Raw genomic sequence first — 72089 nt, 5'->3', positions numbered from 1 at the left:
ACCGTTTGCAGTTGTCTTCTGCTTGGGTTTTGACATTTGCTATCTATTTTCTTACGTGCAGACGGACAGAAGGCTGCCCAGAAAACGGTTTAAGTCAATCCCTAAACTGTGCATGGATAAACTTAGATACAGTGTCATAAAAATGATGTATGGTACTGGTACCCAAACACAGGGAGGGAACATGCTGTGGCCCTTTCCCATTACCTAGTGTAGGTGTGTATCTACAGTTTTAATGGAACACCTATAGGATCCTCCATAGTAGCTTGCTGTAGAATCACAGAATTGGTAAGGTTGGAAGGGACCACTGGAGATCACCTAGTTCAAACCCCGTGCTCAGCAGGGTCACTTAGAGCATGGTAGACAGGKTTGCATCCAGGCGGGCCTTSAAGATCTCCAGGGAAGAAGATGCCACAACCTCTCTGGGCAACCTGTTCCAGAGCTCTGTCACTCTCACAGGGAAGAAATTTCCCCTCACCTTCAGGTGGAACTTCCTGTGCTTCAATTTCTGCCCGTTGCCTCTTGTCCTGTCACATGGGGCAACTGAAAAGAGTTTGTCCTTCTCCACTTGACACCCTCCCTTCAGGTACTTGTAGGCATTGATAAGAGCTGCCCCCCAAGTCTCCTCTTCCCCAGGCTAAGCAGGCCAACCCCTCACAGCCTTTCCTCATAGGGCAGGTGCTCCAGCCCTCTGATCATCTTTGTAGCCCTACGCTGGACTCTCTCCAGGACCTCCAAGTCCCTCTTGTACTGGGGAGGCCAGAACTGGATGAAGTACTTCAGATGAGGCCCTAGCAGGGCTGAGTAGAGGGACAGGATCACCTCCCTCGACCTGCTGGCAACACTCTTCTTAATGCASCGAAAGATACCATTAGCCTTCCTGGACACAAGGGCACATTACTGGCTCATAGTCAACTTGTTGTCCACCAGCACTCCCAGGTCTTTCTCTGCAGAGCTGCTTTCCAGCAGTGCAGCCCCCAGCTTGTACTGGTGCCTAGGGTTATTCCTCTCTAGGTGCAGGACTCTGCACTTGCCCTTGTTGAACCCCAGGAGGTTGCTCTCTGCCCAGCTCTCCAGCCTGTCCAGGTCTCTGAATGGCAGCACAGCCCTCAGGTGTATCAGCCACTCCTCCCAGATTGGTATCATCAGCAAACTTGCTGAGGAGACACTCTGTCCCCTCATCCAGGCCATTGATGAAAAAAATGAACAAGACAGGACCCAGTTCTGAGCCCTAGGGAACTCCGCTAGCCACAGGCCTCCACCTAGACTCCACGCCACTGATGACAACCCTCTGAGCTCTGCCATTCAGCCAGTTCTCAATCCACCTCACTGCCCACTCATCTAACCCACACTTCCTGAGCTTCTCTAGGAGGATGTCATGGGATGCAGTGTCAAAAGCCTTGCTCAAGTCAAGGTACACAACGTCCACTGCTCTCCCCTCATCTACCTAGCCAGTCATTCCATCATAGAAGGCTATCAGGTTGGTTAAGCAGGATTTCCTCTTGGTGAATCCACGCTGACTACTCCTGATCACCTTCTGTTCTTTCACATGCTTAGAGATGACATCCAGGAGGAGCTGTTCCATCACTTTTCCAGGGATGGAGGTGAGGCTGACTGGCCTGGAGTTGCCTGGGTCCTCCTTCTTGTCCTTTTTGAAGACTGGAGTGACACTGGCTTTCTTCCAGTCCTCAGGCACCTCTCCAGTTCTCCATGACCTTTCAAAGATGACGGAGAGCAGCCTGGCAGCAGCATCCGCCAGCTCCCTCAGTACCTGTGGTTGCATCCCATCTGGGCCCATGGATTTGTGGATGTCAAGCTTGCCCAGAAGATCTCTGATCCTATCCTCCTCAAAGGAAAATATTCCTTTCTCCAGACTTTCTCTCTCATCTCCAGGGTTTGGGATTCTTGAGGGCTGCCCTTAGCAGTGAAGACTGAAGCGAAGAAGTCATTCAGTATTTCTGCCTTTTCTGTTTCTTTTGTCACCAGCCCCCCCCCCCCCCATTCAGTAGCAGGCCCACATTTTCCCCAGTCCTCTTCCATCATGCAGTTGCATTAAGTGAGTGGTACTTTTGCTTATAGGTTGTTTGAGATGTTTTATAAGATACACAATCAGGAACAAGTGGGAACAGGTGGGAGGATGGCTGATTCTATTTCTTTACCTAAAATAGCATGGACAATAGTGGGGCTATGTTTAAAGCCTTAGGGTAGGGGATTAAAAGTGTATTGTACTCTACTCCAAGTAAAAACAAATTTTGGTTTGTCTTGCTCTTGTATTGAGATCATAAAGAACGTATCTGTTATATCTAACACTCCCATCCATTGAAAAGCACATTCAGTTTTTCTATTAACTATATCTAGTATGCTAGAAACAGCAGCTGTTAAAGGACCAGTTGCTTTATTTAAAGCTCTATAGTCAATAGGCAATAGTCTGTTTTTTTTAACAGGCCACATTGTGCTGTTATATGGTAATTGTTTTTTTCCTATAATACCTTGTTGCTCTAATTGTTTGACTAATTCTGTCACAGGGTTTGTGGTAGGAGCAGGTAGCTTATACTGAGAAATGTTAACTGATTTGCTGTTAGGCAGGGGTGGGCCTAGGTGTAGGAAATTCATAGGCTTAATCATACGGAGATTAGCTTTTCCTGTAACTGGAGGACTGCCAACTTCCCCTTTACCCTAGCCATCTATCCAAGACTCTCCTTTCAGAATATCCATTCCCAGAGCATTCGATTTGCACAATAAAAAGGGTGGTAAGGTACGTCCATTGGATGATACCAGTTTAGCTCTTACAACTGGATAGGTGTTAATTGTACCATTAATGCCCACAGCTGAAACTACTTGTTTCTTTAAAGGAGCTTTACCTTCATAGGTATGCTGATCTGTCATTGAAACCTATGTTCCTGTATCAATTAAAAATGTTGTAGTATATTTATCATTTACAGTGACCAACATTTCTGGTCTGTGGTTCCGTGTAGCTGCCTTGGCGGCCACCTAAACCTAAACAGTGGAGCAGAGCCGGCTCCCCTATTCATTTGAATTGCTTTGTTCATTAACTGGGTCTGACACCTGTACCTGAGTTTCCCCTGCTAATTGTTTTAGCACTGCAGTTGGAAGACCATGCAGTTGCTGCCTTAAAGTTAACCCTTTATTTAAATATTTTCACCAGACAGTATTACATTTCTTAGACACACTCTCTGGGGAATTTTTGCCTTTAGTATTCCTTAATTGGAATTGAGAGCAAGCAGTGTTGTTGCTGGGTTTAACCGTTTGTATGATCCTAATCTTTACCTTAGAGCCTGCTGCTTCATATAAGGGTAAAGAAGACAGAATCTGCTGCAGAATCGTTTGCCATTGAGTATCTGCATTTATTCCTGTCATTGCAGAAAGAGCAAGCACTCTTCCTAAAGTTCTGCAGTTGCTCCTTTAAGACACATACCTCCCCACCCCCCCAACCCCGGATGGCATGGAATTGCCAAGGGTTAATATTTGGAGGTAGCCCATTCTGACCTACAGGTTCTGGTCTATCCAGCATGTCAGAAATAGCAGATTTTTAGCATGACAATTTGTAAATCCTGAGCATTTTCTCACAACTTTTTACTCTTCCCATCCCTCTCACTGATGGAAAGTTGTCTAGTCCAGTGCACAGCACAGCCCCACAGTGAGTCAGCTTGCGGTGATGTAGGCGTTTGCAGGAGATTCCCCAGTCCTAATTCTAAGCTTTGAGCATCATCAATGGTGAGAGTAACCTGATTTTCTCCTTTTCCCCCCAAAGGCCTGTCCATTCTGGGAGTGTATCTCTGACTTTTGCCAAAAACTTACTTTGGAGATCAGTTAACTCCAAGGAAGTAAAACCTCTCACAGTTGCCCGAGGGAGTGCATCCACTGTTTGCTTGATTTTTACCATGGGAAAAACTACTTTCACATTATTTCCTTCTCCGATGTCATCTGAATCATTGCTAGGAGGATCAAGATCAAGCAAAGTATCTCCTGACCATTCATCATCCTACGTATACATTGCAGCCATTACTTTAACAGGGTCTGTTTGAGTAGACTGCAGTAAGTGATCCTTACATACATAGGGGCTGCAATTTTGATTCTAAAAACCTGTTCCAATTTTCTAGTTGTGTATATCTTGTTTTATACATCATGTAATCTTTTGTAACTGTTTCTGTCACTCTTTCCAGTGTGTTATTCTTACATATCTTCTTTTCTAACTTTTCTATCACTGCTTGCAAGCAACTTCCTAACAACCAGCAAAGAAGTTGATGCTTCTAAAGAATGTAGTTACTGTACACATGTTACATATGTTACATATGTACAGTACATATGTACAGTTCATATGACGTCTTTGGACAGACTCTGAGTGATGTGGAGAGCAATTGCAAGAAGCAGGAGAATATTTGAGAGGGGAAGCATTTTACAGGTAACGGTCCTATCTGTATCATTTAGAGTACTTCTATAGTTTTGTTTGATATGGGAAATATTAATAATCCTTATCCTTTAGTGGGAATGTAATCCCTAGTGTAATTTTTCAGTATGAACGAGGCAGATGTGCATCTAATGATGGAGAGAAGGATTTGGGCTTGGTTTCTTCAAAGGCTATACGTATCTTAAGCAGAAAGAACTCTGGTTTGGACTCACTGCTAACTGTGTGCACATTCATGCTGAAAATGTAGAAACTTAAGCTCTTTTATAGTGTATAGCTTGAAGATGGAACAGGTGGCTTGTATAGACTTAAGCCTGTGCTTCTTTACTCTTCTTTATTTTCCTTCTAGATTCACTTGGAAGGCATGGAATCACACTGGCTGTCATTATCCTGTAATTACCTCTAACTCCCTCTCCTTCTTTTCCCCCTCCTAACATGATAATCTAAAAGAAGTACCAAAAGACAATTGCTTTATTCGAAGTGAGGCAATCAGCTGTATTTAAGGTAATGCAAAGTGCTGTAAGAACTCATGAGTAATTCATGATGTTATTACTACTACTTCTCTGGGGTGTGGAGGCAGATGATGAAGGACACTGTAGGTGACAAAGGAAATCTGGTAGCAGAGCTGAGAAAGGAAACAGTGTGCTACCATGGTTTCTTTCTATCCTTGTAATGGCTAGTTATAGACGAGGATGCATTACTCCTAAACACTATTCTTTCTTGAAAAAGCTTGCGAAGTTGGTCACCTCAAAATATTTCTAATAAGCAAATGATACTTTTTGGACAAAATTCTGAATGAAGCGAGATTTATCTTTCTGTGAATATATGCTTTGTTTTCCTTTGTGCTTGCTTAGGCATATTTTGTCACACATTTCTGTCTTGGCTTGTGTATAAATCAGCAACTGAAAATCTCAGCTGATCTATTTCCAAGATTTGAGAGAATGTTTTAATGTTAGTGAACAAAACCTATTTGATTTCCTGGTGAAAATTATAAAATAGAAATTAATTTTTTCTAATTGCCACCAGGGAGTGTCATCCAGATCCTGGAGATTTTATTACTTGGATTCTGATTTGAAGCAGGGCACAGTGCTCAGTTAACTGTCTGGCTTGAGGAACATATATACTAATGCATGTCCTCTGATTCAGCCTATGTATTACACAAGCCATGATTAGAATTTAATCAACCAGTAGTTAGTAGTACTGATTTAGCAATTGCATTTCTAGGTTTTCCACCTCTGCTGTAGCTTCTTTCTTGGCCACCATTTATCCTCTGGATGGGTAAAACTGACTGAAATGATATTGAATAAATTTCTTCATGGATTCCTGCTTTAAATATATACATAGAAGGAGAATTTGTTTATTTTACACTTAAGTTTCCTGGTATAATGCAAGAAATCATAATTAAAAAAAAAAGAAGGAAACAGGTTGATGGCTTCTGCAGAAATATGAAAGCAATTTCCTCGAACAAGGCTTATCATGGCTGTACTGGTAATTTATGTTTCATATTCCTGTGTCACCTTCTTTTCCTTTACTTGGAGGAGAAGAAGAAAAAAAAAAAAAAGAAAAAAGAGAGAGAGTGAGTTTAAGAAAATCTTGGGCAACCAAACATTTATATTTCAGCTGAAAATTTTACTTTCATAAAAACAGATGAAAATTTCGGATCAGCTCTGGCAAAACCTGTGTGATAAACTGGGAATAAACTGGAAACCACATAGCTCAATTTTTAGTTATGGAGACTAGCTCCATCTATTTTGAGCAATTATCAGTTTGAGTGTCTTGCTTTAAAACCTAGGTGGACAAATACAAAAGCAAATAATTGTGAGGAAACTGAATAAAAGAACCAGAGAACATTTGGAGAGCATGTGTCAATCTCTTCAAATTTAATGACAAAATGAGTGGATTCTGGCAGTGTTCCATCTCTCTGACTCCAGCACACCCATATGTAGTCCTTCCAATATGAAAATGTGGTTCAGATTGATGAGGATTTCAGTATGAATGTAGATTTAAATGCAGCTGGAGAAACTAAAGGAATGCAAATCAAATACAGTGCTGACAACAGTGTACACAGCCATAGTGTGTTGATTTAAAGAGAAGGAACACTTGGCTAATTTGTTATATAATGCAATTTTTGCCTATGATTTGCAAGGTGGGACAAGCGGTGCATTTAGGACATTTGTCAGGAGTTCTAAATTTGAAAAATTGACAAAGACCTATGAGGATAAAGGCATGAGAATGGACATTCTAGATGTTAGGAATGTGGACAGGAAAGAACAATTTGCTCTTTCCTCCACACTTTATATTCCTGAAAACTGTGGTTTCAAATCATTTCAGAACCAACACAACTAATGTAAAGAGTGATTAATTTTGGCTAACGTAGGCTTTTTCCTTGGTCTGGACCATCTCTTTCAAGTGTAGTTCTAAGGCACTGTCCTTCCTTGTGCTGGAAAGCTATCATAGTTCTTTGGAGCCTGCCCTGAGTGATGCTCTGGTTCTACACTGAGAATAGAAACTAAATCTGCAAATTGAGTTTGCAGAAAATGGTGGCAGAAATCCTACCAATTCAAGTTGTGTGTTTACTCAGTGTTTCCTTGATAGGTGTGGAGGGTGCTGAGTGTGCTTAGAAATTCTGTCTTAGAAATAATTTCTCCGTCTCTGTTTCCTTCTGTGTCTCTTACACGGTGGTCTCTGTGCTATAATGTATGACCAGTGAAGGATCATTTTCTGACTGAAAGAGCATGAAACAATACAGCCCTTGTAGGTACACTTACTTTCTCTCTTCTGCCCTCCTCAATGCTAGATCATGCAAAAACTATTTCTATTACCAAAGAAATACTTTATTGGTATTTCTAACCAAATGCTGAATATTTTAAAAATAAGTATTTCAGAGCACATAATATTTAAATACTTGAAGCATTTTAAATTATTATTGGACTATACTTGTACTATTAATTGAAGTATTCCTTTTGTTGTTTGGTGCATTTCTCTCACTCACCACCTTTTCTTTCTGTTGTAATAAGCAAGCAATTCTGTACTTGCAGTTGCTGCTTTTGCAGCTGATTACTTATATGTTTAGTTTTGATATGGGTATTTAGATTATCTGTATTTGTCTTGCTCATTAACCTGCCCAGATCCATTGTGAACACTAGTTCCTCTTTCCTCAGCGTTCTCCAGTGTTCTTTTTTTTACGGTTTTAAAGTATGCAGCAAAATTTCAACATATTTCAACTGATGTCATTGGTAGAATTATAGCGAGCAGACTGTTATCTTGCTGCCTACAGTGGCATGTCACTTCATTGGAAACCCTGAATTGCTCTTCCTCTTCTTCCTGGCATTTTATGTCGTAGTTAATTTGACTGCAGTTTTTTATTTCCTATTATATTGTTTACTGGACTTCACTATAAAATTTACTGTGTTCTTGCTGACTCAGCTTTTTTCTTTTCTAGAATTAATCTCATTTTGTCATTTTTCTGATTGCTTTTGTCCTGAAGTCCTTCTTTATTTTTGTCTTTCCTGAGTTTCCATAAAAATTTGACAATAGCATCATCTGTATGTTTGATGAAAATGCTTTCCCATTCTCTTTATAACTCTTCATGAAAAAGAGAAAATAATTGGAATAATTTATTAAAAAAAAAGAAAAAAACAAACAGCAACCAACAAAAATCTAAGTGGATTCCAGGATTTTCTTTTCCTTTCCTTTTCTTTTTTTCTCTCCCCCTCAAAAGGCATCTGCAGAATTAATGTAAGAAAATAAACAGGAGTACCTTAAGACAAGTAAGAACGATTTCTCTTTTATGCTTTGAGCCATGAGTTTCAGATTAACTTCCATTATCCCTTCTGATTTGAAAGTCAACTTTCTAACAGGTATAAATCAAACTAATGACTCATCTAAGTTGCAGATTCCTGGAATTGTAAAAAGCCCAAACAAACACTGCTCAGGTGAGTTTTTTTTTTTTTTTTTTTTTTTTTTTTTTTTTTTTTTTTTTTTTTTTTTTTATTTTTTATTTTTTAATTCCTTTGTATGGTTGATGAAATGTAGACCATTCGATTTTCTTGCTATGCCAGTGTCATTGAGCAGAAAGAGGTGCAGTATACTGAATGTACAGCAACCTCTGCGCTGTGATGCAAGACAAGTGGAGGATCACTCTTTGGCCTTGGAAGTGAATGGAAGGACATGGCTCTTATTGGCACAGCTAGCTCCTCTCTCTTGCCCACTCAGGAACACATTGGCCATACCCATGTGTTTCTCCTACTGGAAAAAAGTCCCCACAAGTGTTATTGCCCAGTTTGTACCAGGTATTCTATGGAAAAGTCCTTGATGCTGCAGACAGGAACATGTCAACATTTACAACATTATAAATAATGGGGAAATGCACGAGCCTGTGCCGTGAATATGTTCTGTTTACTTTATTTTATGAAGTTCTAGCATGTAACACAGGAGTCCAGTATTTCAAGATAAGAGCAGAAGTAGCACCAACTTTCTTCTTTCAGGGTACACTTGATGTTGGGTTGGCTGACATTATCATTGTTGACTCTACTACCATGCTACAACTGACTTTATACCAGACGGAGGAAGACTTTGTTCTACTGTGTAGGACAAAAGTGCCTTGCTCTTGGCAGGTGAATAGCTGCACTGCCTGGGAGCATTTGTAATACTCAGGCCTTTCAGGGGAGAGAAGCAGAAGACCTGGGAAGACAAAGAAATGCAAATGCATAGCTGGGAGACTCTATTTTAACACCTGCACTGTCCTTTATTGCTTGAGGTAGGATCTTGCTCTTTCTTTCTTTTTTTTTCTCCTTTATGTTTTCCATCAGCAATTTATTTACTAAATGGATCTTGGCATACGTGACTAATTTTCCCCTTTTCAATGGTCTCAGCTTTTCACTTTTCATGTAGTTCAGGTGCAAGTTTGATGTATTTTTGGAAAGTAAGGGATTATTCTCTAGTCATTGTGGTAAGCATTACAACAAATTCACATGTATATTGGAAAAAAATGGCAAAGTTGCAGTATCAGGGAGCTTACAGGGGTTCCTTGAGTGGGAGGAGCCTGTGGACCACCCTGTGCTCTTCACAGCCAGTTCCAGATGACTGTGAAACCAATGGAAACAGACTATGGGATTCTAGAAATCTCAGCCAGTGAGAGGAGTGCATGGCACTTTTGCTCACACATATTTAAGAAAAAGCAACAACCACTAGGCTAAAGAAATGCAGAGGGGATGCCCTTGGGAAGGGGCTGGAGACATGCTTATGGAGCAAGGCATTTCATACATAAAGGGTGTACTCTGGAAGGGACTGTGGCCCATAGAGGACCCATGCCAGAGCAGAGACCTACCAAAGGGGCTATGGCCTGTAGAGGACCTATGCTGGAGCAAGGACGCCCCCAGAAACTGTGCTGTGTGGAGGAACCCAAGCCAGAAAAAAGAACCACTGAAGGGCCTGTGCCTTATGGAGCACCCAGAGCAGAGGCTTCCCTGTAGGAACTATGCAAGATTCATGCTGGAGCAGGGACCTGCCTCCCCTGCAAAGGCACTGTGGCCTGTGGAGGACCCATGCTGGAGTAGGGACACTCCCAAATGGATCATGGCCTGTAGAGGACCTACTCCAAAGCGGGAACACTTGCAAAACCTGTGGAGGCCCATGGGCCCATACAGCCCATGGAGGACCCATACTAGAGCAGGGATACTGCTGAAGGAACTGTGTTCTGTGTGTGGCCCACAGCAGAGCACGGATCCCTCTGAAGGGACTGTAGTCCATGCCAGAGCATGGGTACTGCTGAAGGGACTGCAGCCTGTAGAGGATCCACACTGTGGCAGCAATGCTGAGAAGCCCAGAGGAGCTTAATATTTGAGAAAGATTGATATTTTTGTATAAAGAAAGAGATTGTATGCTTTTCATTGTTGTAAGCATTACTTCAGGCTCATGTGTACTGGACATAAATGGCAGGGCTTCAGTAGCAGGGGACTGCAGGGGTACCTTGTGTGAGAGGAGACCGTGAACTGTCCTGGTTCCAGCTGCCTCTGAAACAAATGGAAAAGGTCTATGGTGCTCCAAAACTTCAGGCGATCAGAGGAGCATGTGCTACTGCTGTTCAAACTTTTATATAAGAAAAAGCAATAGCTGCTAGGGCAGGAGATATGTAAAATGGTGTGTTTGGAGGAGATGTTCTTGGGAAACATATAGGAGAAACTGCTAAGGAGATGTGCAGCTGGAGATGTACTCCAAAGTGCTACTTGCCAAAGAGGTATATCTAAGAAGGGACTGCAGCCCATAGAGGACTCGCACTGGAGCAGGCACATCCTTGAAAGGACTGAGGTTTGTGGAGGGCTCATTCCAGAGCAGCAACGCTGAGAAGTATGGCAGAACAGAGGAAACCCAGTGAGAAAAGCTTGGGGCAACAGAAAGAAACTGTTACATGCCTGACCTCAATCTCCTGTGGTGTCTGTTGGCTCACCAAAGGAGCTGGAACAGGCCGAATGTAACCCATGCTAGCAACAAGAGAAGCTGAGACTAGATGGGGTAGAGGAGGTGTTTGGCTTAGGCTGAGTTTTGGAAAAGGAGAGGAAAGATGTTTCTTTAAGTGCTTGTTTATGTTTTCTTTTTCTTCAATGCCTGAGTTAGTGACAAGAAGTATGTATTAGCTGGCAATAGCTAAAGTAAAAATTCCCTGGGTCAAGACTGTTTTGCCCATGATAATTTGTTAAAGAGTTACAATGTTTGAGGTAATGTTACAGTGCTGGGCAGTTTCTCCACATATCTCTTGAACTTCAGGGCTCACAGATGGGCACAATATTCTTGGTGCAACCTCACCAGTGCTGAGTAAAGGGTGACTGTAACTTCCCTTGTTCTGCTGGGTTTGCCATATATGTGGTAGGAATGTATCGGCTTATATTCAACCTGACGTTTGCTGTAAGTCTCAGTTATTTCCAGCAGTACTGCTATGTCACCAGTCATTTTACAGACTACATTAATGTATGGAGTTATTTTATCCCACACAGAATTTTGAACTCTTATGAAACTTCATCAGGTTTCTATTGCCTCGGTCTTCAAGTTTACCATGTTTCCTCTGGAGTCACACATTCTCCCTCATTTTGTGTCATATGGAGACCTACTGACAGTGCACTCTGTGGTGTTGCTGATATCATTGATGAAGATCATAGAATCATAGAATTGGTAAGGTTGGAAGGGACCTCTGGAGATCATGTAGTCCAACCCCAAACAAGAGGCCCATAGAGTGATCAAACTCATGACCTTGGCATGATTAGCACCACGCTCTAACCAACTGAGCTAAACCTAACCCCTAAATACTTAAGAATACAAGCCTCATTATTAACCTCTCGTGCACTCTACTTTTTGCTGCAGTGGGGGGATAAATTGTGTTATTCCTAGTCCTGAAAAACAATGTCACCAGTGGCCTTACTGGAGAATGAGTTTCTGCTCTTACTTTATGTCAATGAAGGCTTCACATACAGTGCTATATGTTCGTCAGACAAGTGAGGCACAGATCACCTTACTGTAGCATAAGATCTAGCAGCAGATTCAGTGTGTAAAGCTTAATATATGTGATGGGTGGTGCATGTAGCTGCATTGCGTATTTTCCCTTCTTTTCACCATTCAGATGTTACCAGCCAGTTGTAAACACATCTTGTGCTTATCTGCTTCTGACAAATATGATAACAGAAGACCATTTGATGAACAATGATAATTAGCTCCGAGCAATGTTTTTTAGAGCAACACTAGATTTATAGTCACAAGTGAAAATCAAGAAACAAGCTTCGAAACATTTCTGAACAGTTGGCCTTGCATCTCTCATTTTTTTTCTTCCCTAAGGCCATAAAAAAAATCAAAGGTGACTACATTTCACGTACCAGCAGTTAAATTTTAACAGGAAACTACCAAGTGAAGTTCTGAGGTGAGCAGAAAGAAAATAATGAAATGGCTCTGCCTGTTCTTCTCTAATTTCATATTCCATCATAACAGTGATGTTGTATATGTCCTGAAGACTTTAATAAGATGCTTATAAGCAATTCCTTTTAACACAAGTGTAATATTTTCAAAATTGCCTAAATGATACAAGGACGCAAGTCCAATGGGAATTTAGCTTATGCGGGTATTTTTGAAATGGATAGGGTGAAAATATGGTCTTTGAAAATCTGAAAAATATGGATGATGTGGCACAAAGTGTATTCCTACATTGCAGGAGCTGAATAATAATTATTGAATCAAAATGGTATTATCTCCGTGATACAGATTTATCTTTTAATGTTCTAAATGTCTACAGAAAGAAGTATGGCTCACTCTTGTGCTCTGTGATAAGCTTAACAGTGGTTGACGGAAGCACATTAAATTAAGAATGTTCAAAAGCCTTACTGCTGTGGACCTTAAAAGACTGCAGTGGAATTTCCCTTTTATATCTATCAGATTGGAAGAAAATACAGATTCATGCTGACTGTGCTAAAGAAAACCCACTGGTAAGTGGCCTAGAAGTGGAATGTGTAGTATTTATAGATGAGTGTAGTCTAGAAGGGAGTGTATGTGGAGTGTTATAAAAGAGGAAAATTAATGTATGGAGTGCAGATTGGTAAATAATGTGCTATTGAGCAATAGCAATCCACCCTGTAACCCGCTTGAAAAAAATGTAAAGCCTAATTCAGTGGGAGTACAGTTATAAAATATTATTGCCCTTGTTTTGATCAGACAAAGAAAATGAAATAACCCAACCAGTAAGATGTATTAACATGTACCTTAATATTCACTTAGAAAGACACATTTCACCGGGGTAAATCTTAGCATGATACAGCATGAATAGGAAGCTCGATGCAGTCTCATTAATTGGGAGATGGATATAAAAGCAGTTCTTTGCATTTTCAGAAAATGAGCTCAGAGAATTATGGTCTTTTATGAAAAGAACAGAGCCACCCAGAGACAATACACTGACCTAATTGTTCTGATGAAAATTGCCTTTCTTTTTTGGCATACTCCCTATATGTCAAAAACTTCAACTGGTAAAACTTCTGCTACCCAGAAGCACACGTGGTAAACTCACAAGTTTTTAAAAATCAGATATTACATTTCCCAGCTAACAGTGATCATGAAACATAGAAGTGGCTCACATTTTATTCCAATCTTCTTTGGGTGTAGGTGTGYTTTATTGCGTCAGAGCCTTTCTGATATCTACCCAACAGCCTTGTACTTCCTACAGAATAACCCCGAGTAAGCACTCAGGTCATTTGACTCATTGCAAGCTGTGAGAGCTTCCTGCTTTCCCTGTCAATGGGGAATTTTTACGAATAAATATAAAATTGATAGTGATAATATGTCTACGTTGTACCTTACTTTTGTCAGTTATATGATCTGTTAAACTCAGTTGATTTCCTCATCTGAGCAGTCTTTGCAGCTTCTTAACTGACTATTTGAAGCTATTTGAAACAGCAAATTTGAAAATAGAAAACACAGTGGAAACCTGAAACAAATACAAATTCCAACCAGCAGAAGGCTCAGCTTCTTTACACTTAGAATGGCACCCTGGAGAAGACTGGATAAAGTCATGCTGTTAATAATAAATGTATGTTTTGTGTTTTATATTATGCACTCACTACAAGCTCTAAGAAAGGGAAGAAGTGACTCCTTAGTAGTTAATCCTCGGTCTCTTAACCAAGAAAATACCATCTTTGAGAGACTGGACCATTTGGACTGGCGCATTTACAACCTCTGTAAGTAAAATACAGTGCTGTTTAACTTTGTGAGAATTAGATCTCTAGTTTTCCTGAAGGATAGAATGATAAATAGTAGAGCTAATGGTTATTTGGATTTCCTTGAACATTCTTTATTTTTTCTTGCAAACTTGAAAACAACTTGATAATATCTTCATTTATAGATAACACAATGAAGTCTTTCACAGCTATCACTGTATTTTTTTACATATTAGATAGCTCCTTCCTCTAAACTCCTTTAGAAGGGGTTAGTAGTTTTAAGGTGATCATATCAGCAGGCTGATCTCAGGTGGCTGTTAGTTCTTGAAATGGAGGAAGTCTCTGGGAATCCTCCTACCCACTCCTGTATTTTGAATGCTAGAGAACAAAGACATTTTCATTCATCTGCTCTGAATGTGAAGCTCCAAAATCAAGAGAGGGAAATTTCAGAACATGCACAGCACTTCCAGTTGGTCAGCTCTCACATGGCTAGTTGGTACATGCATTTGCTGAATTCCTTCTGTCCCGTGAGCCTGGGTGCATAACCAAACTGCGTCGGTCCCATGTGGAGCATGGGAGGCTGAAAGTGAAGTCCTACAGGATTTGCCTTGTAGGCATTTAAGTCCTTTATTGGATCTAACTTGAGGATTCAAGTTTTTAGTTAGACTAACTTTGGTGTACCAGGGTAATAACTTTGTGTAGCTCTTCCTTGTAGGTGCTTTCTTAATATGCTAGAGTTGTGGCTTTTACAGGACAGAGCAGTGAAAGCCTTACCAGTTCAGGGAAATCATCAAGAAAAGGTGTCTAAGCTGCATCAGGTACTGAAAAAAGTTTACTTAAATCCACACAGACCATGTGGCACTGAATTGTGCTGTATGGACATGGCTGCACAAAGTAATTTGTAAGGCAAATTTTAAGTAGGTTAAGACTATACACACAAGGAGTATAGGGGTATAAATACACTTTCCCTTTAAATTCATACTCTACCCTAATTTTGCTGGATGTTAGGCTCTGAATTTTTCTGTACATCTAGAAGCGTACAAGCCCCAAAGGGGAAAGAGACAAGTTTTCTTGTCTTCTTATTTTTTCTTATTTCTCTCTTCTTATTTCCTCAAATGATAATATTTTTATGTTTTGCTTCTCAGATGGAAGAAATATTAGAGAAGATAGCAATTCTTTGCTTCTCAAAGGCTCTAGACCATAATTAAGGACAGTTGTCAGGCTACTCTATTTTAATATGGTGGCTTTAAACTTATGTGCATGTCTCGGATTTGCTATAGAGAAGAGAATGTTTGACACATTTTGCCTGTTTTGTGGGCTTTTACTTGTATTTCCAATGGAGATGTAATGATGTTAACTTCCCTTGTGCCTGAGTAAGTGAATATTATTATATTAAGTGGATAGTATTATATTAACTGAATGTTCCATTTTGGACTCTTAGTACAAAATACCAGGAAATACCAGCTAGTTCAGTGACTTTGAAGTTCTTTCATTGCATCTGAAAAAAGGTTGCTAATCTGTTTGATTTGATTTTGTTGACACAACAGAGTGAGAAACACAAGAAGAATGCTTTTTTTCCCCTTCTTTTTCTTTTTTTTTTTTTTTTTTTTTTTTTTTTTTTTTTTTTTTTTTTATAAAGTGTCTCATAATATTTTTAAGATATACTTATTATTCAGTGCTCAAAATCTATAGTGGTACTTCATGTTCAGTGGCTTTTATGTTCTACCTTAACTCTCCTTGACTCTGGGTGGGGTGTGATTCTTCAGTTGAAGTTCTTGACATATAGGGAGTATGCCAAAAGAGAAAGGCAATTTTCATCAGAACATTGACTCTCCTTTCAGTGCTAAGTTTTTCATACACAGCCTGACAGAGAGCAAGATAAACATGGCTTTGTATTAGAGACTGACTGGCTGCTTTTGTGGAGAAAAGCCTGTCCCTCCATTTTACCAGTTTTATTGTCTGGTCATTATTGTATTCATTATTTTGGGTTTAATAATTAGGGAATTCCTCCCAGTTAATCTACAATAACTTGGAGGGGAGGAGTGTTATCTGTGCCTTGTGACGTAGTTCTGTCTGACAAACCCTGAGAGATGAGGATCCAAAGCTGATCAAAAGAGAGGACAAAGGGCTCATTTATGATATTTACCTTCAAGACCAATATGGTATAAACATTCCAACATAGACAGGAACCCCACTGTGGATCCTTGATAGATTAACCTCGGTCAAACATCATGGATATGTTTTGGGTTGTATTTAATTTGTGTGCTGCCTCTGCTCCTAGATTTCTACCACTGCAGTGTCATTTGCTTTACATTATTGCAATTGAGAGCAGAATCTGGCAGCCAATGGTATTGTGGAATGTGATATTTAAAGGTATTTCTCATGTAGGAGGGAGGGTCTGATGCTACTGTCATGCTAATTTCAGGTTAGTTGTAACTTCACGTATCTCTTGACCTGCATCGTAGTGAGGATAATTTGGCTCATTTATGATGCATAGTATTCTTAATTGCTGTTTTAATCGATCTGCTTTCATTTCCAATCAGCAAAATCAATGGAACAGTTTCATGAAAATATAAAACAAATAAAATATGATCATAAACTGCAAGATAACTCCAAGAGTGAAGTACATCAGACTGGAAATGCAAAGGAGGAAAAGAAGAGTGTACCTCACTTGCTGTACCCAGACTCATTTCTCTTCAAGCACTGGGGTTCAGATTTAACAGAAGAGGAGCAAACAGTTGCACAGAATCTTTTCTTAAAATATGGRTATAATGTTTATCTCAGCGATCGTCTGCCTCTGGACCGACTTATTAAAGACACCAGATCTCCCAGGTGCAGTATGAGCCCTCTCTACATTCACAAGACAACATAAAATTAAAGGGAAGGGGGTTGCATTGCTTTGGACTAAATTAAAATAATCTACAAACAGATCTAAATTTATCCTCTGTTGGTTTAGAATGCTTTCTATAATTTCCTTCCAACTATTGCTTGAGTCTAGGTAATACTCCAAAGTGTGAAAAAAAGTAGAGTAGAGAATTCACTTAGGAAAAAAGGATATAATGTTAGCGTTATAATTGAAATAGGACTTTTGAAGTTAGGAAAGGAGGGGAAAATAATGAAAATTTTCTGAAGATATGAGACCTTCTGGTCTATTTATTTAAGCCCAAAGGCAAGACATCTGAAACGTGTTTTGCTCTAGTTTCTTCTATTATCTTTTGTGTATCTCTTATATGCTGCAATATCCAGAGGCTTATATAATATCTGGGTGATATCCAGCTTTTAAAATTTTTCATACTTGGGACCTCCTCTCCCTGCCAGGATAGCCACTGTAAAAGCAAACCTCTATGTTGCTAACTTTCAGTTCCTCATTATACAGCTGKGGACTAGTTCCTTCTAGAGCGGATAATGTTACATTGCCCTTAACCATGGGTGTCCTCTGGGCACTGGGTCAAGCCATAACTCCAGCACTAAGTCAAAATGACTCTTTTGTATGTGCTTCTCAGTTCAAAGTGTCTGAAGTAATGTGAGGGCTGTGTTCTGGCCTCTGGAGCAAGTTTTTGGGAGGCTTTTTGTGCAGCATGTCTTGGTGTACTCAGGCAGGGTCAGCAGGAACTACACGAGCACTCAAGCTAGCATGATACAGGTTTGTTTCACTACCAGAAGTAGTCTAGTGTGGGGTAGCATGGAGACCCACAGGGACTGGTTTACTCTGTAAGAAGAATTCTTGAAGCTCCTTCAGGGATTTCCTAAAGAGATCCCTTGTCCAAGTCATTCTTCTCACATGTCACCCTGTAAGTATCACTATACCTATCTTGCTCTTATTCATTGCATATACAGAAACAGTATGATCTGATTTACTTCTGTTTACTGCCAAGTTTGGCTACTGTCATCTCCTTCTATGGAAGCCAGAAACCAAATTTCAGTTACACATCCACTCTTTGTAACCTAATCACTCCAGCAGGGTTACTCATATTCTTCAGTTACAGTATTTTATGATTCTTTAGGACTGAGAAACAGTAATTGTTGTTTTTATCTTTGCAGAAATTAACTTTACATTGTTAACCTAACACTGTTCAAGTGAATGGTGAAACTGGATTTTGGGGGATTCCTCTCTTCCCTCTTTTACTAATTCTCATTACAAGCTTTCAGCCTAACGTGCCAGTTCTGCCTTCTTGCAGTTGCCTTTCACTCTGATTTTTTTTTTTTTTTTTTTTTTAGAGGGGGAAACTGCTAATTTGTTCTCCTTCTCTTACAGCTGTCAAAGGAAAACATATCCCCAAGACCTTCCAACACTCAGTGTTGTACTTATATTTATGAATGAGGCACTGTCAATCATCTTACGTGCAATTACTAGTATAATTAATCGAACACCTTCTCATTTACTGAAAGAAATCATCCTGGTAGATGATTGCAGTTCAAATGGTAAGTGACCTGGGGAAGGCAGGAGTTTTTCTAATGTATGCTACCATTGTCTTAAATGAATGTCTGTCCTTTTGAAGGCGCACAGAGTAGTCCTCTCAAAATTCATAAGTAAATTGAGTACATAAGAAAAAAAATACACCTTACTAGCCTGAAAAAATGGTAATTAATAAGGAACATGGTGATGGTCTTCAACTATTAAAAAAGTTTAAAGACTGAAGTTGGAGACTATTTACCATCATGGGCTTGTCAGGTAAGGTACAAAAAAAAAAAAGTATGCTGTTTTTTTGTAAGCATCTGAACTCCTGGAAGAGTGGTCTATAGGGTGGTGGAAAATGCTCCCGAGGGAAGTATTGGGAGCCCTGTTGCAATTCCCTGTTGTTGGGAATTGGACTGAGCAAAAGACTGAAAAATGGTCTATAAGGAATAGTCATGTCCCTGGTCTCAAGGGTGCTCTAATGGACCATAAATGTCTGTAGAAATTACCCTAATTATAACCTGTCTCATACTGTGAGATCTTAAATTAGTTCCATGATTTTTTGCAATCAAACTCTAAGTAGGTTCTTTTAACTTTGTCAAAAACTAAACAGGTTGTGATAGACTGTAACCAGCACCACCACTGCATTTTTGTGGCCTCACCTCTGTCTTTTTGCTTACAATGGAAGTTCTATCTTGTCCAGTTTTCACAGCCCTCACACTGGGATGCTGCAGGCAAATCTGTTTTTATCTTGCCTGATGAGATGTGATTGATTCTCCTTTTTCTAGCTATTCTATTTTAAGGAATCTTCAGACATTTTCAGTCTGGAACTGGGAGAAACTAGAAAGCAGTTGCCTACCTGATCTTTTCCGTTTCTTAATATTGATGACTTAATTTTTTTGAAATCATTAAAATGTATGGAGCTGTTTTTAGATGATCTGAAAGGACCTTTGGAAGCACAGATCAAAAGTTACAATGCAAAGCATCCTGGACTGCTGAAAATCGTAAGGCATCAGAAAAGAGAAGGTCTAACACAAGCCCGGATTTCTGGCTGGGAGGCGTCAACTGCAGATGTTGTTGCAATTTTGGATGCACATATTGAAGTGAACGTAGCGTGGTAAAACCAAGAGGACTTTTATTTATTTATTTATTTATTTATTTATTTATTTGAGTGAGAAGAAAGATGAGGACAAGGAGTTTAATTGTATTGCTAGGACAAGCATCTATATACATGGTTCTTCTTTCTGGCAAGCCACATGTTAATTGACAGCCACTGAGTTATTCGTTTTGAGAAGGAAAGGGCAAAAATTGTTTAAAATAAATAGCAAAGCAGCTAGATAACAGAGTAAGTTGTTTAGTGAAGAACAAGAGAGCAATGCCTACCATCTCTATATATTTATTACATTTCTAGGAAACAAAGACTTAGTGCAGTGAAATGCCATGAGAGTAATGGCTGAGAATGCTGATTCCCATACTAGCAACTTTGTTAGCCCTTTATAAGTATATTAGGCACCTGTAATACTGACACGACTTTAAATTAGTTTTATTCCTATTACAATTTTGGCTTTTTAGACTGTTTAATTACTGTTGCCTGTTAATTTAATAATGTATCATAGTTACGTAGGACCCTGGAATGAGAGACAAAACAAGTGTCTGATGATAGATGTTCATATTCTGTTAGATAATAATCTTCATAGTGCTATTTTGTGTTAAGTTTCTTTACGTTCTCTCTCCTCTGCACTGTTGAACTCAGTGCTGACTGTTGTCCATGTTGTCTTTTTTCCTGAGAACAAAGTTCTTCTCTCAGCTCTCCTCAGGCCAAAAGGCAGTTTGATCCAGCTCTCTCTCTTCTCTTTGGGTAATACACTCACTGACATTTCCTGTTTTTTAYGATCTTAAAGGTAATACCATAGGCCTTAGTCATGAGTTTTAGGGCTCTGTGGTAGACCAAGCTACAAAGAGTATACAGGGAGATAAAAGGTCTACTCCTCCAGGCCTAACAATGGTAACGATTTCAGCAAAAAGGGCTGTTCCATTCTCTCATGCTGGCCTCTTTCTCCTTCATACTGCAGCAATGCCGTCAAGGCACAAGAAGAGAGGGGGAACAGATCTTCCTCAGGCCTTAGAGCACCTTTCAGGCTCTCCTTTCTTCCCTTAGCTCTCTCCTCTTGTCTCTTTGTGCAGCCAGTGAAAAACATTTAGAATCTATAGGAAGCAGACCCAGCTGGCAATACAGCCTAGCAAGTTAAGAGTGGAGGTTATTGTTAGTACAATAAGTGACAGTCAGAATTTGCCTAATAGAAGGAAGAATGGAGACATGACATTAGCAAATTATATTGCTATTACTCCAACAACAGCATAACTGTTTTTGTTGTGGCAAAAATCAAAGATTAAAGAAACAAGCTAACCTAGCTTTAAAAAAGGGTTGTGCAGTTTAGTTCAATTCGTAAGACTACCACTTCTTCAAGGTGACTAAACTCTGTTAATTTTGGTAGGGCTGAACCTATCCTGTCTCGAATAAAAGAAGATCGCACTGTTATAATATCACCAGTATTTGACAATATTCGCTTTGACAACTTTGAGCTTCTCCAGTATTCAGTGGCTGCGGATGGATTTGACTGGGCACTCTGGTGCCTTTATGAACCTTTACCAAATGAATGGTATGCTCTCAAAGATGAAACAGCTCCAGTTCGGTGAGTATGAATAGCATTAAGAAGGAGTCAAGACACATAATATCCAACTTAGAGGAAGAGGGAAAAAGAGTTTTCATAGGTGATGAGATAGATATCTATGAAGCACATTATGTCTAGACAGTTGAAATGGATGTGAGCATTCTTGAGCCACCGGAAAAATCTCAGTGCATCAGCTGTATTCCAGCGTCTCCTCTGTATTAATCCTGCTGTCAAATTTTCAGGCAGTCCTGGTCAAGTCATTTAACTTTTGTGTCTCATGTTCCTTACCTGGGAAGGTGACAGCAATATTCATTAACTGTCCAAGATGAACTGTGTCCCCTCTCTATGCTTGCCCAGGAGTTTGAGGTGGATCTCACAGTCGCTGGATAATTGCACGTCCCAGTATGTGAAGATTCACATGGAATCAAACCCTGAAGTTCTTCATTTAGAGATGTAGGGGCAATGTATGATTGAGATTACCTTAAACAGCCTTTTTCCAGCATTACCACTTGAAGAGTAGAAGTACACAAAATAAGAAAAAGGCATTAACACAATGCATATGGCCGTTATACCTAAAGCAGCCCTTTACTGCTAGGCTTAGGATTCAATCTACTTCCTTGTGCTTCCCATATCTCCCTTAACTGCTCAGATTAGTATATATATTCCATACAAGATGATTGCAGGTACTATGATATCAGCCATCATCTTTTGCTGAGTACATAAGAGAATTGGTCTCCCTGTTTTATACAGATGCTAAATGTTATTTACAATCCCTTAATAACCATCTATAAAGCAATATTAAAAAAAGCCAGCAACAGATAAGACATAGTTGTCAGATTTTTCTAGTTTTATCTTATTTACGTAAAGGGCTTTAAAAACGTACTGTGCAAATCCTGAAGAGCAAAGACACTGTGAAAATATTACAAAATCATGTACTGTGTTCATCAGAAGAGATGGAAGAATTCTTTACTTATATACTTTTACTATTGGTAGCTGAACACTGGAGATAAGGCTGCAGGGATGACTAGATAATAGCTGTGTGTGAAATTGAAGCCTGTGTGCATTAAAAGTATTCTATAGAAAACATTAACGGTTCAGGCAGGACAATGAAATGAAAGCAAGCCAAATATAGCTTAAAGAATGGTTATTGAGAAGGTCACAATTTTTAGACAAGAGATATTAAAAGAATCACAGAATGGTTGAGGTTGGAAGGAATCTCTGCAGATTGTCTAGTCCAGTCGCACTGCTCAAGCAAGGTCACCTGTAGCATGTTGCCCAAGACCCTGTCCAAACAGCTGTTGAATATCTCTCTAAGGGTGGAGACTCCACAGCTTCTCTGGGCATTCTTCACAGTAATCCTTCAGTCACCCTCACAGTAACGACATTTTTCCTTATGTTCAGATGGAAATGCATGTGTTTCAGTTTGTGCTCATTGTATCTCGTTCTATTGCTGAACATCACTAGCCCCATCTCCTTTACATCCTCTTTTCAGACATTTATATACATTGATAAGATCCCCCCCCCCCCCCCAAAAAAAAAAAAAAAAAAAACATGTCCACTATCCCCAACATTCCATGCTGGTTTCAAAAACAGTAAAATTGTTCCTGCTAAAGAGTTGTCTCAGTTCTCCTTCAAAACTTCAATTTGTAGTGATTCCACAGTTCCCTTTGGCAACCAGCTTTAGTGTTTTAGCTTTTTCAATGTTAGATAAAATTTCCTGATGTTTAATGTAATTCTTCCTTGTTGCAGTTTTATCTGATTCTTTCTTCTTGTTTTAAGTATCTGATGACTGTTGTTATGTCCTCTAATTATGTTTTTTTGTTGTTGTTKTTTGGACTCTTTTCTACTGATCTACATGATTACTCTGAAATATAGCTGGAATCCTTTTGGAAGTTCAAACAGTGATTGACTGTCAATTGACTTTGCTTTGTTTCCATCATTTTTGCTTTTTTCTAAGTTTTACTCTTTTGTTCTCCAGGAGCCCATCTATAATGGGGATTCTTGTTGCACATAGAGAATTTTTGGGTGAGATCGGTGTCCTGGATGGTGGAATGAACATATATGGAGGAGAAAATGTGGAACTTGGCCTGAGGGTAAACCTATTTTTTTCATTTTTTTCTAAAGGAAACATTGAAAATTGGTGCATGATTTTTGAAAGCACTCAGGTCACTGTTCTTTGCMCAAAGCACAGGCTAATTTTTCAGAATAATTCGGTTTATTTGGAGTACCAAGGGAAGTGGATAGATTTCCAGAAGTGTTGAAGGCTCAGCAGCACACTTTTGTTGACACTTCTTAAGGAGTTTGGCTCCTGACATGAAAACTTGATTCAATGGGAAAATAATGAATCATGAGACATGATTCTCTGCAGAAGTTTGTTTTTTGGCTCAGACAAAACTTGGGCTGATGCTCTATTGGAGATGCTGACACATTTTCCATTACACATGAGGAGATCTCTAAAGACTCTATACTTCGATTTCTGTCTGTAAAATAGAAATTTGATGTGACTTCACCTCACATCAGATGAGGCAAGTGGTGAATTGCTATTTAAGTTTTCTTGCTTGAAAATACATTTACACTTTATTCTCTATTGCCCTACTAAGCTTTCCAGTTTGAGCCTAAGCACAGATCCAGTGCTATACAAAGCTTACGGTTTCTTGAAAAACTTCCACATTTGCACTGGCTCATGCCCAATCAGATTGGGTGTGTTTGTGCTGGACCCTTGTGGTCTTGAAGCATAAATTGCAGTCTACTTAGGTATCTCTGTGGATGCCATGTAGGCATGTTCCAGGAATCCAGTGAGCTGCTTTTTCTTGAATTCTCTCTAGTTTTTAAGATTCCATAGGACCAATTTTGTATTTGTCATGTTCTGGGTAATATTATTACTTTTGAAAGACTCAGGCCCACATCCACTACCCACAGTCTTTACTGTCTGGCTCCCAGTGAAATCATTGGAGATATGCACTTGTAGGTCTTAGCAGATCTGTGCCAATGGTTCTGAATGCCTAATAACAGACAACTAGTGAGCAGTCTTGTTGATGGTGATGGCAAAGAAGAAGAAGAAAGACCATTCCTTTACTCTCTTGGACCTGTGATAAGGCTACACACAATGCAGATGAAAGATATAGAAAAATTCTTTTTATTCACTCAAGTCAGGAAATAGAGCTTTGAATGTTGAGAGCACAGGAGTGTGTCTGGTAAAGGAATGGGGGGAGCAGAAATAGGAGCATTCTAACAATAAGTGAAAAGAGTTTGAATAACCAGGCAACTTTACCTGAAATTCTCTCTTTTCAGGCCTGGCAATGTGGAGGTAAAATAGAAGTATTGCCCTGTTCAAGAATTGCTCATTTGGAAAGAGCTCACAAGCCTTACTTGCCAGACTTGAGTATTGCTGTAAGACGGAATGCCTTGCGGGTGGCTGAAGTGTGGATGGATGACTACAAGTATATGGTCTACCTAGCGTGGAATCTTCCATTAGAGGTGATGGTGTTTCCCTGTATTTCAAATTGGGATCCATTGTCTAAACGTGGTCAAATAGGTGATCATATGACAGGAGGCAAGCTTGATTATGAGATTCACTGTAAAAAAATTGTTATTAATATTGACATGTTAATTATTGATACGGATGGCATCCAACATCTGTGATCATGGTCATGTCCCTCTTATGCTAAGTGCTGTGTATTCACAGATCAAGAGCTGATAAATAGCTTAAAGAACTTAAAATCAAATCAGTTCGCATGTATTTTATCTTTTTAAGGAAAAACATTAGAATATTGAATCTAATACACATCTAATGATCTAGATCATTAGAAATTTTATTTCTTGTGAAATGAAATTTGTCTAATTATGTGGATGTCCCTGAATATCTTTTAAATAGACAAAAGTGAACCTTGAATAGAAAATTCAATTACCCTTCATCAAATATCCAACAACTTCTATTTAAGTGGGCTCTCTTCTCTGCATTTCAAAGTTCTGCTTTTGTTTTCCCAGAATAAAAAAGGAGAAAGTTTTATAGCATCTTTGGAAGGCTGGAAAAATGCTAATATCAGGAAATTAAGAATTCTGAATTCTCGGTGTTCATAGATACAGTTGGAAGCTCAGTATTTACTTTTTCTTCAATGTAGTGCTATTCTTATTATCATCTGTTAACATAGCATTGTGAATAACATCAGGCACCACACACATAAAGTGATTTTTAATGCAATTTTTTGTACTAAATCCTAGGATATTGATTCCTCATTTGGCTTGATATTCTTAACCCTCATTGAGAACTGCAAAGTAAACCTTATGAAAGAAGCTTTGTGTTTGATTCTTCATTTGAATTTTTCATTTTCCTTGAAAATTTCCTTGAAATTGTTTTACATTGCTATTTTTCTTTTAGAGATAATCTATGTCCTTAAAATTACTGGGTTTTTTTAATTAATCTCAGTAACTCTGAATATAGTTTAAACGTCCCTCTTGACAAACTGCTAAAAATACTAGAAGTATCACACATTTTTTTGAGTATTAACATCTTCTGGGAAGAAGAAAAAGCTCATGAAGTCTTTACTTCAAAGGACTTACGAATCTTTATTAAAGGAAGGATACCCTCCTACCTCCTCCTGTTTTCTTGAGTAGATATTAATGAAATTAATTAAAATCTATACTAAATATATATGTTATGCTAAAATATATAGCATAAATTAATGCATTAAAATAATCCACTTCCTCTTTCTGTTAACTGACTTTTACTGAAAGTATTTGGAATTCTTCTTAAGAACTGTTTTTTTCATCAAAAATGTTAGTCATCAAAAATGAAGCTGTAGATAGGAACAAAAGTACTGTTCTCACAGTGAATCAATTTCTGGTCTTGAGAGAAGCTTGCTTATCTTAAACAATCACTTTTCTTTGAAATATGCAAAAGTCAAGTCAAAATTCCTGAGCTACCTGATGCAGACCAGGAGCTTGTTCTGTGTTTTAGAGAACTGCGTAAAGACAGGATTGTAACGTTTCGTAAGGCTGATTCCTGTCTAGATTTCCTGTTGGAGTTGTTCTGCTATATATAAGTATTTAAATAGTTTTGAAATACGAATTTGAATCTTGATCTCTCCCATGCAACATCAGTGCCACAATCAATAGACTGTTGTTCCAGCTAGCGTAGTTAACAGGCTCTCTCAATTTTTCACCTTGATCTAGTTTTTATGTCACTGTAAAATATGAAAACTATTACTTCCTATCCATGTTTACTTTTGATGTTTTTTTACATTTATGAAGTCATAACATGTTCTTCGGTAGTTTATTGGAACTTCCAGATAAAACATGCTCTGAATTTCTGAAGTTTAAAAAATATGTGTTCAAATGAACTTTTGAACATCATTTGTATGTCATGGCAATAGGGAGAGAGAAGTCTGTATTTTCTCCATTTTCTCAGATTGACTTAATGTGCTGAAATTAAATGTGGTGTTCTTCCAGAATCCTGGAATAGAGTTTGGAGATGTTTCTTCCAGAAAGGAACTAAGGAAAAAACTAAACTGTAAAGGCTTTGACTGGTACATAAAAAATATTTACCCTAATTTAGTAGTTCTGCCCAACATTGTTGCCTATGGAACAGTAAGTATGGTGTCTACTTATTTCAAATATGGAACAATTTATCAACTACAGTATTATGAAGAACTGTTGTCAGCAGTTCTATGTTTTACTTAGAGATTGTGATATAATTTTTTAGAAATTTTAGAAAGACCTTTGAATGTCTTTGTAGACACTAAAGCTTTTTAGCATCTTTTTAAATATTTGTTGCCAATCCAGAATTTCTAAACTGTTGTTATTTTATATGTACTGATGGGAACATAAAATTTGCTTGGAAAAGTGCTTACTATGCATTATTTGCTTGCATATAAAACTTGCCAGGTGAGGAACAAGAATAGGTCAATATCTTCTAGTAACGGTCTGCATTTTTCAATGGAATAATATGAATTTCTGCTGAGATTAAAGGTTTAACAGGATAATTTGGAAGCTATGCAGATAGAAATCAAGATAAGATAGCACATAATAGTGTAGAAGTCAGACCATTATTTGCAAAAGAGAGAGAATTAATCAGTCATGCTGCTGTGGCTTCTTAATATAGCTAAGACTGTTTCTAGACCCAAGCTTGTATATCGCACTTGAACTGGGCAGTTGTACTCACCTGCTGGGGCTGCCTGGTGACCTCTGTCAAGGTGCTATATAGTACTATGTAGGTGAATCTTTGATGGACCTTAGATTTGCTTCTTATTTGTGCTATGATAACCTCAGACTATCTTTGCATAAATTATTTCTTTTCTAACTCTATACTGTATTTTCCACTTTAGGTTTTGATTCAGAGCTCTGAATAAAATAGCCTTGCTCACAGGAGAGGTCTGAAATTAGTGGTGAGGCATTGGAAAGAGGATAAGCTGTTCCTCACAGCAGATTTCCTATTTTATCCTGTAGATGAGAAACACACTGAAAGAAGACATCTGTATTGATCAAGGTCCTGTCCCTGGAAATACACCAATTATGTATGTTTGTCATGCATATTCACCACAGGTAATGCAAAAAACTGATCAGATCTTCAGATGTGAGCCGTTACTAAAGTTTAACTTCTCATGGGGCTATGGAACGGGCATTTCAAAACCATCCTCTCTGTGCTATCTAGAGGGGAAGATTAACCTTTACTTCAGTAAATTCTGCCATTCTGTCCCCACTTCCACCAAAACATGTGAAAGCAGGACAGATTTCTGTGGTGATCTAAGTGCATTAAAAAGAGACTTTTGGTTTAACCTTGACAAAAAATAAGACCTTGTGTTAGTACTGACTGATGTTTTTGATTAGCAGAAGATCAGCAGTGAATAGGAAAGAGACTGAGCATTTCTTACACCTTGCTATCTGTCCTCTCAGTAGGAGGGAAGCTGAGCGTTGCCATTCAACTGCAAACACCTTGCTTTTGTTTATAGGCAAAGGAGAAAGACATCCCTTGTAGGGCATCAAATTCATCCTGCTTTAATTACTGATCAGTGAATGCTGGTTCTGTACAGCTGACATATATCACTTAATGTGAGTTGCAGAATTGTCTGAAATTTTCTTGGTATTTTGATTCACTGATGGTGGTGTCACCTTCCCTTTCAGCACATCTTTTATCACAGCACTGGAGAGATATACGTAGGAGGTTTGTGTGCCCGACTGAATAAAGTTGATCGTTGCCTCACTGACCCTGGGAATGGAGACCTGCCAGTTTTAGAACAATGTGACACAGCTGTGAATAGAGGTCTGAACTTGTATTGGGATTTTAAGCAAGTATGTACATTTCTATATCCCCACATTTCAGTAAGCTTTCACATTATGAGGAATCCTAAACTCTTTCCTTGCAAAAGGGTTTGCTTCTGAATAAGGTTGCTTCAATTTCAGGACTTGCAGGTGCCACTGGAAGAGCTAAGGTGAAGTCAATGAGTCTGCAGGGGAGTGTGGGGTTTGAAAAATGGGAGAGTCACACATATGCAACTGACTGACTTACCAGAATTTAACCAATTCCCATACGTTATCTGAGCCATAGGCACCAATTTGTCCATCTGTCTGTCTTGGTGGAATCAAATAGTTTAATCTAAAGCCTTTTACTTTTTAGCTGGGCAGGTGAAAAATTTTGACATATTGCAGCTCATTTAACGATCAGGAAGTGTGTAAGACTTGGTGTCTCCTGGTTTTGATGGTCAGACTATATTACCAACTCTCTGCACTGTCCCCCATCTGTCTTCCCAGCCTGTTCATGGGACCAGTTTGTCTTGGGGAAAGAGCAGCTGGCTGTCCTCCATGTCCTGAGCACTCTCTGGAGCCATCTTCAGCAACAGCATCTTGGCATGAAAGTCCTTAACATGTATCAGGCTGAACTCACCCTTTCTGGGCTCAGGTTATAGCCAGCGATAAAACTTTCACCCAGTGCATAGTTCAGTTGTCTCCATTTGTGCCGTATGTGGCAGCTGACGCTAACATACTTCATATCCCAAGTGATAACCTCATATTCTTTGTTCAGTGTCTCTTGCTTGTGCTCAGTCAGCTGGCCTAAGGCAAATGCTGCAACAGGATGAACAGGCAGCAACATCAATGATATAGGGGAGAGGTGGAAATGGAAGCCACGAAGCTTCTCTCTTCTCAGGCAGTTCAGATCTTGTCAGTTTATGTAATTAATAAGTAAGTAATCTTAAGCCACATGTGTGTGTCGTGAGGCAAACGTAGCGATGGCTACTGGCAGGGCTCCTTCTCTGCACTTCCAAGAACCACTGGCACCTAGTGCTATGCATYTCTCCAAGTCAGGATGGAAATCCACAGGCCTCGAGGCCTCTCCACGTCAACATGTAGCGATGCATACTGACAACGAGCGACAGCTAGGCATGTGGCGCCCGTGCGATAAGTCATCATTCAGTACTCCTGAAGGCCCCACGCTACGAATAACAGTCAATGTCGATAGTCTGTGGCACCTCCCCACAGCACCACGGGCCCCACACAAAAGCTAGGCATGCCTGAGGAAAAACAGCTGTTTGCGACCTATCGAACCCTATCGATAGGTGTGGAATTGGACAGGCATATAAGCTGTGGGCTTGTTTACTATATCCCTCGCTCAGTGAAATACTAAGCAGGAGAAAAATCTTGGGAGAGTGGTTAAGATGGGTTGAATTGGTAAAAAACAAAGGTTTCAATGACATATAACAAATATGACTTTACACAATCTCCAGAAATTTTGCTACTATGGAGTTTCTCTTGCCCTTGTATGGTCTGTAACCAGCGAAATTAGAAAAAGGTGAAGGTATGTTTGTAAAAGATTTTAGACCCACCTTAAAAGTAAATCTTCAGTTCTTTGTGTGTATCAAATATCACCAGAGTGAAACAATTGGTTGTCTAATAAAGCCTGTTAAGATCCTGTTGGTTCTGCAATCTAGCCTTTTACAAATATCATCATTTACAGTATAATAAGAGGACTTAGTCACATCCACCCTATTCACAATAGTTCACACTGAGATACTGACAGAAATAAGAGAGGAATATTCTCTTGATCTTTTATTAACCCTTTTCTTGCAGAAGAAGATAYAATATAAAAATTACTAAAGTGATTTTTGAACTGTAAAACCCCCCACAAAATAGAATAAAAAAACTCAGAAAACAGAAACAGAATAAGTATGTAAATATATTTTAATAAATCTTGGAGAGTTCCAAAAGCTGTTGTGCATTATTAGCTTGGAGAAATGGTTTGTGGCCTGCTAGTGTTCATCAGACACTTTTGTAGAGGCTAAGAGAATTACTTCCTGACTGAGCAGTAAATTTTTAAGCCCACAGCTTCTCTCTCTTTTTTTTTTTTTTTTTTTTTTTTTTCTGTAGGGATCAGCAGTAATCAATAGAAACACTAGAAGATGCCTTGAAATCACAGGAGACAATCAGTCTTCATACAGACTTGTGATGCAGGCCTGCTCAGGACAAAGCTGGAATATTCAACATACTCTTAAGGACTGGGGAAAGACAAAAGATCTGGAACAGAAGACACAGCATTCAAAGCATTGACTGGAGGACCTTGATCCATGAAAATTACTCTGCTCATAACACAACACTGGAAACAACATTTTGAAGAGTTTGTTTATACAGGAATTTACAATGTACTAACTACTTCCAGTACTTACGAGCTGTGACTGCGAAGGTCTACCTTCATCTTACCACATTCATGGCACTCTGGTGGAGTTTCCTCAGTTAGGGGTGGAATTGCCTTGGCTCTGTCTTATAAACATTGGAGGGAAGTGAGTGCTTCCTGAAGTATTTCATCTCATCTGAGTTCTTTATGTTCTTTGGAAGTGTCTGTCTCTGCTCATTGACAGCATAAACTCTCTAACTTTCTAAATTAGGCATTTGGGGTTAGGTTTAGCTTAGTTGGTTAGAGTATGGTGCTAATAATGCCAAGGTCATGGGTTTGATCCCAGTATGGGCCACTTTTTTGGGATTGGACTAGAAGATCTCCAGAGGTCCCTTCCAATCTTACCAATTCTATGATTTCAGTTGCATATTAAAATTTAGAAGGAATGAATTTGATTCTAAGACTTCTTGCTACACACCCAGTTTGCTAAGAAAATGGACCATTTGTTTTCTGCTAGGTTGTATAGACGATACAAGAAAATCTTGTCAGGGTGTGTTTATGGTAGAGGGGGAAAAGAAACACATCCTTGTTCTGTTTCCCTATCAGTCCACTAGGTATGAATCTTCTCAATTAAGTTTATTAGATTGGGCAGTACTTCACTGAGGTGGTACCTGAAGCTGGTTTGTGCTAGCCATCTAACAGTGCGGATAGAATCTGCTCAAACTTTGGAAGCAAGGGGATTCAACTCAGTTATTTCTGCAAATGAGCACAAGTCCAATGCCATAGTGTGTATGTGTCAAAGAAACTCAGTAAAATATTGGAGGAGTGGCTAAAGGGAGGTAACTTGTGTCCCTCTGAGCCCTTCCAGGTAGACATGCTGTGAGTTCTTGTTCTCTGCTTTAGAAAGAGGATTAGGTGGAATTGGCTGTTCTGTTTCTTAGAGTAACCACTCCTAGGTCATACTTTATTTGTTGAAGGGAACTCCTGTAAAATAAACTTCATCAATACCCATTACGAGTTCTGACCTGAAGTAATGTGGCAAACATTTTCTCTAAATAGAAAATAGGTTCAGGTTTTGTTGAATATAATCTTGTGAACTGATGTGGCTCCTGATTTCTTTCTAAACTCAATATGGATAATTTGGCTCTGATATTCAGGACTGCAGTTGGACAAGCTCTTAAAGAACAGTCTTAGGTCTCTTAGAGTCTATTCACATACTGTTTTGGTTCTGAAAAGTGATTTGTAAAAAGTCACATTTTAATCAGACTTCAATCAAATTATTAAAATCAACTTTTATTTCCATATCATTGGTTAAAGCAAATAACATTATAAAAAGAATACCTGCTCTGGTCTAGCAGAGTGACTTGCCAAAGTCCAAGGATTTGCACTGTGCCAAGTACAGTGAACACGATGCGAATTTTACTGGTACCATTGAGATCATAATCTGTCTTGCTACTACTGATGGTGGTGAATACCTTCACTTAATCATTTTTCCTTCTTAATACAATACTTTAATAAAATAAAAGTGTTGCAGACATTTGGACAATTTCATTTTGAAATAAAAGTTTAGAAAACATCAAAATTTTCCATTAAGTTTTCCATTAAGATTTTCTGTTTCCAAATGTACAGCCTTTAGTCATGTCAACACTGAAACAAAATGCTTCAGTTATATCAAAACCAGATATTTTGATATATCCCCAGTGTGAGTAGTTTTAATTTCCTGAAGCCTCTCCAAAAATGTAGCTTTTGGCTAATTGTTTAATGGAAAAAAAATAGTAGCCATAAGAAAGGAACTCGATTTTCAGACTAGTGCTTTCTGGTGAGGTTTGATGATATGCAAATAACAAAGTTTTTAATGCTGTGATAGTAATGCACTGTTCTCACTAGTAATAATTTTCCACTTGAAAATTCACTGCCTGATGAAGTGATAGGTACATGATTCCCTGACAATTCAATAATTGCAGTAGGACTAGAAGCCACATATCATGAGGTATCTTGAGAAGGAAGCTATAACTATGACATGGTATAATGAGTAGGGTCTCTTCATTGACCTGAAAAACAATCTTCAACTGAGCCTTCAGAAACACACACCTTAACTCCTGCAAAATAACAAGAATACTGCAGTACCATGTGTAATTCAGAAGAACACAGGTAATACRTAACAAACTTAAACAAGTATTTTTAATGAGTGTGCAGACCAAAAAGAATGGACAGACTAAATTCAGAGCAGATATAAATAAAATGACCGGAGTATATACTACCCTGAAGGTAGCAGCAAAGGGTAAGCCTATACAGACCAGGAAAGCTTTCTTCTTTGGGTCTGTGCTCTAGCAAACTTTATTTTACTATATATGCAATAGGATTCTGCTTTAGGAGGAGGAATTAAAAGGGGAAAAGAGTTGCTCCTTTATTGCCTGGGAGAATAGGAAAAGAGGCACTCTGGATACAGAGACTATTTAAAGACTGCTGATTATCAATCTCTTTGAGAGAAAACAAATCAGAGATCAGACTATTATATAATTTATCAGCAGAGGATTAATTTAGTTCTGACCAGCCATGAGGGATGGAACTGTGATAATCGAATTAAATAAATTTAAATTTGTCTGTTTTCATTCACATTTTTATGCCTCACTTTTCCCACCAAAAAGAATCTCCTCCTCTTTGTGGAACTCACCCTTTTGAATCATTAAACTTAGGTGTTATCATTGGGGTATAGCTGCCTACTCAAGTTGAAAGGAATGCAACGAGGATCAGTGAGCAATTTTTAATCAAATAGTCATTATAATTTTATCTATTTTATGTTCAGAGTATTGGTTTCTCTCTAGAGATAAGAAAGTTAAGAATTACATTTTTCAGAAAGATGATTTACTACTGGCTTCACCAGTTCTCCATTATGCATGTCCTTACCATGACAAAAGTTTTCCATTTCTATGCAAGATTGAAATAGCACACTTTGTTCTCTGGTTACAGTGAATCTGCCTGGGCTTTATTCATCTCTATTTAAGCTATTATATGCCTGCCTGGTTTTCCTGCACACATCTTCCAGCACAGTGTGTTTTTCAGGATTTTTTGCTAAGTATTCTGTGAACAAATGCTTTTTGAAATCCTTAGCAGACGAGGAACCTGAGATTTGTTTCTTCTTCTGAGACACCTGGYTAAGGTAAGGAGGTTAGCCAGTTGTGACAGTCCAAGGAGAGTGCAAGTAATTGCCAGAACTAGGCTGAAATGTGGAGCTACTCAGAGTATATAAATGGACAAAAACACTTAAAGCTGGGCAGTACATACCCTAGAGATAGAAAAGGAAGATAGGATGTGGAGCACCATCATTCTGAAGCAGCAATAAGCAAGCTCAGGAGTCATAAAGGCGCATATGGGCAGTGGTGAGGACTTAAGAGGGTTGTTTAATAGCGGAGACAGAAGTTGAGAACAATAAAGATGGCAGGAAACAAGAGTAGAGAGACAAAGCAGTGTCTGTGGTAAGGAAGAATGATGCTGATACAAGATAGACTTAGGATTTTGGAAAGAGACAGCCTGCCCTGAGGAAACAAGGCTGGGGTTCTGTTGAGTTGTAAGTAGTTAACACAGGGGCACTCCAGCCTTCTCTACTCATCCTGTCCTCTAGTTGTACATGTTTCCRTATGATATCTGTTTTGGCATCTGAAAGAGAGGAATTATTATTTTCTTTCCGATCGTGTGTTCAGTTTGCATGACAGAGCCTAATTTGTTACTCTTTTACTCTGACATTATATGTACTTAATGATAATAAAGGTAAGAGCCACGATAAAGAGTTTTGCTATCTCCACCCTGAAACAATCAGTAATAGCAGTGCAAACCTGCAAATGGCCAAAGAAATGAAGGATTCACCAATCACACAGGGCAGATTAGTCTTTAAAGACAGGCTCAGGTGAATGTTGCCTCTTTAACGCCAGGAGAATATGGCACTAAGCTTCACACTTCTAACTACACATGTAAATTCCTCTTCAATGTTCAGCTTACCTACTTATAGCAAATGTGATTTCAGTAGTTGCTTTTTACTTCCTCAATGTAAGTAAATTACATCTATGGTAATAGAGATATGGTAGCTATTATGGTCATGTTTATAATCTTGGATTAGATTGTAGATTGCTTTTGCCAGTTTTGGGGAGGGACTGTTACCTCTAAGCATAGTCTTCCATCTGTTCACTGGTAATTTATCTGCAGTCCCCGGGCTTACAATCTCCCTTCTCCAGACAAAGTGAAATGCAGTCTTACAGGGTGTGTGTTTGCCTGCAGAATACCCCAGAATTCTGTCACCTGTTGCTAAGTGTCCAAAAAAACAATGTTAATGGCAGCAGCTTTGAAGTAAAACCACATTTAGTTGAACCCTACTGTGGTCGCATAGCACTTTGAATTCAGTGTTACGGTATCTGTTTACTTTCAGTATCATATATATTTATGTTATAGTGGTTCAGATGAGATTTGCACATGTAACTCAGCTTTGTGTGGCTCATTTAGCAGAAATTGTCACTGCAAGTGTCAGTCTTCAGTGCTAGGAACCTTATGGCTTGATTGCAAACRTCACAGAATTATTATTTTTCTTTACAAGACTGTGCTTTGATAGAGAGGAAATACTTGTCAGAAACAGACAATATTGAAAGAAGTACCTTTGAAAGAGGTATTGTGAAAAGGAGCGTTAAAGTATTGTCAATTCAGTATATTCCACAGAAAAGAGATGCAGCAACAGAGCAATGCACTGACAGTTGTACTCAAAAAGACTGAGATGTGTATGTATAAAGCTGTGATACAAGAAAATTCTGTCTATCAGCTGCCACACAACAGACTTACCTAAATTTGTCTCTGTATCTCTTTAAAACTTTGGAGTTCTGATGCCTGCAGTCTTTTCTTTGCTGGGCATGTGTTGATGCAATCATTCCTACCAACAGCAGTCCCTAGTATGCCCAGCTCAATACACATGGAATGCCATGTTTCYGTGACTGCTCTCCTTTTTGTATGAAAGTTAGTCCGTATGAGTAATGACATACTGTGCTGCAATCTGCTGTATAATCACACACTTAATTAGATTCATAGTTTGTTACCTATGTCACACTGAGATAAGGTTTGTTACTGTCTAAAAGGGAAAAAAGGGCTTCTGTTTATGGCTTAGAAAAGCATCATGAGGATAGATTTTTCCCTCTGAAGGTGTGATGTCCTTTTAGAAGTACCTACAGAACAAATTAAAACTTAGGTAGCTTATATCTCTGTGATTGAGGGATGAATTGCCTTACACTTCACTTGGGATAAAAGTGCTGTTATTTCCTACCATGCAGTATAGCTTACTTCATGGTGACTTCCTTGTACACCTTAAACCTGGTATAAATCTGTGTGAAGAATGGGTACTGTGTAAGTGGCGTATAACAGCTTTGATTTAATATTGCTCTTCTATTATGTTTTTGAATGGAATTATTGATTCCTGAAACCTTAAAATGATCTTCACTGATGCTTATTTGATGCTCTATAAAAATTGTGAACAGAGTGCAAAGGAGGGCAAAGCTTTATAGAACAAGGGACCAAGAGTTGTCCTTTTCTGTTTACTTTATTCTGACAGCTACAGGTAGAAGTTTAGGGAAAGGAAAGGTATGTTAGTGTTCTTTGCCATTATTTATCTAGTAATTTGGGACAACAGATGAACTATTAGTTTTTCAATWTAAGGGTTTCCTGGTGCCTGAAACCCAGTTAATTTGGTGTTCATGCCCTTCATCAGTAAGGAAGCTGAGAATTGTGTGATAAATATGAAAATATATGATTGTCTAGCGAAAATGATTCCAATGATTCCACCAGTTCAAGTTATTTTATTTGAATAGATATCCATTCACACACAAAATCAGAATCACATTTGTGAATGAGTGATCTAGGCATTAGCAGTCATGATTCAGAGACTGAAAACTGGCAGGCTTGCTGATGTAGGCCAAGCTTGGCATGGCCCTGCTATAACAAACTTCAGATAATACCATTTTATGACTGTGCTGGACGGAAAAATCTGCTTGGCTGTGTTTTACACCTGATAAGCACAGCCTCATAGCATATGTTCTTGGATGTGTGGAATGGCAGAAGCTCTTCAGCAGATTCTCCTTCGTCATCCTGGCTGTGTAATACTGAGACCCTTTTTTTCAACTCTTCCCAAGAGTTTAGTACCTTATCAAAAGTGTGCACGAGGTGAACAGAATGGAATCAAGCTTAACATCCCTTAAAGAGAGCAGGCACTGTGTAGAGGAGAATCATTGGACCAAGGTGGCTACATTGGCTAGCTTGCAGCACATGTGTGTCATGAAGGAAAAGAGGCCAGCCACATTAGTAGCTTGCTTTTGCTTTCCACAGTCCTCCATCATACCATAGTCCTTAGCAGACTATGGCCTACCTGTTTCACTGTTGTTTTACTTAATAATCCAAGCAGGGCAGTGGACAGTTCTTTGAGACTGGCAGGTCACTAATCAACTTCCAGAGGGAAAGCATCACTTTGCTTTGCTGCTGGGTTCTTCACAGAGAAATCCTTCCATGTCTTCCTCCTTGAAACAAGATGAACAGATGGGAATAAAAATTCTATCCYTTATACTGTTCTTCTGATTCCTTCTTATATAAAGACAGTAAAAGTTATGTACTGTTTGAAGCCTCAACAGAGAGGTGTTTTTCAAAGCACGATGCTGTAATGAATGGTCTTCCAAGGACCATGTCAGTTGTCCACAGAGATTTAAATAACATAAGCTAATGTTTCTCACTGTAAAGACTGGGAAAGGAAGTACTACTCTGAAGGAAGTAACTGTTTAATTAAAAAGTGAACATGCCTGTAGGGGAAGAACAAACTTACAATCAGTTCATGCGATTTTCCTGGTTTCCTGTGAAAGAGAGTTCATAAAACCATTCTGTATGTTGTTTTGATCCTCATCATTTATTTAAATACTGGTCTTACAGGGAGCTGTGATCCTATAAGTTTTGTGAAAACGGTCAGATGGAGAACAGATGAGAGAAGTCGCTCAAATGGTTGTAAGATTTCACTATAAGGTTTCAATTACTAGAAACAACACAAGGGAGAGAACTTACACAAGCTATCTTGCTGCAGGGAAAACTTCAGTCTAATTTACATCTCTCAAGTGCTAAAAAGTCAATTTATCATGAGATTTAAATTCATAGGAAGCCAGTATTTCTGCATTTTAGTATTTATGGGAATACTTTATTTCCTTGATTTTATTTTGATTTGCTGTGTCTGAACTCAGACATCTTTTTCTTTAAAATCTGTTTGAGCATTAAAACAATGAAGTAGAAAAAAATCTGAATCCATACTTAGCTTTCTCAAGTTTTTTATGCTTTAATTGTGGAACTACCCATTATGATCTGCTTTCATCTGAGGGTCCTCTCTGTATGGATAACATGCCTTTTTTTTTTTTTTTTTTTTTTTTTTAGAAATTGTTAGGAAGAGTATTGAGGGAGAAAAGCAGAAAATAATATTTGACAGCAGTAAAAACAAGAAATACTTTCAGAGAGATGGAGTGGACAAATTGGAGGAGATTTGTTATCCTTTCAGACATACCTAGGCTGCTTCTACTTGAATTGTAGCTGTAGACACAACTCATGTTGGGTAGAAAATGGATATTTCTCGTGTTAAGAAGCTTTAGGTTTTTTCCTGATTTCAGAAGAATTAGAAGGTAAAAATGACAAAATGAGTCATTTCATACTTGGTAATTAGTGATTTTTCTGCAAAAGAAAAAAATTAAAAATATTGTGTTGTTCACTAAAAATGTTTCACTCTGAAGTTAGTATAATACAAAATAAAACTATTCAGAAAGAATTATTTCAAAATAAAAATGAAACAGTTTCTTATAATTATGTAAATATGTTAAACTAGAAATTCTCAGTTTCTTAGAACTTCTTTTCTGATTTTCTCCAAAAAATGAAGATGAAAATGGCTGACTACAAAAGTTCATTTAATTCAGTGTAATTTGTGATGTTGAAGAATTCTGTCAAACAGCTCTAGCTCAGAATAGAATACTATGTTGGGGAAGATAACTGACCTTTGGTATGGGTGGTTCAGTAAATGGCAGTCTGCAATTTCTATGCCACCTCTATTTTGAAGGTATTTATTAGCTGCCATCCTTCTTGAAGTCTTGTTTGAATTCCAGTTCTGCTGCTTGGGGTAGGATTCACCTCACAAGAAATTTCACAGTGTAGATGTTTATATCCAAGTTAGTCATTCCGTGTTCTTTTCCAGGCTAGTAGGCACTTCTGAAACATCATTCTTATCCTAGAACTGCAGTTTCAARTGAGTTGAATGAATTCTGTTTTTATATTCTTTGCATCTCTTAGTATAAATAACTTGACTTAAACCACATGCAGACCTCTCTGTATTTGTTGTCTGATACTTGAACTCCACCTGCTGCGTCTGTTCCTGGTAGAGCAAGATTGTAAAATGTATAAGAAACATCAAAATAGTATCTAGTTCATTCCAGATATGAATGCATTGCTAAATAGATGAGTGCCAGGGGCTAAGCTCAAGTACTTCTTTGAGGCTCTAGTCATCTCTGCTGAGGTTGCTCCAGCTCGTTCTTTCCAGGACGATCACCCAGCACAGCCTGGGGATGGTTCAGCTCAAGGCTGCTTCAGAAGGACCTGTAGCTGGGACAATATGGTGTGAGGCCTGACTCCCTGGAGCTTTTCCTTCTCTCCAAAACTTCTCTAGAAGCCAGTACACCCTCAGACACCTCCATGCACACCCTATCCGAGCACCTGAAGGCCTACTACACAAAAGGCCCCCCAAAAATCTCATGCTGGAGGCTGCAACACAGGCCTTGCATTACTTCAGGCACTTTGAACTAAGAAGCACATATGAAACAGTCATTTTGAGTTAGTGCTGGAGTTAGGGCTTGATCCAGCACCCAGAGGTGCTCAAATTCTCAAATTCTCTTCTGAGACTCTCCATTAGACATATGCTGTTTCAGTACCTGCAACCATGGGTATAGAGAGATGCAGGCTTGCAGTATATCTGTGACATTCCTTCATGTTTACACCAGTTAATTCCTGTAAGGCTTAATATTATCTTTGTGATAAATTTCTAGTTGGTTCAATACTGTGTATAGTTGCATATGTTATCATACTATACAGAAAAAAGGGTTTGCCTTTTGAACAGACGTCTGTTCCTAATGAGATTTTTAATCATTACTTGCACCAGCTTCAATGCTGGCACTGAGCTGATCGTTAAATATTTTGGTTACAGGTTTCAGCAAACAACAAGTTTCTAGAGAAATATCCTTATGACTCATTTTATCAAGTGGACTGATTACCTATCTCTTAATCCTTTAAAAGCTTACCCCACTATCTTTTCTCATTTAATTATTCTTCACACTCTTAGATAAACTAAAATGTAAAGGAAGTCATTCTTTGAAAACTAGTATGACTTTTCACAATTCTGTATTTGGTTTCTTGTTGTCTGTGGTGCTGAAGATGTTGTGAGCTTTAATTTTATGCACTTTGGCACTATTACTGATATAAGAAAATTTTAATAGTTGAATTAAAATGGAGGAGGAATAGSACTTTGAGAGCTGTGATGAGTTTTAATGAGTTTGAAAGCTTTGACAATTTTCATGAAATTAAGATAGGATGTCCTGATATTGCCAGGACATAGAAAACTTGTATGTTTCTGACTGCTTATATAACAAGATAATGAGAGTTATGACATGATAATCCACTATAACTGGAATATTAGACTATTAGCATATTTTTGACATTTTATTGTGATAAGGTTTTATGAAGGCAAATTCTTTTGACTTGAAATGCTTGATATGTACTTGGGAAGGTAAGTATAACCATAAATGATACTGTGATGTAAGTAGAAATGGAGTTATATATACCCAATATAATATCACAAGGTTATTGTGGGCTCAGAAACACTCTGCATAATTTGTTAATGAATAGGGCAATTAAATGACTTGTTAATAAAGGAAATATTAAACTGTGCTTCAGTGTTGAGTCCCCAAACAGTTGTTCTACAGACTTGTTCCTTTTGTTGTTTTCTTATGTGTTAGGGTTGTGTATATGTAAGAAAACATGTTTTTGTACCTTGTTATTCATCCTGAGATTGACTTCTAACATTAATTATAGTTATCATGCCTCTAGTTCAGGACAATGTAAATACAGCTTCCAACAGTGGTTACACTGTATTTAGAGGCATAAACCTAGGAAACAAAACAGAAACTGCCCTTATCTTTATTAATTATTTACTGATCATGCAGTCTGTTTTCTCAGTGAGTATCCTAACAAAGTCCTTTTCTTCCTATTATTTTCAAGGAGGTCATATTAATTATCTAGCTTTGAAACATTTATGCTTGCATCAGACTTGATTGGAACTGCCCATGGATCCAGAAGGAACTGGAAAGAACGCAGGAGCAGGTGGATGCATGCACTAACTTGTATACAGACTGTGCATCTGTAGGTCTCATTTCCTAAAGAAATTAGCCCCCTCAAATTACTTCGCTTGAAGCACTTTTTGTCTGATATTGCAAAGCATTTAATTTCACATGCAGACTTGTGTCCAGCATTTTCACTTTTGCACAGCTCTTTTCAGACTTATATTTTTATTTCAGCAACATGGATTTAATTGAACAAAAATAAATTTTTTTCCTAAACAAACTTTTCAGTTCAGTCTGCCCCAAAAGTATCTGAATTACTTTATATAAGTAAGTCAGTAAATTTTGGGCCAACCCTCTTGGTTATAGAAATCTCTAAATAGTTGCTATTCTTAACAGTTCTATGACTAATACCAGACTTTAATAAAACTATAAACAGTTATTGAGTAAGAGAACAAGATGGAATGCTGGAAATGGTGAATTAAAGATTCAGAAACCAGAAGGAAGGTATGTCCAAATAAATATGAGTTTCAAAGACTTAAATTTTTTATGCCACTCTCAGGGCTTGCCTCTCTTCAGGGGCTGAACTGTGTTTTTTTTGAAACTCAAGGCTTACCTGATAGGAGATTTCACACTGATTGTCCTCACAGCTAGGGATATCTAGCACAGGGAGACATCCCTGATCGCAAGTCAAATGCAAAGCTGAGGAGTTTCTATCTATATTGCTCAGGATTAGCTGTACCTACCTCGTGAAGCACTTGTCATGCATCTTACAGCTACCATTAATCTATAATAATTCATTTGTTTGGATTTTTCTTTTTCTGAAAAAGATACACAAAATAATGAGGACTAGGTTGCAGCTCTGCCAAAATGCAAGATATCAAGTGGGTGTGCTTTGTGCTTGGGGAAGTTCAATGAAGCATATGAGCTTGTGCTGGCCTATGAGGCCTGCTGGAAGAGCACTGAGGACCATGCATCAAAGAGGGATGACTTCCCATCCACAATGCCAAGAGAGAGGGAGCCCAGGAGCCCAGAATTGTTCCCTAGTTTCAGTTTGGAAAGAACTAATTGGTTCACTCTGAAAGGGAGGCTGCGAGCATACATGATGAAGAGTGTGGAATCTGTGAGTGAATGAAAGAGCTAAGTTGATTGACACTGCGTATGTACTTGTTACAAGTTTGATTTTCCATTCCATTACTTCTTTTGGGTTGTGGAAACCAATATACAATGGACATACAACATTGCAATTCTTTTTGTGCATGTAATGGCAGAGTTCAGCATCTGTCTGTAAAAACATCAGTATTTTATTTTACCTGGATTTGTGAAAACAACCTCATATGTAATGCCTGTATCACTTATGCTGAGTGCTGAACATTGCAGGGTTTCATATCAGAGTAATAATTTTAGCCATATCTTAAAGAATTAATGTGCTGTACATGCACTTCACAGCTTGACTCAGTCTCAGCAGTCATTTTCAGACCCACAAAGCTGGTAGGACCAAAAAAATGTATGTTTTCTATGTTTATCATTTGATATTTGTCTTCACATTTTGTGTAATCCTTTCTTAAGAGCTTGAATGTATTTAGAAGGCTTTTGGGGAAGGAAACAWTTAATGGTCAGTGTAAAAAGTAAGGAGAAATCTATGTAGAGCTTTGGCAGAGCCATGTTAGAGTGGCAGAAGGACTGCATGGGACTGGGATGATGGGCATTGCTGAAGCTGTGTAGGGAACCTAGGACAAGGGTTGGTGGGAGATGGAATAGTTCCAGGGCAAGATTAAGGAGAGGTGGTAGCATTCTGTTGGAGAGAATAGATGAAATATCAGGACTAAACAGCTGGAGATGCTGCAACATAGGTGTGTATGAGGTGGGTTCAGAGATTTCCGACTGACTTGAGTTGGCAGGTGTGCTGCCAGTCCACACAATGAAGACTGCAAAAATAGATATTACCATCTAATGTCTATGGTCATTATTACAGGAGGCCAGCTTTATTCCCATGACTAAAAAGGGGAAAGAAGCTCTGCATTTTCAAAAAAGAGGCTAAAGGGACATAAAGCTATCACAGTTGATTTGAAGCTGGGATACTTTTAATTATTAATTATCTACTACCAGAACAAAATAGGGACAAAGGGAGATAAGAACAGAGACTGAAAATATCCATACATCCAATATTGTTCTTTCTTCCAAGGGCAAAATGCTCTCTATGCAGACACTCAGATGCAGTATAAGTAAGATAGGGATATCCTGACAAGCTGGTGTGGCTGCTCTGTATCCATTGCAATGGTCATATCCATAGCAAATTGCTTAGGGTACATCCTAATTGCATAGGTCAGGTCAGCCCCTCTAATGCATTTGTACAGTCTGACTCTTAACAGATTTTCCTGAGAGAAAATCATAGAGTCATATAATTGGTAAGGTTGGAAGGGACCTCTGGAGATCATCTGGTCCACCACCAACCACCCTGCTCAAGCAGGGTCACCCAGAGCATGGTAGACAGGGTTGCATCCAGGTGAGTTTTGAATATCTCTGGAGAAGGAGACTCCACAACCTGTCTGGGCAACCTCTTCCAGTGCTCTGTCACTCTCACAGTGAAGAAATTCCCCCTCACGTTCAGGTGGAACTTCCTGTGGTTCAGTTGGTGCTTATTGCCTCTTGTCCGGTCACTGGGCACCACTGAAAAGAATATGTCCCCCTCTTCTTGACACCATCGCTTCAGATATTTATAGACATTGACAAGATCCCCGCTCAGTCTTCTCTTCTCCAGGCTAAACAGGTCCACCTTTCGCAGCCGTTCCTCATAGGGCAGATGTTCCAGCCCTCTGATCATCTTTGTAGCCCTATGCTGGACTCTTTCCAGGAGCTCCATGTCTCTCTTGTCCTGGGGAGCCCAGAACTGGACACAGTACTCCAGATGAGGCCTCACCAGGGCTGAGTAGAGGGGCAGGATCACCTCCCTCAACAAGCTGGCAACACTCGTCCTAATGCACCGAAAGATACCATTAGCCTTCCTGGCCACAAAAGCACATTGCCGGCTCATAGTCAGCTTGTCATCCAGGACATTCTTTATGCCACGTCTTCTACCTTCTTGATGGGAGTTAGAGGGAGATGAATTTTCATGATCACATTTCATTAGGAAGGAGGGGCCAGGAGAGCAGGTTAATACCTATGAGCAAGAAGTGCAGCAAAACGGGCAGGAGGCCTGCATGGGTGAGCAAGGACCTTTTGGCCAAATTCAGACAGAAGAAGAAAATGCACAGAATATGGAAGAGGGCACAGGCTACTTTGGAGAATTATAGGAATGCAGTCAGAGTATGTAGAGATGCTGCGAGGAAGGCTAAGGCCCAGCTGGAATTGAGTCTTGAAAGGGATGATAAGGACAATAGGAAGGGCTTCTTCAAATACATCAGCAGCAAGAGGAGGACTAGGGAAAATGTGGGCCTGCTACTGAATGGGGCAGGAGTCCTCGTGACAAGGGATACAGAGAAGGCAGAATTACTGAATGTGTTCTTTGCTTCAGTCTTCACTGCTAAGGGCAGCCCTAATGAATCCTGTAGCCTGGACGTGAGGGAGAAAGTCTGGAGAAGGGGAGACTTTCCTTTGGCTGAGGAGGATAGGATTAGAGATCTTCTGGGCAGGCTAGACATCCACAAATCCATGGGCCTGGATGGGATGCAYCCACAGGTACTGAGGGAGCTGGCGGATGCTGCTGCCAGGCTGCTCTCCGTCATCTTTGAAAGGTCACGGAGAACAGGAGAGGTGCCTGATGACTGGAAGAAAGYCAGTGTCACTCCAGTCTTCAAAAAGGACAAGAAGGAGGACCCAGGAAACTGTAGGCCAGTCAGCCTCACCTCCATCCCTGGAAAGGTGATGGAACAGCTCCTCCTGGATGTCATCTCCAGGCATGTGGAGGAAAAGAAGGTGATCAGGAGTAGTCAGCGTGGATTCACCAAGGAGAAATCCTGCTTAACCAACCTGATAGCCTTCTATGATGGAATGACTGGCTGGGTAGATGAGGGCAGAGCAGTGGATGTTGTGTACCTTGACTTGAGCAAGGCTTTTGACACTGTCTCCCATAACATTCTCCTAGAGAAGCTCAGGAAGTGTGGGTTAGACGAGTGGACAGTGAGGTGGATTGAGAACTGGCTGAATGGCAGAGCTCAGAGGGTCGTCATCAGTGGCGTGGAATCTAGGTGGAGGCCTGTGGCTAGCGGCGTCCCCCAGGSCTCAGAACTGGGTCCCACCCTGTTCAACTTTTTCATCAATGATCTGGATGAGGGAACGGAGTGCCTCCTCAGCAAGTTTGCTGATGATACCAATCTGGGAGGAGTGGCTGATACACCTGAGGGCTGTGCTGCCATTCAGAGAGACCTGGACAGGCTGGAGAGCTGGGCAGAGAGCAACCTCCTGGGGAAGAGGTTGCCCAGAGAGTTTGTGGAGTCTCCTTCTCTGGAGATCTTCAAGGCCCGCCTGGATGCAACCCTGTCTACTGTGCGTCTAGATTGGACTAGATGATCTGCAGAGGTCTCTTCCAACCTTACTGATTCTATGATTCTATGATTCTATGACTGCTCTTCTTCAGGAGGAATGCTGACTGCAGCATTTTATTCCTCTGAATAAAAATCCAGTAGCTCTCTGAAATTCTCCACAAGTCAGTAATATTTTTCTCCTGTTATTAGAGGAGGGGGTGTCACCTTTTACGTGAGAGTAGTTGCAATGCATGGAGCTCTGCCTGGGTGTGGTCAGTGGGCTAACTGAGAGCTTGTTGGTAAGCATTAAGGGGCAGACTTAATGCTTAATGCTTACTGCTCCTGATCATTTTTCTGTCCTTCAGATGCTTGGAAATGGTATCCAGGATGAGTTGCTCCATCATCTTTCCAGGGATCAAGGTGAGGCTGAGCAGCCTGTAATTCCCTGAAGGAGCTATTTCCTCTTTCTTGCCCTTTTGGAAGGTAGGGGTGACATTTCCTTTCTTCCAGTCCTCAGGCACCTCTCCTGATCACTGTGACCTGTCAAAGATGGTTGAGAGTGATCTTGCAATGACATCAGCCAGCTCCCTCAGCACTTATGCGTGTATCCCATCAGCGACCAAGTATTTCTGTATGCTCAGTTTGCTTAAGTAATCTCTGATCCAATTCTCTTCCAGCAAGGGGAAAGTATTCCTTTCTCCAGACTTCCTGGAATGGGTCTCCAGGATCTGCCTTTCCTTGCCTGTTTTTGACATCCCTTACCAGATTAAACTCCAAATATACTTTGGCCTTCCCAGCCCCATCCCTATACACTCAGTCATCTCTGTATTCACCCCCCAACAGCTTCCTAAAAGTCTGAATTTCCTAACTATTCAAACTGTCTAGGTCTTGAAAATGCACTCAGAGAGGTTTAAAGAGTAGCTTAACCAGAAGGGAGACACTGAGACTGCTTGGTCTTCCACCTGTTTTCAGATTGTATCCCCCAAGGCATCCAGTAGACCTTGCACAGGGCACTGTTGCTGACACCAGGTCTCCCTACCTCTTCAGAAACTCTGACCTAGATAGGATCCCACTCTTTTGTTTCTTGAGCTGTTTGTTCAAACACATCACCATCAGGGAGCCTGTGAGGAGGTGGTCTTCTCATGCCATGAGATCAGTCATGCCATAGGATCTCAGTCCCCCCACCACAGGGAACGCTTCTTGCTTTTTGAATATTGTTGCTTTTCAGTCTTTTATATTTTTAAAGTTCAAATAAAGAGTAGTCTTTGTGTTTTCTATTCAAAGAAATAATGGCTCAAGTTCAAGGAAACCTACTTTAGAAATTAAGTGAAAGGTCCCATTATATTTGTGCTATTTCTCTGATATTCCTTACCACTGTGCACTCAATATCCTGGTATAGGACTCTGATAATATAATGCCTGTATTACGCTGGCCTGGAATGTGTCTCTTTGCAGGTACTACTATACAATTCATTCTGCTCAAGATTCAAGTCACCGAAGTGCCTGTAAAGTACTTCAAAAGTTCAAGTGAATTCTTTGATGAGTCCAGAACTGGAGTATAAGTATGCAAATAAGCAGAGCAATGTGCAGAGCATAGCTACAGTGGACTTTGTGAGTCTTGGGGTTTGAGTGTTGCATAACAGAACCGAGTTAAGTTCTCAGCTGACTTTCTTGGTGTTGATCTGAACTTTGGAAAGTTTCTTTTAAGTTCAGTTGTCACATTTTTATATGCCTTTTTCTATTTCCTCTTATTTCTCTTTTTTTGTTCCTTTTCTCTCCTGTTTCTTCTTTCACGTATTCTCATTTTATCTCTTCTATTATTTCCGCTTTCTTTTCTTTTACCCTTGTCTTTGCCATCCTGTGTTTGTTCCAAATGATATCACTTCTGCAGGTCCCCACTGTAGGCCTGCTGAGAGCATTCTTCCCTCACTGAGTCAATTAATGGAGCAGAAGGACAGTATAGTCCCTCATTCTCTTTATTATCTTTCCTGGGCTGAAACCTCATGAGGGTGGGTGCGCACTCTTGCTACTCTCTTGCTTGCCACTTTTGTTACTTTCTCTCTGCAGCTGGATTGCAGAATGGTGTTTGCAGTATTAGAGATGTACAGAAAAAAACCATCAGATTATGCTTGAAATTTGCCATGGCAGGGTATCTTCAATTTCTCTATTTTCAGAATTTTTGGTTGTTTTTTTTTTCTTTGCTCCTTGCCAGCCTGAATTTTTCTAAAATTCAATCTTAAAAAACAAACACACATGGTTTATGTTGTTAACAATAATATGAAAAGTTTGGTCTATGCTCCTTGCCTCATTTTCACTCACCTCAAAAAATGAAATTGTTTATAAAAGGACCTGGCACTAAGAAATTGTAGCAGTATTCAGAGCATYGCTTTTGAACAGTCAAAGCCCTCAGTCTCCTCTTCCCTCCCCTCCCCTCTCCTTTTTTTAATTCCTGTACAATGTCAAGGACCAGCAATCTGTAGGAATACAGGGCAGCCTATGACTTCTTTAATCATTACGTCTGTTTTCTCAGTATTGCAAGTGATCTATTAAATGCTGTTGGAGTGGATTTGTGCAGTGAAAGAGCTGATGCTGAGGACCTATTGTCCCTACTCTTTGCTTTCCAGAATTATTTCCTTCAAATCATTTCTATTCTAGTCCTCTGAACTGACTGCCCATTAGAAATTGGAGAGCAGGAGGTGAATTTATGGGATACATCTGAATTCAGTCTCATCTGAAAGGAAGCTGAAAGTAAACATGATGACCTGCCCAAAACTATGAGGAAATCCAGATTTTTGTTATCACAATCTTGATTCTTGCATTATTCCACCAGCTCTCTGTGTGGAGAAGAGTTGGTAGGTCTGCAGTGAGGATGCACTGTGGGTGTATTACTAAACTTTCAGTGTGCAAATAAGCTACGGGCTTAGCAGAAAGTCTCTGAGAGGAGAGTGTCTTTAAAAATCAAGTTTAAGAAGAGTGAGGCAACACTGCAGCTGTTGTGCAGATTTATGGGACTGAGATGAATGATATTGACACAGCTTCCCAGAGTTAACAGTAAACAGAAATGGATGGTGAAGATGCTTAGGCTGGGACTCTAGTAGAAATATGCAGCAGAATGTTTCTTAAAATCACACCAGCAGACAGACTGGCTGTGAGAGCTTCAGTGCTGTCTTAATGCTCAAATGAAATTAAATACACACTTTTCTCTCTTGCTTTGTTACAGGAATGTCTATCATTCTGTTTGTGACAGCTCATCAGGGAAACTGGCAATTTCTTGCAAACTAGCTTTACTGTGTAAATATTTGCTTTCCTTGGTTGTAAATTTGTATAAGCCTTTTCCTCCTTGGACTATCACCAGTGTTATACAGGGATTAAACAAAAAAAGAATATCAGTTTTTATAATATTGTCATTGGAGGATTTAAGGTCATAGAAAACTGCACAAATAATGCAGTATATTTACCTTAAGGATCAAGAACAGCTAGTTGGAGTCTATTTGGCCTGAATGATGAGTTAAAAAGTAGTCAGCAAAGAAAAGTGCTGATGTTCATGTTTTCTTCCTCTTAAGTCTTGTGGTCAGAAAATTACATTTTTTTCATGTGCAAGCCCTAATAGAATATCTTTAGGCAGAAACTTGTGTTTTTTAGCCATTTTCAGCAGTAAAGGTGCTTGCCTCAAATTTAACATCAGTGAAACTGTTACTGATTCTAGGTTTCCATCCACGTACACAACTGTGTATAGCTCCAGCCTAAACCTTTTGATATGAGAAATACAATGGTGTAAGCCTGTGATTTAAGATTTATAATGATGAATCCAGTACCTTCTCTGACCTGATATAAGGAAAAACATTTTAACAATGAGAGTGGTGAGGCACTGGCACTGCTCCAAGAGGCAGTGGAATTTGTATCCTTGGAACTGTTCAAAACTAGGCAAGTTTGGAGTAACCTGATCTAACTTTGAGGTTATGCCTGTTTGGAGAATGGAATTGGTTTAGACGACCTCCAAAAGTCCCTTCCCACCTTAATTCCCACAGAATTAGTACTCTGTGATTTTGCTATATAGTCCTCCTTCTTAATTAGTTTTCTGTTTCTGGCCATGAATGTATGAGATGTCTTTGCCCTCACAGGTAAACCCTGTAGAATGGGTTCCTACAGGAAGGAAAAGTATCATACTATTTACTTTCTTCATTTGGGAAAGTTTAGCTTGAATCAAACCATTGTGCTGGGCCAGTGTTGTATTGGTTACCATAATCTCTGTGAAACCAAGCAATTAGAAATAAAAGAGACACGGAACTACTGGAGAGAGTTCAGCATAGGGCCATGAGGATGATCAAAGGACTGGAGCATCTCTCCTAAGAGGAAAGGCTGTGAGAACTGGGCCTGTTTAGCCTGGAGAAGACTGAGGGGGGATCTTATCAAGGTGTACAAGTTCCTGAAGGGAGGTGTCAAGGGGATGGGGCCAGACTCTTTTCAGTGGTGCCAAGCGACAGGACAAGAGGCAATGGGCACAAACTGAACCATGGGAAGTTCCACCTGAATTTGACGAAGAACTTCTTTCCTGTGAGAGTGACAGAGCACTGGAACAGGTTGCCCGGAGAGGTTGTGGAGTCTCCTTCTCTGGAGATACTCAAAACCTGCCTGGATGTGATACTGTGGAACATGCTCTAGATGACCCTGCTTGAGCAGGGAGGTTGGACTAGATGATCTCCAAAGGGCCCTTCCAACATTAACTACTCTGTGATTCTGTGATTAGCTATCAAACAATGATATCTTCAGAAGCATGCCAACACTTTGCTGAATGTACTATTTCTGTGATGGATGATAGCCAGAGGCCAGTGCTGCAAACAGTCTAAAACAAGCTTGAAAACATTTCCATACCACAATTTCCAGTATTCTCAGTGTACAATACTGGCACAACCTGGTAAATGAAAAAGAGAGGGCAGGAGCTGATACAGGTTTTACATTGGAGTATAGTCTAACACAGTTCTTCACTGGCTGCCTGGGACAAAGGAATCTGGACTCAATATAACTAAGACATTCCTTTTTATTTTTTATTTATTTATTTWTTTTTGTCTGAGACTGTCCATGTGGAAGATGCTGAAAGTAGCTCTGCCATTTGCAAATACTCCTCTTAACAAGAGGCAGTATAAAGACTGAAGTGTCTTAAAAAAGCTGACATGGAAAAGAGATAAAGACACYTGCCTTCTTCTGTTGGATTTCTCTTCCTTAGTTCAGATATGAGTGTTCACTCTGGGAATTTTCACAAGTKTGTTTGCATATCTGTCCAGCTTTGTGCTTGCACAGAAGGTGCTCTTCACCCCTGGGCCAGGCAGACTCAATCAACCTAAACCTCACTGCAAGGCAGCGTTGCAATAATGAACTTCATCCTTTATGGCAGTCTCCACAGAGGCAGATGTAACACAGTTACAGGTGAAGGCTGCTACCTTGCTGTGTTTAATCTAACTTATTCACAGAAATCACAGATCCAGGAACACAGTTTTTAGTACAGAGATTTGGACTTGATATGAGACATCACATGGCTTAACCTGCTGTGCTACCCTGGGGCCTAGATACGTACACTGTGAGTACACTGCCTGAGTCTCTATGCCTCTAGTGCCCAGGCCTTGGGGCTGGATGCCCACAGTAGCTTCTCACCTGCCCCCTTGGATGGAGTTGATGCTGTGGAGCTCAGCTGGGTCTGCCTCAGGGGGTCTTCCGAGCTCCTTGGAGGACCTCTGTCCCCACCACGGCCCTCCAACTGAAGCGACTGAATTTTATGTGGACTTGATTGTAAGCACCAGATGGATGCAGCAGTCCTGGCTTCATGTTTAAGCAGAGTTCAGCTACAAAGCCTTAAAAGGCTTTTAAAGAAGGTTCATTGAAAGGCATGACATAAAGATCTGTCATTGGATATAAGCTGTGAGGGGCCCTCAAAACTGTTTTTTAATTATTTTTGCTAAAGACAGCAGGGACTCTCTAGCCATCCTTTTTATTTATCTGATTTATCACTATCACAAATATTGTTGCACTAAGTGTAAACAAACACTTGTATAGTGCCTTTATTTCACATAGGAACACCTCCAGGCTTTTGTGGAATAAAGTTTCATAATAGCATTCTTACTATAAATCCTTGGCCTTAAGGTTTTCTGTCTTGGTTAGGAAGATAGCTGGCACAAAAATGTTGGTCTGATCTCATAATCAAACTTTTATTTTTGATATAAATGATGGGAGTAAAACCCCACTGGCTGTATAATTCTCATCAGCAAATAAAAATCTCAATATGGAAGTTTGACAGAGACGAATCTTATGGGATTTAAGCTGGAATGACTCCTTTTGGCAGAAGCTCTATCTCTGTATATAGCAGAGGAATATGTCATCTGGGATCTTTGGCCAATATTTTAATATGTACTTGAAGTATCWACTCATCTTATTTTTACAAATATGGTCCATATAGTCATTCCTGTATTATATTCAGGAACTTGTTGTGCCATAAATATAATTTAAACATTCAAAACCTGATGGTCTGGGTCAAACACAACCTCATTAAATTCAACAAACACCAAGTTAGGTACATAGGAAGGAACGACATCACAAACCTGTAAGGCTGAGCACTGACTAACTAGTGAGTAGCTCTTCAGAAAACAAAACAAAACAAAACAAAATAAAACAAACCTCCAAAAAAACCCTGCTGGACAACAAATTGAACATGAGTCAACAGAGTCTCCACAGCTGTGGAGAAGAAAACCAACTGGATGATGGACAGTGCYAGCAAAAGCATAGCCAGCAGATAAAAGGAAATGATCAGTTCCCTCTAGTTAGGACTCACAAAGTCACGTCTGGAATACTGTGTCCAGTTTTGGGCCTTCCTGTACAAGAGAGAGGTCAGCAAAATAGAGTAAGTCCTGCGGAGGGCCACTAAAATGACTGGGGGATGGAGCACATAACAAACAAGGAGAAGCTTAGACTACTATGTTTGTTCAGCCTGGAGAAAGGAAGGCTCAGACCTAATTGTAGTTTCCCACTACTATATGTTGAGGGAAGAGAGTTATAAAGAAAACAGAGTCAGACTCTTTGCAGAGGTACAAAGTGAAAGGAAAAGAGGTAAATGCCACCAGCAGCAATGAGGAAAATCCTGACCAGAGAGAATGATCAGGTTGCAAACAGAGACTATGGAATCTCCTTCTCTGGAGACATTCAAAGCCTGCCTGGATGCAATCCTGTCTAACATGTTCTAGGAGACCCTGCTTGAGCAGGGGGGTGGGACTAGGTGATCTCCAGAGGTCCCTTCTGACCACATAGATTCTGTGATTCTGTGATCCTCCTCCACACGCTTACCTCTATCCTGCACACCTCCTGAGAGTGTGCAGCACTGGCACAGGTGCCCAGAGAAGCTGTGAAATATCCATCCCTGGAGATACTCTAAATTCACTTGTATATGGGCCTGAGAAACCAGATCTAGTTTTGAAACTGAGTCTGCTGTTGGCAGGGGTTTGGAACAGAGATTTCCAAAGGTTTCTTCCAGTATAAATCTTTGTAGGGTATCTAAGCACCTAAGAAGTTAAAAAAGCTTAGAACAGGATAGTGCCTTATAGACATAGCTTAGAGCATGAACAGATGTGGAATTGCAAGGTCTCCATAGAGCTTTGGCAGAGGCTGTGGCTCCATCTCCTGGAAGGACATGAGGAGATAACACTGCAATACAGCCCAATATATGCCCCTTTGAGCTGGCCATATCAGGTTATCAATACAAAATGGCAGCACATTTCCTAACCCCTCTAACATTATTTATAAGCATTTGGTGAGCCCTGGAAAGCTTTATGTGCAGAGCAGGCTATCTCCTATTTCTGCTACAACATGGAACATAGGAGCAGACAGAACAGAAAGTAGAAGAAAACACAATTAACTAGAGATAGTGAAGTAGAATCAGGAATGCTGCTGTAATTAATGGGGAATTATTCATGTGACTACACAGAGGAGGAGGAGGCAGGTATGGATATGCAAGGATGAGGCTTTATTCCCCTCATCAGCAGCAACCAGCACAACACATCATGACAGCTGTTCTGATTGCCCAAGCCTTTTCCTCTGTCTCCTATTTAGTCTGTCCCTTGCAGTGATCTACAGGACTGCATCAATGTCATTCAGGCCATCTCTAGTTAGATATGATTATCACATTGAAAAATATTGCGAAAGGTCAAAGGCATACATGTGAGAACTAAGATATAAATACAGATTTATTTTTATGCTCAGTAGAACTTTTAAATCATGTCTAGGCAGCCTGCAAACTTGGTTGTTTGCACAAGAAATTGGAGAGAAGAGGATATTTACACTACCTGATCCCTTTGGTTCCCTACTTAAAAACAGAGAGCTTTAATCATAAGTTAATGAAAAAGAAGCACAATCTGTTTCACGTACTCCTGTACTCAGGAGAATTTTCAAATGACACTTTCTTTATTTGGATTTTGGTTCGTTTCCATTGAAGGCATGAAAGCTTATCAAAAAAAGACTTTTTTTCTCCCCCCTCCCCACATGCAAGACAACATGCACAGCAATTTTTCTGTCTGAATCTTTAAAAGATATATCAGTCTCTTGACTCCAGATTTAACTCTTGTTCATGCAGCCTTGCTCCTTCATCTTACTATTGAAAAATAAATCTGTTGGAAAAAAAGAACTTCCATGACTGGGACAGTAAACTGCAGACTTTTCAAAAGCTCTTCATTTTGAATATGACAAGACCACTTCTATATATCCAGTGAGTTGCAAGAGTCTTAAGCTTATAGGCTTGAGCAAATAAAACATAGAATCATGTATGTATTTATTAGAATGTACCTCTGGAATTCTCTGCTCTTTGAACTACTCAAAGGCAAACCACCAACCAATGCTAGATTAGATCAGTCATGACTTTGCCTTTCTGAATATTGAAGACCTCCAAGAAGCCTGTGATGCAGAAACTCTTGAAAATCATCATCTAATATTAACTCATCCTGCAGGAGGTAGCTTTGCAGGAATCTGTGACTGAAGAAGTGCCTGCTATTACAGAAATAAAGATGAATTGCTTACTTGCTTTTATAATGAATTATTATTCCTCTGTTACTGTACACAATGCTATATTTTGATGGTTTTTAGTCAGATCTACATATGGCACCTGTACTTCTAGAAAAGATTAAAAGGTTTTTGATCCATTAGTCCTTAGGATAATCAGACATTCAATGGAGATCAGTAGAAACCAGAACATAGAGAACTGGTTAGAGTGGTTAATGACTGGCTCAGATTATTTCCTGTCTTTTGAAAGCCCCAAATCTAAAAGCTAAGCTATTTTGCTGAATATATAAATATGCCAATGTGGTTATATTATATTATAGAATCATAGAATCAGTAAAGTTGGAAGAGAGTTCCTGCAGAGCACCTCTCCTCATTGACACTTCTATCATCTCTATCATTTGTCATCGATGCTCTACAGGAACCTTGGATTGCTTGTGCACTTCTGTGTTGCTCTTCCAGCAGATATCAGGTTAGTTCCAGTGCCCCACAAGGACCAGGGCCTTGTGAATGTGAGGCTATTTCCAGCTGTCTGTAGAAGGCCTCACCTGCTCCTTCCTGATCAGGTAGCCTGTAGCAAACACCCACAACAGTCTCAGCCAAGTTAGTCTGCCCCTTAATGCTTACCAACAAGCTCTCAGTTAGCCCACTGACCACACCCAGGCAGAGCTCCATGCATTGCAACTACTCTCACGTAAAAGGTGACACCCCCTCCTCTAATAACAGGAGAAAAATATTACTGACTTGTGGAGAATTTCAGAGAGCTACTGGATTTTTATTCAGAGGAATAAAATGCTGCAGTCAGCATTCCTCCTGAAGAAGAGCAGTCATAGAATCATAGAATCATAGAATCATAGAATCAGTAAGGTTGGAAGAGACCTCTGCAGATCATCTAGTCCAATCTAGACGCACGGTAGACAGGGTTGCATCCAGGCGGGCCTTGAAGATCTCCAGAGAAGGATACTCCACAACCTCTCTGGGCAACCTCTTCCAGTGCTCCATCACTCTCACAGGGAAGAAATTCCCTGTCACGTTCAGGTGGAACTTCCTGTGGTTCAGTTTGTGTCCATTGTCTGTTGTCCTGTCACATGGGACAACTGAAAAGAGTTTGTCCCTGTCCCCTTGACACCCTCCCTTCACACACTTGTACACATTGATAAGRTCCCCCCTCAGTCTTCTCTTCCCCAGGCTAAACAGGTCCACCTCTCATAGCCTTTCTTCATACGGCAGGTGCTCCAGTCCTCTGATCATCTTTGTAGCCCTATGCTGAACTCTCTCCAGGAACTCCATGTCTCTCTTGTACTGGGGAGSCCAGAACTGGATACAGTACTCCAGATGAGGCCTCACCAGGGCTGAGTAGAGGGACAGGATCATCTCCCTCGRCCTGCTGGCAACACTCGTCCTAATGCACCGAAAGATACCATTAGCCTTCCTGGCCACAAGGGCACATTGCTGGCTCATGGTCAACTTGTTGTTCACCAGCACTCCCAGGTCTTTCTCTGCAGAGCTGCTTTCCAGCAGTGCAGCTCCCAGCCTGTACTGGTGCTTAGAGTTATTTCTCCCTAGGTGCAGGACTCTGCACTTGCCCTTGTTGAACCTCAGGAGGTTCCTCTCTGCCCAGCTCTCCAGCCTGTCCAGGTCTCTGAATGGCAGCACAGCCCTCAGGTGTATCAGCCACTCCTCCCAGATTGGTATCATCAGCAAACTTGCTGAGGAGGCACTCCGTTCCCTCATCCAGATCATTGATGAAAAAGTTGAACAGGGTGGGACCCAGTTCTGAGSCCTGGGGGACGCCGCTAGCCACAGGCCTCCACCTAGATTCCACGCCACTGATGACGACCCTCTGAGCTCTGCCATTCAGCCAGTTCTCAATCCACCTCACTGTCCACTCGTCTAACCCACACTTCCTGAGCTTCTCTAGGAGAATGTTATGGGAGACAGTGTCAAAAGCCTTGCTCAAGTCAAGGTACACAACGTCCACTGCTCTCCCCAGGCAGTCATTCCATCACAGAAGGCTATCAGGTTGGTTAAGCAGGATTTCTCCTTGGTGAATCCACGCTGACTACTCCTGATCACCTTCTTTTCCTCCACATGCCTGAAGATGACATCCAGGAGGAGCTGTTCCATCACCTTTCCAGGGATGGAGGTGAGGCTGACTAGTCTGAAGTTTCCTGGGYCCTCCTTCTTGTCCTTTTTGAAGACTGGAGTGACACTGGCTTTCTTCCAGTCATCAGGCACCTCTCCTGTTCCCCAGGACCTTTCCAAGGTGACGGAGAGCAGCCTAGCAACAACATCCACCAGCTCCCTCAGTACCTGTGGGTGCATCCCATCTGGACTTCATGCCCTTACTCTCCCACTGTGTGGTCTGTAGCTCCATGTGATGCTTGTGGGATGTCTATAAAGTGGAGTAGGAAGAGCCTTATACTGTTTTTTTTATTTGTTTCCATATGTATGCACAGAATATGAAGCCATTCAATGCAACAAAGGCCTCTAAGGAGTCGCCATATGGCCAGTCTCATCTGGGACTTCCAGATGAATGCAGTGCAAATGATCCAAATGTTGTATGCTGTCCTAAGATTTCAGATTCTTACTACCCCTAGTGCAATTCCATTGCTATTACATACTGTTTGGTACATTGTATTAAGTATAGCAGTGTGAGATAGGAGAATATTGTCAGCCTAACTTGGAGCTGCAGACAGGTCACAGAAACACAGAACAGTTGAGGTTGGAAGGGACCTCTGGGGATCATCTAGTCCAACCCCCCTGCTCAAAAAGGGCCACCTACAGCACATTGCACAGGACCCTGTCCAGACAGCCGTTGAATATCTCTAAGACTCCACAATGCAACCTATTCCTGTGCTCAGGCATCCTCAGAGTAAAGAGTTTTTTCCTTATATTCAGATAGAATTGCCTGTCTTTCCGTTTGTGCCTATTGCTTCTTGTCCTATTACTAGGCACCACTGAGAAAAGTCTGGCCCATCCTCTTTACATCCTCCTTTCAGATACTTATCCACATTGATAAGTTCCCCTCCACAGTCTTCTCTTCTCCAGGCTGAAGAGTCTCAGCTCTCTCAGCCTTCCCTTCTTTAAGAGATGCTCTTAAAGAAGAAGCCTTCTTCTACTAAGAAGGCTTGGTAGCCTTCTGTTGGACTGGCTACATTAGCTCTGTGCCTGTCTTGTATTGGGGTGCCCAGAAATGAACATAGCACTCCAGATGCAGCCTCACCAGGGCTGAGTAGAGGGGAAGGAGTACCTCCAGTGTTAGCTGAGAAATTTTAAGTATCCAGGGTGAGGCATATGCAGTGGTAAATTTGAACTTTCAAGAAAAAATTGTCTTGACCTTAGGGCTGTGACTCAGATGATCTGGTGCAGTCTGTCTCTGTTGCAGATTCACTCCATCAACGAATTCTTCCACGTCACTGAGCCCTATCTACAAGGAGAATTAGGCAGCTAATTTCCATCAGGAAATCCCCCATGGGAGCTGGGTGCCTAAACTTCTTTGCTTTAGAAGTTTGAGAGCACTTTAAGGTATGGTAGTCTACTTAAAGGTGTTAGGAGTTGCCAAATTTGACAGAGGAAAGCATGCCTACACAGCTCCATGTCCTCAGGTCCAGCCAGTAGTGACTCTGAGCATGTATTACCAATAGGTGCACGAGCATACATACGTATAAAACATATATATGTATATACATAGCCAACTATATAAATCTACACAGACAGAAAACATAGCACTTGTGCAAATGCAAATAGCTCAGTCTTGTCCTGTTCCTCTCTATGGCTGCTTAGGCTGAAAGGCTGCTAGAGGAAAACACGTACGCATATAAGTACATACATACAATATGGTTCCCTCTAGTAACTGGTCTTAGACATCCAGTATACACTGGCTGGCCCCTGGATCCCCAGGTCTTCTTGGCCACTGGCACCAGGTCATGCAGACTACCGAGGACTGCAGCCCCACTCTGGTTGCTGGTATTCAGATCTACACACCCACACACTCATTACAGATCCCTGATTGTAGACATTCAGTCTACCCAGTGCCCTACCACTGGTCTTCCAGTTGCCTCAGGCACAGAGATGCCTATATGCAAATAAGGTTCTCTGGTAGTGGGTCAAGACTTATGACCTTCCCAGTAGCTGACCCTCAGATCTCCTGGTCTCTCCAACACCTGACTTGGACTCCTGTTTCCTTTCACCTGACTTTCAGATCCTGCTGTTCTTCCCACTATCTTGCGTAGATTATAGCTGCTACAGTACTTGGCTCCCAGGCCTGTTATGCCACTCTCTGGCTAGTCTGGCTTGATGTCCACTAGCTGTTATACACTAACATATTCACCCTCACAGTAGGCACCCACTCCAGTCTCCCTGTTTGCTGGCACCTCAGCCTCATGGACCCCTGTGACTTGTGATCCCCTTTTCAGGGGCTGGCACTTAAATCTCCATAAATAGAGAGGCACACAGAATAGAGCRTCCTCTCATCCAGGAAAACTGTTAGAAATGAATTTTAATGAGGACAGACTCATTAAAAAACAGAACAGACTGTGGTGATCAGCTGCAAAGTATGGCCAGACAAGAGTACTCACCAGCAACCTGTTTACATACTATTGGCCCCTTTCATACCCTTTTCTGTCTGTTTTCTCTTGCGTGTTCCTCTCCAAACCACCTTGATCCCTCCCTTTTTCCACCTTTGGATCTTTCCTTAAATTACTCAGAATAAGTCTTGTACAATCCCCAAATGCTCTCCTTGACATCCTATAATAAGACTGTAGACAGTAGCCCTCTCAGTCAGTAAGCTGCAGACAGTTTCTCTAGTTGACTCATATTGATTGATCTCACATCTTGACAGCAGGGCTAATATCACAAGGAGGAATTGGGTCAACAAGCTCAGATTGGTGATTAGGGATTCCCCACCTGTCATTGTTCCTCTGTGTTCCTTTGTGTTTATGGAAATGAGCCTTAAATCATGTAACTCAAAGAAAGGTATATATTGTTTGCATTATCTACAAAGAGCAGAAGCAGTTCCACTGTTCTTTTCCCTTTTTTTTTCCAAAATAGAAGAAACCTTGAGCATTTACTTATATTTAATGCCTCTGACAAAGAGCTCTCGCTCTACCTAGATTAAACTTACTTGCAGTTTTTGCCCATCATACCTGTGATAGTCTTTGAGATACCACTCATATAGCACATGGCCAGGAGGTGCGGCTAGATAAAATCAAATGATTGGGAGAACATACAGCATAATAGAAGTCTCAGGAAGCTCTTGTTGGCACAGAAGAGAAAAGAATTGTGAAGGTTGATTATAAGAAACAGTCAAGAAAAGCAATGAAAGGAGGTGCTTCCTCCAGCTGCATTTTGGTGCATTCCCATGAGCACAGTAAGTCTTGTGAGAATTGGCTGGGTGCAATACCACTCTATACTGATACTGTTACTTGCAGYATTCTGCACTCACCTGTGTAAGCTTGTAAGGCGACATACTAAACACAAAAATCATTTACATGGTAGACTCAGGTATACTGCTAAAGCAGGAAGTATCTGCAAATATAGAAAAGCTCTCTGTGGGTGTAGTCAGAGAATATTGGAGAAGGCAGCTCAAAAACATTGTCTGCCCTCTCAGATATTGAGCAGTATACTGCCTAGATAATGGATGCTGTCCATAGCCATGTTTTCCTTTCTTACTCTGAAAGAATTCTTAGTGTTATATTGTCCATGTTTTGATCAGTGTCATTGTGATGGAAGGGTTAAATCCATCTTTATAAGACCAAAAAGGGTGGGGAATTTGAGCCTCTTAGGCAAGAGGTGGGTAAGCTGCATCTTCTTCCACAAGACAAATGGAGGCAGTGACTAGGATATAGAAATACTTTCACTCCCACAGTGCAAAACAGTCTACTAGCTGGCATTTCTTTTCCATTTCATCCTATACCCTCAAGGACTTGGTGAAATCTTGTTTTTGACACATTTTAAATCTGCAGGGACTACTGTGCTATCAATGTTTACTGCAGGTAGGATGCAGGAGGGTCTCCCTGTTTTCAGATCATTCAAGATCCACCTAGCCCAAACTTTTGTTCTATACCTGTGACAGATCACAGAATCACAGAATGGTTGAGGCTGGAAGGGACCTCTGGAGTTCATCTAGTCCAAGCCCTCTGCTCAAGCAGGGTTACCTAGAGCATGTTAGACAGGATCACGGCCAGGCGGGCTTTGAATATCTCCAGAGAAGGAGACTCAACAGTCTCTCTGGGCAACCTCTTCCAGTGCTCCGTCACTCTCATGGTAAAGAGGTTTTTTCTTATATTCAGGTGGAACTTCCCGTGGTTTGGTTTTTGCCCATTGCCTCTTGTCCTGTCACTTGGCACCATTGAAGAGTCCAGCCCCACCCTCTTGACACCCTCCCTCCAGGTATTTATAGACATTGGTAAGATCCCTCTCAGTCTTCTCTTCTCCAGGTTAAACAGGCCCAGTTCTTGCAGCTGTTCCTAATAGGAGAGATGCTCCAGCCCTCTGATCGTCTTTGTAGCCATGCGTTGAACTCTCTCCAGTAGTTTCATGTCCCTCTTGTCCTGGGGAGCCCAGAACTGGATCCAGTACTCCAGATGTGGCCGCAACAGGGCTGAGTAGAGCAGCAGGATCACCTCCCTTGACCTGCTGACGACACTGTTAGTAATGCACCCCAGGAGACCATTGGCCTTCTTGTCTACAGGGGCATATTGCTGGCTCGTAGTCAACTTGTCATCCACCAGCACTCCCAGGTCTTTCTCTGCAGAGCTGCTCTCCAGAAGGTCAGCCCCAGCCTGTACTGGTACATAGGGTTATTCCTCACTGAGTGCGAGTGTGTGTGTGTTTGTGAGTTTTATCTAAAAGAATGGATACTCATGACTAAACTATTGTGAGTGGATTTCCTATAGGATATGCTCAACGTATGAGGATAACATCAGGTTCAGATTTCTTTAACATCCCATTTGAGTTATCTTTTTATTTTTGTACCTTCCTCATGACAGCCAGGAGTCTTATTCTGTTCCTATGAAGAAAATACAAAGTTAAACTGCTGCTTAGAAATCTACATTTGTATTTTGTCAGGTAGAAAAATAATCTGGATATTGCTATGTATGTGATATCATGGCAAGTGTTAAACAATTTAGGCTAATACATTAATAATGCATTTATATGAGCTTTACTGTCACTTCAACTGGGTATGTTATATATAAAACCTATTTTTCCCCTCACCACCATTACAACACAGTGTTCCTTCCCTTCTCAGACTTGGTCAAGAGAGTTATGTCAGGAATAGAAATAAATTATATAAGGCTGTATGTTGGCCATCTGACAATCTTGTATCTTCCCAGTAGGCACAATACTAACTTTATCCCAGCACAGTGCTCTGGCTAACATGAGTCATCTGATAACCTCCTTATTGTGCATTGACCTTAACCTTGGACAAAAATAAACATAAATTAAATTACAAACCTATATTTGGTACTCTCACACTCTCTTTTTTGTATCTGAAATTCTGAGAAGGGTGACAGACTTGGAGGCTTCACTTTCCTTCTATTCAGCTGTTGTGAAATGGGAGCTGAGTCTCAAAATATATTGTTGCCTTCTGTCTTTTAAAAGTAGCTTGTGGGCCTAATCCTATTTTCACCCAGTTCAGCACTTATGTTGCTCTATTCACTTCAGGTGAATTACATCTGACTGATGCTGGCATAAGTGTGAGCAGGATGGAGTCCAGCTGTCCTTTGTTGGATGTGAAAAATTGCCTTTTTCTCTGAAAGCAGGACCTTGCTTCTAATGTTTAACTGTTTGACTTTTCCTCTGATTATGTTAATGGATGAGAATGAGCTCTATAGTTTTAGGGGAGGGTGTTTATGGTATTTTACCATTCTCCCTGCCTGAAAGACACATGTAAGTTAGAATCTCCAAGAGGAGAATATGGCAGTCTTTGGGGGATTTGGGGCAGACTTTTTGATAGGCTCTTGTCTGGAACAAATCCATTTTGAAGATACAACTCCCTATCCCTTTTCTGYTCTCCAGCTAGAGGTCTCCCTGTTCAGCATTGCTTTTGAGAATTGCCAGCTGAGCAGGTGTCTGCTACATGATACAGAGTGAAGCCACACTACTGCACGTGACTGTAGGCTTATTTAGAGCACTGAACTGAGACAAAGACAACTTCAGCTCTGGTGCTCACTGACTTGCTGTGAGTCCTTGGGAAGTAGCTCAGCTTGCTAGATCTTTTCTTCATCTATAAAATGGGGATCTTCACTAAGGCTGGCCTGTTCTAAAGCTGTGTGATTTTAGGGGGAATATATATTTTTGGTAGTTTGTCTGGAGAAGATAACAGTGGGCTGACTTACAGATAATACTAGTATCCCTCTCACTGATCTGGTCTTTTTGAGGAAATTTTAGAAAAAAAATATATATCTCAGGCTCTGGAGCCATTCAGTTCTGGTTTCTTCTGACGTATACATTTGAAACCTTGCACTGAATAGCGGATGTGAACTCACATTATTCGAAAGACCTGTGAGCTGCTTGCTTTAAGGCAAGCCATGCGCCCTTCATTGTTTTAACTGCATGTTTGTCACATGGGACTGTTTTTGCTCTCCAGTATCTGAAGCTACTAAAGCAGGAAAATAATTAATGAAGAAAGAACAGAAAATATATTACTTTTTAACATGCATTTTCAAGTACCTTGTGCACAGGATCCTTAAATGATTCAAAAATATTTTCACACATAAATTTACAAGGATGCCTATTTCTATGACCAGAGAATAATCCTATAAATAAACGCAGGCCTACAACCAAATACGTGCATGCAAACATGCATRCATATACTTAGAGACTTGTACAAATCCTATAATTATTTGGTCTTAATARCAAATCCTACAATAATTTGGCCTGATTATCTGGACAGTGTAGAGCTGAATCTGACAATATTTCTAAAGGTAATTCCAAAAGTTTGGGTGAAAGACATTACTGACACATGGGATAATTACTTCTTAAAAGACTCTTCAGAAATAGGGACTTGCAGACAGTTCTAGCAAACTTACAGTGCTAAATCTGAGTTGACTGAGTTTAACATAGAAAGAGGAGATGGTTATGTTCTGAAAAAGAGCCTACTCACTTAATTTGTACTTGAACTATGCCGGAATGAAAGAATCCTTTCATATGAAATATTCAAACTCAATAAAAACTTTTATTTTACATGAATCCTGACATACTCATCTCCTGTCACTTTACTAGTAAAATGTTTCCCTCCTTTAGAACTCTGTCAGAGAATCCTTGTACTTAGAAGAATGTTCTCTTTAATGTCAATCAGTTTTGGAGGATTTGTGCATTTCAGTTTCAAAAAATGWTTAATGATTCAGAAATGTATTCATTTTGAATGTTGAAAGTAAGAGACCTTAAAGAGTGTGGTCTTTAGAAATGACAAAAACCTGTTTTGAAAATTAGACCTTCTTTTCCAGTGTGTACCAAAAAAGCAAAGTAAACAAAGGCAACAGTTGTTTTTGGAGATGTACTAATGAGCTCCTGCATAAGTTCTTCAGTTACTTTGGCAAATAAGGTTCTTTATGTCTAGGATAAGAACTTGAACTTGAGACTCTTGAGTGTTTTAGTTCTGTAGTAAGTATAGAAGGAAAACGTAAGTTCCTTTGTTTTTCCTGAGTAGGCATTTGTATGATTCTTGAAAAATCAATGAGATATAGTGCTTGGAAGCCCTTAAGGAATTCCCTAATGTGGTTCTGCTTTTGCAKTTAATGGCAACCACTTGGGAACAGCAGAGAAAGAAATGCACTTTGTGATGATTCCTACCTTTTCTTTTTCACCCATTTATCTGAACTGCAGTATTAGTCTCTGCCTCTTTTATGTGCAATACACTCATCATGATCTTGCAGCACACTAATTCTGATCCTCAGAAGTGTTTAGGTCTTCAATAAGACCTTATTATGAATGCTCCCTTTCATAATACCCTTGAAAACAAAGGCTGCTSTTGTTGAGCTCTGGAGAAAGCCCCGACTGGTCAGGGGGCTTTAAATAACTGTGCATCTAGGTTATATTTTTTGTTCAAATTTGTGTCTGATAAAAGAGCCTAGTCCGTTAGTTCTGATCCAGGATCAAAATCTGCACAGATAGGTTATCATCTTGACAGTGGCTGAACAGAATCTTCCCAGTGCTCTGTGGGCCAGTTTGATCTCAGTTATCCTAATGTTGACTCACAATAATACTGATGGTTACACTGAATTTCTGCTTGTTTACCCAAGGATAATCAATATCACTTATTAAGAACCTGAATGATTCTGTACTGAACCCTCCTTTACTTGTCTTCCTGAGCATCAAAAACGGTGATAAGACACCCTTGAGGGCTGGGAATTACATTTTAACCAGGGTTTATTGGGAATCTTCTGTTAGAGCAGTTTTACAATGACAAATGCATTTTGCCMAAGACTGAAGTTTTATAGGCAGAAAGCATTTTTATTTCCTCCCACCTTCCTATAGGATGAGTGAAGTAAAGGATCCTTGGTTGCCTGCTCAGAAAGCTCCAGCTTCAGTGGAACAGTGAAATTCAAAAGCACTTTTCAAGTGGCTGGTGGCATAACACCAACCTCTCCACCTGCTCTTTTTAGTAGCCATTCACAGAATCACAGAATAGTTGAGGTTGGTAAGGACCTCTGAAGATCATTTAGTCTAACCCCCGTGCTCAAGCAAGGTCACCTAGAACACATTGCACAGGATCATATCTAGGTGGGTTTGAGTATCTCCAGGGAAGGAGAATCCACAGCCTCTCTGGTGGGAGTGGTCCACTGCTCTGTCACTTTCACAATAAAGAAGTTCTTCCTCATATTCAGGTGGAACTTCCTGTGGTTCAGTTTGTACCCATTGCCTCTTGTTTTGTCGCTTGGCACCACTGCAAAGAGTCCAGCCTCATCCTCTTGACACCCTCCATTCAGGTATTTGTAGACATTAAGATCTCCTCTCAGTCTTCTCTTCTCCAGGTTAAACAGGTCCAGTTCTCAGCCTTTCTTCTTAAGAGAGATGCTCCAGTCCTCTGATCATCTTTGTAGCCCTTCATTCTGGCAGCCAGGGACCAGGAAGGAGAAGAAGAAGAGAGGCACAGAGGCCAGTGCAAGGTTTCAAACATATACGTCAAAAGAACTCCTGAGAAATTCTCTTTTCTCTAGAAGCAGCCATGGAAAATGGGGGAAGAAGAAAAGAGAAAAGGACATAAACTCCTTATTGACATGCAGTTATGCAAAATTTTCCCCAGTGCATTTCTGAAGCAGAGAACTAAGAAAAAGCAGAGGCCAGGCTCATGGTGTTTCTGGAGTTATGATTTGGCTGGATCTAAAAGATCAGATGGGTTCATCTGACATGAGGCAGGAGTAGTCTTGTGCAGCTTGACTTTGCCTRTTGCTGCAGTGCTCTTCCTCAGCTAGTACCATCTACGATTTTCTGCATAACTCAGGAAGAAACAGCAGATGAGACCTCTCCTTATAGCACTGTAAGGCACGGCAACTGATATCTCTATTAGTATAAGCTGGATAGCCTTACACATGATTGAAATAACATTGGAAGCAAATCATTTTAATGGGTTTTCAAAGCACTGCTGTCCTAATAAAACAGGCAGAGGAATGAATCTCAGGTCAGTATTGCTCATAGTAGATGTCAAGGAGATTGGAGAGAAAGCAGTCCTGTTTCAGAATGTGTAAATGCCTTGTACAAATGTCTGCTAAGGGACCCCTTCTGAGTAGAAAACAGTCTGATCTATACCGTGTTCATTTGGGATGTGGATATACCYGCTTGGTAGAAAGCAGTGGTTGACTATAAAAAGACTGTGCAGGAGCCCTCCTTAGAAGGCTGTGGAGATCTTTTTCTTGTTTAATCTTCCTTTCACATGGTTTGAGGTGCCTCCATTGAGCATTCTACTAGACTACAAGGGTCCTTGTGGCCTTGGCATCAGGTGTTGCAATTATCTCAGTATCTTTGTCCACAGATTTATTGTTCACTTTGGGCTCACAAAAATAGATTGGATTCTTAAGACTCCATTCCAATAATCAGCTCTGACGACAGCTCAAAATGCTTTACAAAATGAAATACAGTTAAAGCTATTTCTGTCCTGAGCTGATTTGTTTTTTTTTCTATTCTTAAATATTAATAGCAATGTCTCTACAAAAGATCTGAAATTCAGAATTCCACATCCACCAGCCATTTAGTCAAAGCGTTCCTCAAATTAGGTGCCATTTATGCTAAAGGGGAGCTTCTCAGCTGAGTAAAAACTGCAGGATCAGGATCACTATTATGTGGAATGGTTCCCTTGAGAAAAATCCTAGAGAATCTACTCCTCGGAAACTACTGGAAATGAGGGGGATTTTTTTTTGTTTTTAAAAGCCTGAAATACTTGATTTATTTTCAGATGTCCGGCAATTTATCAAGCTGCTTCAGGGATATTTAAGCTCTTTGTACAATCAAGTGAGGTTGCTTGTTTTTCATCCAATATCAAGATGTCACAATAGTTTTGATCACACAGACCTGACAGTTAAGCAGTTTGCTTAATTGGCACTGGCTTAATTGGAGTCACATTTGGAAATACTTATTTCTCAGGGTTTGGCTGATCTACTGTACAAATAGGATGTAACAGAAAAAGTTTAGGAGATTATATTTTTGTAAAGAAACTCTACTTCCTAAAAATCAGGGGCTACTGAATCCAGAGTTTTAGAAAAAGTCAATGTATCACGATGTGAGCAAACGAAATTGAAATGTGCATTTTTCAGGGTAGTGTAATTGAAATACAGCAGCTCTCCATGATACAAGTTAAAAGCAACTTCSATGACAAATTTAAACTTCTCTTAATTTTTTTATCAAATAATTTAGGGATTTTTCCACGGTGACTTTTTGACTCCAGTAAGAGCAAAATCTGGAATGGAAGAAATTCTATTCTGAGCAGGAATCTTGCTGAAAAGCTATGGGAGAGACTTTATACATTTTTCATAGAAAGTAATAAAATATTTATTCCTTTTAGTGTCTTAGATGAATATTATAAAAAAAATCAGAACTGAGGCAAAAGAACAGCATTACTTAGCCACAGCCTCTTTGTTACTTGTTATTAAAAGGATGTTCGATATTTTCTAGAGGAAAAAGGACTTTTGTAGTTCTGGTTATTAGACTGCAAAAAATTAAAATCTATTCAGTCTTGAGAGAGAGAATAGGTGTTGTAAGAAGATTTGCCCTCCTTTCTTTCCCCTGTCTTTTAAAGAAACAAGAATCAGCATTATAAGAAAAGGTTTTGTTTGACACTTTTATGAACACATTCCTTGTGCTAGAATAGCACTTTTCAAGATTGCTTATCAGAAAAAGCKTCATGAAAGTTAGGGCCCAACTCCTTGGTCACTGACATGCTGAGATAGCTTTAYTCCCTTTGAATAATCCCAAAGAGGTTAGCAGGATTCCGTAAGCCAATTAAAGTTGCTTACATGGCTATCCCTAGGGATAATACCCAGGTTACTATATATGGCTTCTCATGAGTACAAGACTGTGTAATATTTGCCTGTTGCAGCAATCATCCATTGKGTGTTGACATGTTCACAGTGAGCTCTGATCTAGCAAGGACATACAAGTTCATCTGCATGTATATCTCATCAAACTTTGAAGGATGATCTAAGAAAGTCTATTTTTTATTTGCAGACAGCTTTTGTCTGTTCAAGATTTTTTCTTTTTTCTTTCTTTCTTTCTTTCTTTCTTTTCTTTTCTTTTCTTTTCTTTTCTTTTCTTTTCTTTTCTTTTCTTTTCTTTTCTTTTCTTTTAAAGTGTGGTGCTGCTGCTATTCCTCCTCACCTCAGAATGCATCTGGGGAGCTGAGTCTTGGTTTGGCAGACATTAGGAAACTGTTGGATGTAAGTGAATAGGACAGCTCTACTATGAGAGCTGTCATGGGAAAGAGTATGATTCATTGCTTTAAGCATTACAGAGCTCAAATACTAGGTACATCTCTACAGTTTGGCACCAGAATTAGTAGAGCTTGTTTTTTCCCTTTACTCTTGTTTATCCTGAAACACTTCCTCCCCTTTTAAACAACCTTTGCTGAATGCCTCAAATTGATCATATTCCAGTCAGATAATTGGGTACTGTGCAGTAGACATGGCCTGCAAGATCTTGGAGCTTAGAAAATATACCCTTCCCTTGGAACTCCTTTTTCTCTAGGAAGTTTCATAATAAAATTATCTCAGATCAGCTTCACAGATTACTGATATGGCTTTACTATTCCTAATGCTTAAACTTGTGATTCTACCAACCTCCAAGTCTTGAAAATCCCTAATATTGGAAGACATATATCAGAAAGATTTGTAGTGTAGCTCTCTACTTCCATTGCTGTGTAACATAATTTTCAAGATTCAATATACTGTAGGAAAATAGTGTTATATAGCGTGAGGAAAGGGTGACAGTTTTGTTTTCTTTGTACTGCACATTTAAGCACGAGCGGCTGCTTATGAGATGGGGTTACTGTGGACTTTTATTGTAGAGATGGATACATTTCTTTTTCTGTATATATTTATTTATTTATTGCTAAATTGTTGAATGATAGGTTCATGTAGTTTGGAATTGACCTCCAGGGGTCATGTAGTCCAATTTCTTGTTGAAAGATAGTCCAGTTACATCAAGTAGCCTTGTCCAGTCAAAGCTAAAATCTCCAGGGACAGAGATTCCACAGCCTCTCTGGGCATGTGTTCCACTGTTTGATCATCCTCACAGTGATTTTTTTTCCTGATACCAATTTGAAATTTCCCATGTTCTTACTTACATCCATTACTTCTTGGCCTTCCRCAGCGCATGTCCAAAAAGAGGTTGTCTTCTTCCTCTTTGTACTTTTCCACTAGTTGGAGTCATCAATAAGATCTTGAGTCTTCTCCTCTCCAGGTTGAACAAACTCCACTCCCTCAGCCTCCCCTTCTACATTATGTGCTCCAGTCCTCTCACCATCTTAGTGGCCATTCTTTGAACTCAATGTGTCAGTGTACTTCTTGTACTGGAGAACACTAAACTGGATGCAATACGCTGGCTGTGGTTTTATAATTGTCAAAGGGAGGRGGAAAACTACTCTCCTCACCCTGATCACTACTCTTTTGCTAATACATTTTGGGATGTGGCTGGTCTTTGCTGCAAGGGCACACTGCTATGTAGCGTTTAATTTTTGTCCCATGAGAACTGCAGGTTCTTTTCTGCAAAAAGTTGCTTTCTCTCCAGTTCATACCAAAGCTACACTGTTGCATAGGTTCATTCCATTCCAGAGTAGGACTCTGCACCTTGCCTTCTTAATAACTAATTAATTAACTCAACAAGATTCCTGCTGGCTCATTTCTGCAGACTGTCAGGGTCTCTCTGAGTAGCAGCCCTTCCTTTCAACATCTCAGCTGCTTTCTCCAAATGGTTATCATTCACAGCCTTCCTGAGGACACAATCCTTCCCATCATATAGGTTATGAATAAAGATGCTAAACATTTATTGGTCCAAATATGGATACATGTGGAACACTGCCAGTTGGCTGTCAGCTGAATTTTGTACTTCTGATGACCACTGCCTAAGTCTGATGATCCAGTCAGGTTTTGACCAATCTTATCATCCAGTCCTTATCTCGCTAGTTTGTCTGTAAGGGGATCAGGGAAGACAGTATTGCTGGTAAAACCAAGGTAAATGATATCCACTGTCCTCTTCTCCAGTGAGTCTTTTCATGACAAAAGGCAGTAAGATTGGTCAGATACGATTTGTCTTTGGCTGCTACTAATCACTTTGTCCTTCATGTGGCTAGAAATGGCTTCAAGCAGGATTTGCTCCATAACCTTCCCAGGGACTGAGATAAAACTGATTGGCCTGCAGTTACCTGAATCTCCATTCTTGAAAATGCGTGATATGTCTGCCTTTCAGTCATCAGGAACCTCTTCCTGGTCCCCATGACCTCTGAAGGTGATATAAAGTGGCCTTTTAGTGACACTGGCTGCCTTTGTCAATACCATCAGATGCATCCTGTCTATCTCACGGCCTTGTGTATGTCTAGTTGGTTTAAGTGCTCCTGTACTCCATCCATCTTCCTCTAATGTGGGTAATGCTTCATTTCTACAGATTCTGAAACTAGGTTCAGTGTCCTGAAAGACCTGAGGTCAAGCTTTACCAGTAGCAACCAAGGCAGGAAGAAAAAAAAATCCTCCAAAAACAATGAGTACCTGTCTTGTTCTTGACATTTACCCCGTCTCATTTAGCGATGGGATCATATATTTGTTAGCCTTCCTTTTGCTGACAATGTACTTATAGAACCAATTTCTATTGCCCTGAGATCTGAAATAGACTGGAAGCTTGTGGTTCTCCAGTAGTTTCAAAATACCCAAGAGTGAATGGAGATGTTTATTTTGAATGGATAATTGCTGCCAGACGTGTTACCCTCACTTTACCAATAGTCCTCTGCAGTTTTTTTTATCGAGCTCCTCTGCAATGTCCCACTGACTTTCAGCAGTTTTCATCCAAGGAAAGAGATGGTTCATGCTGCAGGGTTGGTGCTTACATCTGTTTCTTATTATTTGCTTCACATGCAAAGATCATCTTGTTGTTCCAATAGTCAAGAGGAGGAGAAGTGATTTCTTTATAGCAATTCAGATGGGAGGAACGTGTGAATGGATTTAGTGTGTGTACTATTCTTTGTATATTCAGTTCCTCTGCTGGGGTTTAATTGGATTTAGTGTCTGTTTGGTTTAAAGTCAATGAAAAAAGTCATGCAATATTGTCACGAAATACCATGACCATGCTACTCTTATCTTAGAAGAGTCTGTTCCTCCCTGTTCTTGCTAGAGGGCTTCTTGATGATCTTAAGACTGTTCAGATTGCATTTTAATGCTGACTGTCTACCTCAGGGCTGATTTGTTCTTTTGTTTTTCTTTGGAAAGCTTCTGCAAAAGCAAACAAAGACTTTATCAGACTGCCTCTGAAATAAATTTTGGGGAAAATGTTTTGTTTTGCATGTCATAAATTATTACACTCATTTTGTTGTAAAGTGCTACTACTTTTTGAGTTAAGATGGAAAATTTGTCATGGAGATTGTTCTGTGGTAATGATGTGCTTTTTGCCATTCTTGAAGAAATCTACTCAAATGTATTTCCCTACAACTTTTAGAGATTTGTCAGAGATTTGCTGCTAAAATCCCTGAGGAATTCATCACTCTGAGAACACCAATTGTTTCTGTTTCAATGACAGGAGCAGTAGTGACTAACCAAGACCTTGGTGCTCCTGCCTTTCTAGGAATAATATGGTAGCAGATGCTAGAACTGAGTCTCTCTGAAACTCTAAATACCTGCAGGCAGGACACAGAAGTAGGAGGCTGCTTGTTTCAAATGTAGACAATGGAGTGGAATGAAGGAATAAAGAGCCTGAGATAAGAGAAGAGAAGCAATGCAAAGGATAGTGAAGATCTACAGGTCAGGGCAGC

General features: G+C 40.0%; 1 protein-coding gene across 1 annotated transcript; it reads left to right on the top strand.

The window, feature by feature from the left end:
* The first annotated feature begins 13934 nt into the window (after positions 1 to 13934).
* GALNT8 (polypeptide N-acetylgalactosaminyltransferase 8) lies at positions 13935 to 30714 on the top strand. Its single transcript, XM_085298790.1, has 11 exons — positions 13935 to 14130; positions 16653 to 16941; positions 18365 to 18531; positions 19439 to 19622; positions 21001 to 21198; positions 23156 to 23270; positions 24469 to 24654; positions 26626 to 26763; positions 27622 to 27717; positions 28297 to 28464; positions 30535 to 30714. Exons 1-11 carry the CDS (start codon positions 13935 to 13937, stop codon positions 30712 to 30714), a joined length of 1917 nt encoding a protein of 638 aa, XP_085154916.1.
* Positions 30715 to 72089: the final 41375 nt, after the last annotated feature.

Source organism: Rhea americana, unplaced genomic scaffold (assembly GCF_003343005.1).
Source record: "Rhea americana isolate MKP2758 unplaced genomic scaffold, rheAme1 scaffold_142, whole genome shotgun sequence".
In the NCBI taxonomy this organism is placed as follows: domain Eukaryota; kingdom Metazoa; phylum Chordata; class Aves; order Rheiformes; family Rheidae; genus Rhea; species Rhea americana.
The sequence above is the reverse complement of the archived record's forward strand: the minus strand, read 5'-3'. Positions and strand labels throughout refer to the sequence as shown.